Source organism: Uloborus diversus, chromosome 7 (assembly GCF_026930045.1).
Source record: "Uloborus diversus isolate 005 chromosome 7, Udiv.v.3.1, whole genome shotgun sequence".
Lineage (NCBI taxonomy): Eukaryota > Metazoa > Arthropoda > Arachnida > Araneae > Uloboridae > Uloborus > Uloborus diversus.
This window is the reverse complement of record NC_072737.1, coordinates 134,481,468-134,542,074: the sequence shown is the minus strand read 5'-3', so window position 1 is coordinate 134,542,074 and position 60,607 is coordinate 134,481,468. Positions and strand designations below refer to the sequence as shown.

General features: G+C 33.2%; 1 protein-coding gene across 1 annotated transcript; it reads right to left on the bottom strand.

Moving 5' to 3' along the window:
- Window positions 1-6,406: 6,406 nt before the first annotated feature.
- LOC129225645 (uncharacterized) lies at window positions 6,407-53,369 on the bottom strand. The gene is made up of 11 exons (XM_054860113.1): window positions 53,132-53,369; window positions 44,889-45,004; window positions 44,682-44,801; window positions 25,753-25,839; window positions 25,598-25,661; window positions 24,308-24,370; window positions 24,185-24,225; window positions 23,995-24,081; window positions 15,248-15,333; window positions 12,040-12,149; window positions 6,407-6,885 (listed from the first exon to the last, which is right to left on the bottom strand). The coding sequence occupies exons 1-11, from the start codon at window positions 53,304-53,306 to the stop codon at window positions 6,854-6,856; spliced, it is 981 nt and encodes a 326-aa protein (XP_054716088.1). The 5' UTR covers window positions 53,307-53,369; the 3' UTR covers window positions 6,407-6,853.
- Between the last annotated feature and the right edge of the window lie 7,238 nt (window positions 53,370-60,607).

The following is a 60,607-nucleotide window of genomic DNA, read 5'->3' as shown; positions in this document are numbered from 1 at the left end:
AAGTTTACTAAATCATTCAGTTTGCACGTCAGTTGATATTAAGTAAATGTAGAAAGTTATTTCCATTTTTATTGTTATGTTTTTGTGAATTCTTGAAACTTAAAACTGAGAGCATATATATTTGAATAACGTTGATGATTTTAGGCTGCAGGAATCAGTTGTTGTAGTTCAATTGTTCTAAATGTTTTAAATCTTTTTCTTTCTTTCTTTTTTTATCTTTAAGTTACTTTTACGGAAAAGTAGGGTAACATAAAAAGCAAAATTGTATGTAGTTCGACCTGGGGAATCCATTGGTTTAGTTACGTTAATAATGTTAGTTCTATAAACTATTTTCAGAGCGCTGTGTTTCATTTTATGTGTATAAAAAAAGTTGCTTTTTTAAAGGGTTCAACACGTAAGACTCTCCAGTTAGATACAAAACGTTTTAATTGATTGCAATGGCAAAATACAAAAATCGTGCTAACCCTAACATGTCCGCCATATTGAAAAAGTTCCATCTCACTGTATCTCACCACGATCTCACCACCTCTGAAGCGAATGAGTAAAAAACCCGAAAACGGGTTCTTTTTTCCCGATTCCGTACAGCTCGTAATAAGCCAACAGTGCACGCGTCGGGAAATCGCCTGTTTTTCCCGATCTCACTCCCTTCCGAAGAGCTGGTAATAAGCCCCCAGATCAACTATTCTGGTACAGGCTCTCACATGGGCGGCATTTCAGCAATTCATTTGGGGGGTCGAGTTTCTTAAATATGAATTGCCACAGTATGGAACCAAAACACATATTGGCTAAGAGCAAGTATTCATGATATGGGTTTAGAATTAATAAAAATAAGTGTTCAAAAACAATTAAAATTATTATGACAGAATATATAGTTTGTTTTAGAATATGTTATCATACCAAGTGTTTTGGTACTACAATTTTCACTTTTTGATTAAGTTTTGATGCATGATTTTTAAAATACGAAAGAACAGGAAATCTTGTTACTAATCCAGCAATGTCATACTCTTTTTTTTCAGCTAAGTTTTTTTTTTCTCCATTGTGCTTCGAAAATAATTCTCTAACCTCCTGAAACACGAAATGATTTTTCTCTATGAGCTGAACTGATTGGAATAGTTGAAAAATAATTGAAGTAACAAAGTTAAGTATGAAAACACACCTTTCACATCTTGCTCTTCAAAATCACCCAGGTAACTTTACAAAGATGAAAAATGAGATGATCTTCATTTTTCATCATTGAGTAGTCTATTCTAGACTAGTCTCTAAACAATTCTTGCCTCATGCTATAAATTTTGCTCATAATTAAAACAATTTATTTTTTGTTTTCAACATCCGATCCAGATAATATAGAGCCAACAATACAGGAAAATATTTATCAGCAAATCTTGTGTTGATTTCATTAGAAACTGAATCTATTATTTTATACAATATGTTGAATCAAGGTGACCAAAATGCACTTTACATCATGTGCATTTTGGTCACCTCTTCTAAATTCATTTGAATATCTTTGCACCTTTTTAAAATTCTCTGGAGTAGGAATTTTTTTGAATACATCCACCTGAAATTTATTAATAGTTTCAATTGTAGCTTAAATTGAAGCTTGAACAGTCCAAAAATTAAGGTTAACTGATTGAAGATGTTTTGATAGAGCAAAGCATTGTTGAAAAACTCTCCGCAATACAAACATAACGAATAAAAATTCATACGTAGACATGTTAAAGGACACTAGCTTCTTCATTATTGAAAGAGTTGTTTTCTAAAAATCACTGATTTGAAATTATCGAGGAGGTTTTGTTGTTGTCGTGTGGTGCGCTGCTTCATTTTCCCAACTGTACTGTAATTTGATGTGAAGTCCTACTTCTACAGTGCACACATGCCATAAGGACCTGTTTATAGGATAGGCAACCATTCACAGCACAACACATTCACACAAAGAAAGGACAAGGACAGAAGAAAGAAAGTACGTCCATGCCCGAGCCGGGATTCGAACCCGGACGTTCCTGTCACAGGCAGACTTCTCTGACCACTAGACAAGGCAGGCAGCTCGAGAACGTTTTTATGGTTCAAAAAGACCATCTTGTGTTGTCTTTTGAAGACCCTCTTGTATCACCCTGAGACTGAATTGTTAAAGAGTCCACAGAAAAGATATTTGTTGATGTGAGAATTTTTTTTTCAAAAATAGTATATTTTTAAGACGTATCTATGAAAGCATACTATACATTGAGTAGTTGAAATGTCTTTCTAGCAGAAGAAAGTGATGAACACTCATTAAATAGACACACTTAAAATATGAGCGCAACAATGAATGTAAAATACTAAGGCATTTAGTGAAAATCATGCAGCCTGCACTGGCCTTTCATAATTGTCGTTACAAAGAGCACACGAGAATGAAATATTTAGCCTATATGAGGTTTACGTCTTTAATTAAAATTAACCATGATTCTCCATCAGTTTTTTCTGTTCTGAAAAGGCCGGTAAATGCTTGATGAATTTCTAATTATTTAAAATACGGAAAACACTTGCTCATGTCTGAAAATATGTCTAGTTTCTTCAACCGTTACGAAGAACTAGCAAGATTATTTTTTCATGAACATTGGTTTGTGATTTAAGTAAATTGAATTTGCTCGTTTTTTATCATTCCTCTCAAAAAATTTGGGGATGCGACCGACCCCTCTCAACCCCCTTATTTGCCACCCTTGGGCTCTCAATAGCACCTATTATGAACTACCTATCACGGAAAATGGAAATATTCTTTTTTTACTAATTTTACAAACTGCATCCATTTGGTCAAACCTTGAACTCAATTGCAGCAGATAAGAAATTGTCCAAAAAAAATCAAATTTGTATGAAGACTTTGCTCTACCAATGACACCCTTACTGCACTACCCATCATTGATATAGAAAAAAAAAGTTTTTTCCTAGCCCTACTAAGCAACTTAAAAACATAGATAACTTTGTCGCCAACGAAATTTTTGGAAAACATTAAATCAATAATTATTTTTAAAAGTTTGAATAAATATTTTTTTTAATGAAAAGTTCAGTAAAAATATTTTAAATTGTAATTTTTTTTTTTAAATATGCAATTAAAGAAGTGTTAATACAGGGTTCATACTCTATTTGGATTTTTAAAAAAAAAATCCATGACTTCATAAAAACTTTCATGACCTTTTTACGTGAAAAGTACTATTTAATATCAAACTAGCCATTTTTTTTTGGGGGGGGGGGGAGACGAGCATTAGGTAAACTACATAAATGCCATTATCTCATCGAAGCACTTACTTGTGATTGAAAAAATATCAGTGTACAACTGAAAAACTAAACTATTCTTATTTGTCTTCATGATATAAATTTAAGTAAAGTGAAAATATTATGAATGATACAATAATGCTTAAATATCTAATCATTTTTCTGTAAACAGGCAGAATGATATAGAATGGGACAAAGGTTGAATGAGTCAATACTAAGTTCCAATAAATTTCCTTCAAAAAATACCTTTTTGTGTCAACAGTTCATTTAATCATCCACATAACTTGACAGTATTTCGGTTCTTTAAAGTAAAGCAAGTTATCATTCGGCGAAATTTGGAGCCATTTGGCAAAAATTTTGGAGTTCTATTCAGCATAATTTAGAGTTATATTTGACCGAAGAACAGGGTTTAACATAACCTGGGGAGATAAAACTACAAGAGCATTGGTCGTAGCCAGAGTGCATTTTCGCTCCAAATCCGCAACTATTGTTAATAGCCCCAACTTCATAGTTAGCGCCATGGTCTAAAAAATATTAAATGCCAAAAGAATGATTGCATGCGAAAATGAGACAACTACCCCCCCCCCCCCAAAAAAAAAAAAATCAGTCATGTGACCAAGGCATTTAATCCCAAGCATTTCTCACCGAGACCTTTTGTATTCGCTCCCTCTATTTAGTATTTCTGCTCTAAGATGTAGATTTAAAAGTCAGTAAGTAGTGTAAATTTAAAGCAGTAAGTAATGTTGATCTAAAAATCAGGTTTTGGTGACGTTGGAAGATTTGATGTCATTGCAAGGGAAGGGCAAGGAAGAAATAGAAATGTATAAAAACATATTTGGCACTCCTTAGGTTAAAATGGTACATTTATCCACATTTAGTAAATCATCAGCCAAAACATTAATTTTTATTTTTTCAAAGTGTGAAAGCCCATGGATAAGTTGCCTGCAGATAATCAGGAGTTTACTGTATAGTATTACTTTAATTTTCTTATTGCTAACTGATGAACCCTCACCCCCCCCCCCCCTCCCATTACCAAAAATTTTCTAAAATGCATTTTTAAAACTAGATATTAAGATTTCCAGGGTTGGGCCCTTGAATCTCTCTTTCCCTTAACATCACCAAAAATCTTCCAAAACTATGTTTTCAGAGCTACAATTTAAAAAATTTCATTGGTCTCAATTTAAATTATCAACATAATTTGAGATATAACAATTTGCAGTTTCGAAAAATGGACAAGGGAGCAACCTTCAAACCTTTTCTCCCTCTAACATTACCAAAGATCGTCAAAAATACTTTTTCAAGACTACAAATCCTTTTAACTTTCTGAGAGAGAAGCCCCTGTATTCAAGAGACGTGATATAATAAAAGAGGTCTTCAATTTCAAGTAAGTACCTCCTATTCATATTTCCACTTCGGAACGGCCCGAGAGTTGGATCCTGTTGTGGCAGTAACTTCCCATTTGACAAAACGAAAAAGTTCGAAATTGCGTTTTTAGGCCCTTAATTTTGGAAACTTTTTGGGTCAGAGTCCTTGATCTCTGCTATCCTCTCTAATATCACTAAAGGTAAGTTAAAATTTAAGCAGTTTCAGAATCGTGTCAATATGTATCCCAAAATTGCATTTCTACAACCTCAATAGCAAAAATTTCCGGGGGCAGTCCTTAATGCGTTTTTAAGGCTTCAAAAATTTCGAGGGAGTGTGCACAAACCAAAATCTTTTCCCTTGTGTTACTATCAAATGTAGCCTGAATTGCTTTTAAAAAAATTCTTTTGAAATTGCGTCAAAAATGAGATACCAAACCCAGTATCAGTTTGGCATTATTTCCAGTGATGTTCCCATCAAGTTTTCAAAGGGTATTCTTCCCAGTAATCAGCTATGCACAATATGTGTATGTGTATACGATCATATGCATAATATGTCATAATATGAAAATTTGTGAAGCTTTGAGGTATTCACTATATGCCTAAAAAACTGTTTGAGAGTATACAGTGTATATGGAGTATACCCAATGGGAACATCACGGATTATTTCAAAAATATTAAAAATACTCCTAGCTCTGCTCCTCCTTTACAAACAATCATTTGGGCGCTCCCAAGGACGGATACAAGAGGGGTTATGGGGGAGATCGCCCCCCTTCTTGAGCCGAGAGACAGAATCTTTCTTCGCGTATATTTTTGATATTGAAGTTTCTAAAATGCAATTTTAAATAACATTCGATGGTGTTGGAAGAAAGGGACCGGAATTCTTCCGGAATTAAAGTTTTGAAAATGCAATCGTAACCAATCTCTTATTACTCTGGGGATATAAACCGGAACTTTCTCCAGGATTTTTTAAAATCTCAATTTTAGACGATCATAGATGATTTTAGGGCTAGGTTCAATGGCTCACCCTGGATATTTTTCGAAAGAAACACAACTGTATAGGACACCTTTGATTACATAAGGGTAAGCTATGGTGTTCAGTACATTACTTTGAAAGTTTTTAGAAACTGAAGTTCCAAAGAGTAAAGAATAAAAAACAATCACCCCCTCCTTGAATATTTTTTGGATCCGTCCTTGGGAGCTCTTGACCCTCAGAGCTCATGAAAAGTGATTGGTGATACGTATTACTATTCCCATGTCCAACTTGAGGGCAAATTAAAGGTCCTTATGTCATTGGTATCTTTCCCAATTGCGACACCACACATCTTTTTTGGAACCAACAAAACTTGTACATTATTAAATTTTGATAAAATGATATAATAATAATTAATTTAAATTATCTGAGAAAACATTCACTCACATTTTGATAAAGTAACTTTAACTCTTGGTAATTTAGTAAAATTACTTTTCAAAAAAAAAAAAAATTCCACAACAACAACCAATAATACCACCTACCCTCTCCCACGTCTTCTTCCAAAATTTTTCATTTTGCTGTGTTGCCCTCAAAATATCTGGGGGTGCTGAACACCCCAAGTCAAAGAAGTAGAAGATTAAAGAGATAGAAATGATGGGGAAAATAGATTCCCTCCCTATTTCTAGAAAAATACAACATGCCTTTTTTCATTGAAGGAGTCTTGAATTGTGTTTAATGTTATTGATATGAAATTTAAAACAGCTAAAAAAAATGGTTTCTTCAAAACATGTCATTAAATAGATGTTTTAAAAAATCAATGACAAACTAGTAAAAATCCTTTTATTTTTTTCGATGTCTTCACTGACTTAAAGACACAAAAAACATTGTCATGGCTTTTTCACAACCAAAAGTTAATATTCAGAGAGCAATGTAATAAATCAGCTGTCAGTATCAAAGAAACAATATCACATTTTATGAAGTTCTTTAACCAAATATATAACATTCATTTCTTGAAATAAGTTTAAAACAAGATTATTAGGAATAATCACTTATCATTAATCAAGTGAAAATTGATCTGGTTTATATACAATATATTCAATTTCCTTATAAAAAATATAGTTAACTGGGTAATTTACAGAAATAAAAAAACTTATTCAAATCAAAGAGATTATGAAAGTTATAAATTACTCTTATACCATTCCATTACATAGGTTTTTCTTTTGGTGGAGGGCTTTTTTTTTTTTCTCTTGCTTCAGAGGAATGCCTGCTCTTAGTATTACTTCAATTGTACAAAATGCCACTTGTCCACTGAAAGGAAGAACAACTTTATTATTCATAGAAAAGATCAAAAAAAAAAAAAAAAAAGAGAAAATCTAGATACATCCTCATGTTACTTAAGCATATTTTACATTTGCAGTTTGTGAAAAAAACTTGAACTAGTCATGCTGCAATAAAATATTTAAAGCTTTAGCATGGACATCAGGTTCACCATTAGTTAAACAACCATTAAGAGAACTTTGCAAAAAGGATATTGAATGAATATGGGAGGGGGAACAGCAAGGCTCATTTGAAAGGCTGAAGAAAATCTTGCAAGATTTACTTGTATTAAAGTATTACGATGTGAATGCTCCAGTGGTATTATCAGTTGATGCTAATCAACATTCTGTAAGCACTGTCTTAATGCAAGAAGATTGTCCAATGGCATATGCAGCTAAAGCTTTCGCCAAACCCACTTTCGACTACTCCCAAATAGAGAAAGAAGCATGTGCCATAAAATTTGGATGTATGAGATTTCATCAATACGTATGGGTTGTAAACACCTTACTGTTGAAACTAGTCACAAACCACTTGTTTCTATCTCAAAGAAACCCTTGCATTGTGCTCTGCCACGCCTCAAAAGAATCATGTTATGTTTGTTCATGACATATAGACTGGAAGTAATGTATAAGAAGGGCACTGAAATGTTTATAGCTGACACATTAAGCCAAGATACCCAATGTAAAAACAACTCGGATACATCTGAACTGCAAATGGAAGTTCATATCATAGTCCCGATGACTAACGCCCCGAACTAAAGAGCTAAAACAAGCAATAAAAACGATGAAGAATTATCACAGCTATCGGAAGTAATTTTAAAAGGCTGGCCCGATAACATTAACAAGATTCCGCAGTGTCTCAAGAAGTATTGGACTTTTAAAGACGAATTCTCTTACTATGAAAGAATTATATTCAGAGGGGATCATGTAGTTATACCCAGTAAGCTTAAAGATACAACACTGAAAACGATCCATCTGGAACATTTGGGAATAGAATACTCTCTGAATAGAGCAAGAGAAAATGTCTATTGGCTTGGCATGACCAAGATGTAACTGAATATTTCAGGCAATGTGAAGTGTGCCAACGATGCCAAAGAAATAACCTGGAAGAACCAATTCTTTTCAACAAAATACCCGAGAGACCATGGAAAATTGTAGCCACAGATGTATTTTACCTCAACAAGAAAAATTATCTTATAATAGCAGATAGCTATTCTGGCTATTTTGATTTTTGTGTTCTGGGGAGTATCGTCATCTACAGTAGTTAAGACCATGAAGCATTGGTTTTCCAATCACGGTGTTTCAGAAATTTTGTGCTCAGATTCTGGCACTCAATTGATATCAGAGGAGTTTTATAAATTTGCTGAAGACTGAAATTTTCAAATTTAGTCCAGAAACTCTTTAGTCTAGAAACAGGTCTTTATTCCAGAACACAAGAGGTCAAATGGTCTGGCAGAGAGATATGTTCAAGAAGTCAAGAGCCTTATTTTAAAGTGCTCTGCTGATGGCTCGGACGTATATTTGGCATTGTTAAATAACAGAAATACACCTTGAAAAAATCTTTGATCTCCAGCCCAAAGGCTAATGGGACGAAGAACAAAAGGAACCCTTCTGATTAGCCGAAACCTCTTGATGCCCAGAATAATCAAAAATGGTCCAGAGAACTTAAGAGCATTAAGATTGGGCTACAAAATATATAGGGATAGAGGATCTAAGCCTAAGAAGCCTATTAATATTGGAGAGAAAGTGTGGTTTCGCAAAAGACACCGAGATTAGAGATCAGCTGAAGTGATTGCCCCAGCTTCGGGACCAAGATCTTTCATCATAAGAACTCCCGAGGGTGCAACATACAGACGAAATTCGTGATTTCTTCGACATAACACTGTCAAAGATGAGAATCCACCTACAACCGATTCAACCGGAGCAAACTCCCAGAAGTAGTGATGATCAGAATAAAGAAAGAATTCTTCAGCTGCCTCACAGTGAAATGGATAAGTCAGATGCTGTACAGGATGAGTGTTAAACAGTGGTTGAAAATCATCAGACTCTCCTTCTACTTCTCCTGTAACCCGCAGCCTTACTAGCCCTAAGGACGTGATTAGTACACACAAATCAGCTCATATCACTCGCTCAGGAAGACTGATTAAAAAACCTATTAAACTTGACTTGTAAATACAGAAATATTCTTCTAAATGTAAACATTGTAGACATTAAGTTTTGTCTATTTGAAAGTAACTAATTTCAGGAAATCATATATATGTTATAGTAAAAGTAAGTTTTTTCTTATTTTTTTCAAAAAAGGGGGATGTCATATTAACTGTAACCTTAATCCCCATCGTTATTAGTATTCAGCTGTTGGCAAAACTGTGCCATTATAAGCTTTATTATAAGAATTGCTAAACATATGTCTTACAGTTTACGCTAATAAACCGTTCTAAGTGTTCTATGAGTTGCTACTTTCAAGTAAACCCATTTGATACATAAACGTTACACATACTAAAGAGGGATATTCTGTATCAACAGTGAATATGATCATGATCTACATGGGTAATTTTCATACCGCAAAGCACTGTAAGTCACAGCTATGTTGTTTTCTTAATTTAAGGGGGAAAACCAGTTTAGACGGATCAAAAAATCTTTTTTTTTTTTTTTGATGTCATAAAATGCTAGTAGACCTATTCAAGGATATGTTGCCAAAATTTCAATCCAAAATTCTGTTTAGTTCTAATGCAATGAGCACTTAAAAACTGGAGATTCAAAAATGTTCACAGCAGTTTTTTCCAATCTCCTTTTTCTCAAAACTTTTTTTCAACTGTTGTGCATCCCAGCACAAAATGTTATAGGCCAATCATTCTGAAATTTTGTGCAAATATTCTTTATTCAATTACATTCTATATCAACTTAATTCTAGGATGATATTATTATTTTAAAAAAAATAATAATAATGCAAAAACTTTAAACAAAAATGGTGGAAAAAGTGAATTTGGTGATCAAACACCTCAAAAGCATGATTTTTTTTTTTTTTTATAACCAGAATTAGGTTCATATTCTGAGGAAATATGTTGTTAAAGATAAAAAAAAAAAATTGTAATGATTACAGATAAAAATTGTGACTTCATGAATGTACACCAGCAAAAAGCTCTGATCCGTGGACATCAGCTTCTAACTTCTCTATTTCTGGCAGAAATAACTTCAAAAAATTACAAAGTGTACTTTAAAATATGAATAATATATCATCTAAGTTTGAACAAATTCCAATTATCCTGTCGCTATTTTAAAAATGCAGAAAATACACTAAAATTTCTGCCTTCTAAACGGGTTCCCCTCTCCCATTTAGCGAAAGATGTGACAAAGTGAAAACCATAGTTCCAAAGTTTAAAAATTCAAAAGTTCAATGTTTCTTTTTGGCATCTTGCTTAAATTTCCAACCAAAAGTATTCGAGTTGAAAGCAAAGGATTGCTACTAGTAGTACAACAAAATATTGAAAGAAATCCTAAACTGAAATTTTTGAATATAAGTAACATTTAACACTAGAAAGACGGCGTTTTGCGTATACCTAGAAAGACGAGCAGCGGTCACTTTGACCGCCATACTTAAAAGATTGGAAATTTCCTCCTTTCGGGATTTTTAACCATAGAAAAGATTTGTTTCATCATATCAGAGTTTAATTTAGCAATTTAATCGTAATATAGTCTGCAAATAAGTCTCAGATAGCTTTTTTTTAATTTTATGTTCGATCAAGTGAAATACACATGCTTTACACAATTGGCATTAAGAAAGAGCAAATTTGTACAAAAAAGAGAAAATTTTTTTAGCATGTAATAGCTAACAAGTAATATAATCAACCATACATGTGTTTGGTTTAAAAAATATCTTAATATCGCAAGATACCGTACATTACTACCTTTTACAGTATTTCAAAATACTTATGTTATCACATCGCCTGTATGTTAGCCATTAACATTTTTTTTTTTTGGCAATTAGAACAAATGCTCGTAGTTTTATTTCCGCGTAATTTAATTTCACACCATTTTAATCTTTTTCCTGTGGTAGATACTTATTTATATGCAGCGAAATTGACCAGTGGAGGTGACTTGGAGGAAATTGGAGAAATAGGAGTTCTGTTTTTGAAATTGTCCCCCTTTTTTTTCGGCGTCGGTCCCTTTTCCCTTTTTCTTTCACTACTTTTTATATTTTGAGCGTCAATTTTTATTAGCGAGGTTTTTTCTGATTCTAACTCAGAAGAACAATCCTTTTCTGCAGATCTTGACTCCGAAAAATAGTCGCAATAATCTCATGAAAGCAAACTATTCTCATCGCTAGGAATATATTTCTCTTCAGACAAGTCAGACTGTTCATTCGAACCATAATCTGTTTTAGATGTGCAGCAGTTTCAGGAGTTAATTATCCTATAATTTTTGCTTGTCGTCAACGGTTCTTCTCAATATCATGAAGATAATTATGTGACTGAGAACTTCATTATCACCGAAGAAAATAAACATCAATACTTCAAACAAAGCACATGTTTTGTGCACAAAAGAATTCCAGCAAACATGTTTGGAATTTATCTCTGTTTATATTTAATTCTTTTTAGACCCAAAGTAATTTCACGTGTCCAGTCACATGCTTTTCAAATTTACCTTTCTCAACTTTGCCCCTGTGCAGATAACAGAAAACTGAAACTATGCAACCAGCAGGTGTTTCGCATTTTCCTAACAGTTCAAAGAATTAAACCTCACCAGCAGGTACTACTCAAGCTCAAAAGAACATTACTCACCCTGACAACTAACAATAGTCCATAGTACAAACAACTGATAAGAGAAAAAAGAAGAAAACGGGTGCATAAAGAAAGGTTCCCTTAAGCGGTCAAAATGACCGTAGTCAGTCTTTCTAGGTATAAACATTTATAGCGACTATAATAATAATCCTAGAGGGAAAAAATTACTGTTGTAAGATCTTAATAAATAGTTAGGAAAAGTCAATGAAGGAAAAAGAATTTGAAAATTAAACGCAGCAAATATGAGCATTTGAAAATCGTTTGCGGTCAAAATGACCGCTTCCGTCTTTCTAGTGTTAAACAAAAGATTCCAGATCCCTGGAATTTATTTTTGTACTAGTAATATTTCACAAAATTGGAAAACTTACCAATAGTATCTATGTCCTCTGCTGGTCCTGGTTCTTCCGTTTGCTGAAGAGCAGTCAAAGCGTCAACAACATTTATTCTGTAAGGGCTATCTTCAATTGCTACACAGGCACTGAAAATATGCATTAAATTATGGGTTAAAACAGGATACAAAGTATATCATTTTTTAAACAACATCATGGTTTAAAAGAAGGGTTCTTAACCATGGGGTGCACCTCTCTGCTTCCCTAGGGGACATAGAAGAATTTCAAGGGAGGCATGAATGCATTCTAAAAATAAAGTAAAAATGACTATAATTTAATCAATTTTAAGATCACATGTAAATATTTTCAACATTATCCCCTTTTTTGCAATTTTTAGTATATTTTTTGCCCCCTTATCCTTGTGAATCTGTATTTGCAGCATTAGCAGGCATAAAGTCAAAATATTGAGTAAGGATCAACATTAAAAGTGACCTGAGGTCAAAAATGAAACTTTTCACAAAAAATATGAACTCACACATTTCTGAACATGAACACATTTATCACATTTTATTTGTTCTAAGTTTTGTAAAATGCTTATTTTCATGAGAATAAATGCGGAGAAATGATCACAATCCCCCCCCCCCCATTTTTAGAAAGTAGATGATATAGGGCACTTGTAACAGACAAGGGTCCAGTAAAAGAAAGGCATAAGTTGGAATGAAATAATAAGAATTTTTAGATGTTTAAAATTGATGTTGCTGTGGCTGATGAATACAGTGCAACCAACTAGTGTAATCAGAGTGAATTTTGTGAGCCAGTTGGCATTTACAAGGCAGTGGTGGAAGGTTATGAACAGCCACCACGAGGTCAGCTGGTGTTTCATGTTCATTTTGACTTAATAAGACTTTAGTTTGAAAAACAAAGAACTTTTGCACATTTTGCAGATAAAAAGGAATTTTATCCATTACTCATCATTTCCTCATCCCATCTATAAGTGGGTATCATCAGATTTTTTCAAAATCGAGCAAATAAAAAAAAAAATTTACTAATTCAGAGGATCCAGAAGCAGCCAAACGTTAGATGAGATGTAGTAGCATGAGAGAAAAATAATTTAAAAAGTTTAAATACATTAAAAGGCTCAGAAAATTGAGTTAACCTGAGAGTGATGTCCTAAACATATATGTTACTGGTGCCATTACCCTACTTGTTAGCACAGGGGTTCTCAAACTTTTCTGCTTGCGGCATTCTTTGAAGAATTACAATTTTTCCCGGCACCCTAGTACTGCTGCATTCTAGTCTCCGGTATTTGGAGTTAAGTGCATAAGTGTACCAAATAAGGCTACTCTAAGGTTCAAAACCTAATAACCAGTTGATGAACAACTCTTTCCCACAAAAGTCAGATGCAAGTTTATGCAATAAATGCCAAATAAACCTGACAAGTTTGGGATAAAATTCTGGATTGCCGCAAATACTGACACAAAGTACATAGTGAATGGCTTTCCATATGTGGGTAAAGATAAGAATCGTAATAAAAATTAGAATCTTTGTGAATATGTTGTTCTGAATTTAATCAAACTGTTTGAAAACAAAAGAAGAAATGTCACAATGGACAATTATTTTACAACTCTGAACCTAGCAAAAATTTTAAAAGAAAAAAAGACAAGCTTAGTTGGGACAGTAAAACGAAATCGTAGCAAAGTGCCTACAATTGTAAAAAAAATTAAAACACTCTTGCATGAAACAACATTACTAAAGTACAATGACATCACCAAGACAGTTTATGAAGGGAAGCAAAAGAAAAATGTCATACTACTTAGCTCATTGCATCCAACTGTTCATATTGACACTAATAATAAGAAAATGTTACCACAGACAGTATCATTTTATGACTCTACAAAATGTGGTATGGATGTCGAAGACCAAATGCCTCAAAAGTACACCAAAAAGCTGGGTCTAGGAGAAAGCCTGTTCACATCTTTTACAGTATCCTCGACCTTGTGGGAATAAATTCTTGGATTTTTTATAAACAAGTCACAGGAAAGAACATTTCAAGGAAAGAGCTTTATTCAGCAGCTCGTCGAAGAACTGAGAGCAACATACATTTCACCAAAATGTATAACCACACTGACATCTGGATCCGAAAAAAATATGTCAGTAGTTCCAAAAAGAGTTGCATTGTCATGTCCCAAAATCCAATAATAAAACTGTTGACAACTGTTTTGAATGTAAAAAAAACAATATGTGGCAAGTGGACTAAGTGTATTGTTACAAATCCTGTAAATAGTAATTATTGTAGTAACGTAACCTGTAAATAATTTCCCGTAATGAATATACAACCCCTTAACATATGGCTAAAGTATACAACCCCCTATTCTTTTTATTTTCATTGATAAAATTTGATAACGGTCTACGCATTTCTCGAAGCAGAAAGAATGTTGTAGAAAATTCTTGGATGTTTATAAAAGCCGTTAGCGATGGATAAACGGGGAGTTTCGATTCAGATTTCGAACTGTGAGTGTGTATTAGCTCTGTTTATAGCGAGGCATTTCGCTGTGTTGTTTTCGTATTTGGAAGTAAATACGTGTGTAAACGTTGAGTTTACGGTGTTGTGTGATAATTGCTTTATTGCTGATGAATAATTTAGCAGTTGTTGGCGATCTTTCCTGTACATAGTGTAAATAAATTTCCTGTGTTTTTATCAAGAACTGTGTTTTCATTTCAAGAAAGTGGAAGTCGCACCGAATCCGTTACAGTATAAAAAGGAGCTGTGCTAATTGCATGTAATACATAAAGAATGTATCCATATTGTTGGTATGAGCTTTGTCATTTTAATTTAAACATTTTTTGTAGATTTATTCATAAAAAATAAGCAAGCAATGTAATGTAAATAAACCACAGAATGTTTCCTTCTTCCTAAAATTACAGAATTTTCTTTAAAATATTAATATTTCTAACATGCACTAAAAAATTAACACTACAAAGTGAAATGAATAAATGATTAAAGTTAATGAGGCAGAATTTTATATCTTACTATTGTATTGTATAATAGTATTACTCTTTTTCATCAAAAATATTTTTTTAACCTGTTTCTAAACATCAAGGAACCCATTTTAAGCTTTGGGTCAAATTGACCCCTGCTCGCAGTTTCAGGTATACGGAAATGTCTGTGGTTCTAGTGTTACATAGAAATTCTTCAAAAAAAAAAAAAAAAAATTACATGAACATAAAGAAGAGAAAAACTGCTTACCAATTCAACCCATTTGCATCTGTTTCATTATTTATTAATTTCTGCCAAAACCTATGAGTTTCTTCAATTACTTTTTCAGCAAATTCCTAAAATTTGAAAAATAATGAAATTTACACAAACTGGTCAATCTTACTGATTTTCACTAATAAAACAACATACACACATAAATGTATGAGCAATATTGTACACAATGAACGGTTAATATCATTTGTACAAGCTTCCCTATTAAAAGTATCTTTATTAACAACTTGTACTTTTAAAGTGTTGATCAAATTTTAGTCATTTGTTAAAGCATTATGAAAACAATGAAAGTGGTGGTGTTTTGAAAAATGACTGATTCCATTGTAAGATTATTTGTATTAAAATAAAAATTAAATTTAAATAAAAACAACATTTCAGATTTTAAAACAATACAGCAACATTTCGCTTGGTTTTAACAAGACTTGGAGTCAATTACGAGGGCATGTAATCGATTACAATTACAAGCACAAAATAAGGGTAATTATGCTTATAATTAAAGCCCTCTGACAAAAAGTAATAAGGATTACAGCAACGATTGGTTTATGTAGAAAATTAGAGACGCACCGAGTAGCACTTTGGCCGAGTAGCCGAGTACTCGACCTTTCACTACTCGGCCGAGTTACCAAGTACCAATTATGTTTTAAGAAGAACCACCGACACACATGTGATGAATTTTGAATTTATTGGAATAGTAGTATAGACCTTGTCCATATAATAGTTTTTAATACTAAATTCCTGCTGAAATTTAATTACGCATTACATAAACAATTTTGTTTGTGTCAAAAATTTTACAAAAAAATTATTTCTAAAATTAAAAATAAATAAATAAAAGGTATGATTAATCAAGTTGAAATTAAAACAAATTACAGTAAAATCCCTCTAATGCGGACACTAACAGGACAATTTTTTTGTCCGCAACAGAGAGGTGTCCGCAGGACAAGGGTTTAATAATGTTATTTGCATTGGAACTGGGGAATTAAAAATTGTCTGCATAAGAGGGGTGTCCATTAGGAGGGGTTTCCCTGTATACCAATCAATTATAGTTCTAGTCCGCCAAACATAAATAATTTTTAAAAGCAGATAAAACAAAAGTTCGGGAACACTGCAGACATGTGTTTCTGACCCCCCCCCCCCCCTCGTTACAAGGAACATCTTTTTCAGTACATAACATGTGAGCTAAAGAATGTAAAGACATACGACAAAAAAATCCGACTTTTGTCGGATGCCTTTAAATCTACGAGCTCCCATTTTGTGCATTGAAAAAGAAATTCCTTGTAACGCCAAAACACATGTCTGCAGTGTTCCTGCACCGTGCTTTTAACATTGTTTTATTTCCTTTTATTTTTTAAGCAAAGGTATTTTTATATTTTTTATAACTAATTTTTGTTTGTAGCAAAAATCCATTTTTAATATAAAAATTCCATATTTTCTATACTTACCTTTTTTGCATAATTTTTAATAAAATAAGTTTTATTAATTTTGGGGACGTTAAAATAAAGATTTATTCCATTAAAGCATTACAAACTTCATTTTTCTCAAAATTTAAATTTGACTTATAAATTTTAATTGTAAATGATTGCAGAATATAATGCTTGCCTTTTTTTATAAATTTTAGTATATGTCTTGGACAATATTCAATTTTTTGCAACTACTCAGTATTGGCCGAGTATCTGATCAGAATTTGGCCGAGTACAGAGTACTCGGTACGTCTCTATAAAAAATGTAATAGATTATGATTATAATATGCCGATTATGATTTTGATTATGGACTCTTAATTTATATATATATATATATATATATATATATATATATATATATATATCGCTCGGTTGATAGTTGAATATTATAGAGATAATTGCAACTACCATGTAGTATTAACTTAAAGAATATTTATTAATTCATTTATTTTGAACTATGGCGCTGTTGCAGGAAAGGAACAATATATGAAAGATAAAAAAACTTCTTGATAATTTAAAGTGCGTACATTATATAAAGGTACAGGCACTTCCTTATTCAAATGTATACATATGCGTATTGTTTTTCACCGAATTGTAAGTTATTATTTTACCACTGCAGTAGTTCTGCCCTAGCCCAGCCTTAAGGGCGATAACTTACTGCTCAACACTGGGGGCCAAGTCTGGGGAATATGGTGGATGAGGAACCAATTCATAGCTTAATTCAAGCAATTTTGTGGTTGCAATTGCAGATGCATGAGCTGGAGCGTTATCGTGATGGAACAGCACTTTTTTCTTGGTCAAATGGGGTCGTTTTTCTCTTAATTTTGCATTAAAACTGTCTAATAAATTAGCATAATACTGTCCTGTGATTGTTTTTCTTTTTTCAAGGTAGTCAATGTGGATTATGCCCTTTGAATCCCAGAAAACTGAAGCCATAACCTTGCCGGCCGATGGAACTGTCTTTGCCTTTTTCGGAGCAGTTTCCGTAGAAGAAGTCCACTGTTTTGACTGTTCCACTGTTTTGACTGTAATGTATCCAAGTTTCATCCATGGTCACATAACATCGCAAAAATTCACTTGGATTACGCTGGAATTTGTCTAAACACTGTTTTGACATTGTTACACGATTCCGTTTTGATCCACTGTCAGCAAACGCGGCACCCATCTTGCTGATAACTTTTTCATGCACAAATGTTCGTGCAAAATGTTGCATACACGTTCAGATGATATGTTTACCATATTAACTATCTCACGCACTTTCACACGGCAGTCTTCTAGCACAATGTCATGGATTTTGTCGATCATTTCTTCGTTTGTGACTTCAATTGGACGTCCAGAACGTTCTGCATCTGTTGTGCTCGTACGGCCACAACGAAATTCCGTAAACCACTTGTGAATCATACCATGTCATGGAGCAGACTCACAATAATATTTTTTCAACTTTTGTTCTGTTTCGGAAATTGTTTTTCCGCGCAAAAAGTAATGCTTAATCAACACGCGAAATTCTTTTTTCTCCATAACGAAATAAAAATAGTCTGTTTTCTTCCGATGCCAATAAAACACAACAAAATTTTAATATCGTCTGTAAATTTCACGGGTATTGCCAAATATAACTATAAATCATAATTAAATTGCATTTTGGTATTTGTTTTGATTTTTTCCTTCAAAAGTCACGGACTTATCAAACCGCCCTCGTATTTCAGCATTGCATTCTCAACTATTCAGTATAACATCAGTCAATTTAATACGCAGCTATTTAAAAAAATAGAACCTTGTATATGGTTCTTTATGCAGCATTGTAGACATTAAGTTTTGTCTATTTGAAAGTAACTAATTTCAGGAAATCATATATATGTTATAGTAAAAGTAAGTTTTTTCTTATTTTTTTCAAAAAAGGGGGATGTCATATTAACTGTAACCTTAATCCCCATCGTTATTAGTATTCAGCTGTTGGCAAAACTGTGCCATTATAAGCTTTATTATAAGAATTGCTAAACATATGTCTTACAGTTTACGCTAATAAACCGTTCTAAGTGTTCTATGAGTTGCTACTTTCAAGTAAACCCATTTGATACATAAACGTTACACATACTAAAGAGGGATATTCTGTATCAACAGTGAATATGATCATGATCTACATGGGTAATTTTCATACCGCAAAGCACTGTAAGTCACAGCTATGTTGTTTTCTTAATTTAAGGGGGAAAACCAGTTTAGACGGATCAAAAAATCTTTTTTTTTTTTTTTGATGTCATAAAATGCTAGTATGGACTCTTAATTTATATATATATATATATATATATATATATATATATATATATATATATATCGCTCGGTTGATAGTTGAATATTATAGAGATAATTGCAACTACCATGTAGTATTAACTTAAAGAATATTTATTAATTCATTTATTTTGAACTATGGCGCTGTTGCAGGAAAGGAACAATATATGAAAGATAAAAAAACTTCTTGATAATTTAAAGTGCGTACATTATATAAAGGTACAGGCACTTCCTTATTCAAATGTATACATATGCGTATTGTTTTTCACCGAATTGTAAGTTATTATTTTACCACTGCAGTAGTTCTGCCCTAGCCCAGCCTTAAGGGCGATAACTTACTGCTCAACACTGGGGGCCAAGTCTGGGGAATATGGTGGATGAGGAACCAATTCATAGCTTAATTCAAGCAATTTTGTGGTTGCAATTGCAGATGCATGAGCTGGAGCGTTATCGTGATGGAACAGCACTTTTTTCTTGGTCAAATGGGGTCGTTTTTCTCTTAATTTTGCATTAAAACTGTCTAATAAATTAGCATAATACTGTCCTGTGATTGTTTTTCTTTTTTCAAGGTAGTCAATGTGGATTATGCCCTTTGAATCCCAGAAAACTGAAGCCATAACCTTGCCGGCCGATGGAACTGTCTTTGCCTTTTTCGGAGCAGTTTCCGTAGAAGAAGTCCACTGTTTTGACTGTTCCACTGTTTTGACTGTAATGTATCCAAGTTTCATCCATGGTCACATAACATCGCAAAAATTCACTTGGATTACGCTGGAATTTGTCTAAACACTGTTTTGACATTGTTACACGATTCCGTTTTGATCCACTGTCAGCAAACGCGGCACCCATCTTGCTGATAACTTTTTCATGCACAAATGTTCGTGCAAAATGTTGCATACACGTTCAGATGATATGTTTACCATATTAACTATCTCACGCACTTTCACACGGCAGTCTTCTAGCACAATGTCATGGATTTTGTCGATCATTTCTTCGTTTGTGACTTCAATTGGACGTCCAGAACGTTCTGCATCTGTTGTGCTCGTACGGCCACAACGAAATTCCGTAAACCACTTGTGAATCATACCATGTCATGGAGCAGACTCACAATAATATTTTTTCAACTTTTGTTCTGTTTCGGAAATTGTTTTTCCGCGCAAAAAGTAATGCTTAATCAACACGCGAAATTCTTTTTTCTCCATAACGAAATAAAAATAGTCTGTTTTCTTCCGATGCCAATAAAACACAACAAAATTTTAATATCGTCTGTAAATTTCACGGGTATTGCCAAATATAACTATAAATCATAATTAAATTGCATTTTGGTATTTGTTTTGATTTTTTCCTTCAAAAGTCACGGACTTATCAAACCGCCCTCGTATTTCAGCATTGCATTCTCAACTATTCAGTATAACATCAGTCAATTTAATACGCAGCTATTTAAAAAAATAGAACCTTGTATATGGTTCTTTATGCAGCAAAACCACAATGTAATAAAATAGGCAGAAAGTAAATAAAAGATATGGAACTTAACAATTGAAAATTTAAAAGAAATAATTAAATGCATTTAAGTGTAATTAATGCTTTAAAGGCGTCTGTTTTCTTTCTCATTCTTTGAAAAGTGAAAACATTTCCAACAATACTAAACAGTCATTGAACTGGTGCAGATGACTCAGAAATTGTAAAATACTTCGGTAGTATTATTTTTAGCAAAAGGGTACATATGAGTGTTAGACATGTGCTTTGATTTCATTTTTGAATCAATCCCTTACTAAAGCAATTGCACTTTTACAAGTACTAAATGGTTTCAGCTTAGCATTCATTAAAAAAATAAGACCATAATACGTTTTGCTATGATTTTCACTTTTTAGTCTTTTTTTTTTTTTTTTTTTTTTTGCATAAATGAGTATTTTATAATAATACTTATACACCAAAGTTTTAATACAGCAGTGAAGTGCATTATTCTCACTTTGAAAAATTATAATAAAAAAGATAAATTAAATTTCAAAATTTGTTAAAATAATTCATTAATACAATAAAACAAAAACAAATTTTATAAAATCTACCAGTGCTAACTTTTTCTCTCATAAACTTATTAACTAAAGATAATATCAGCTGTAAACATATTACACATAAATATAAGATGAAACTATGCAAGAAGTTATTTTGAAAACGTACAAAAAAATCTTATTCATCAGGATTTAGATTAGATGTCATGTAGCAAAAAATAAAGGCAATATATATACAGTAAAACCCCTCCTAACGGACACCCCTCAAGCGCAGACACCCCTCTTATGCCGAAAATTTTCAATCTCCCCGATTCCAATGCAAATAACATTATTCAACTCTAGTCCCTGCGGACACCCATCTATTGTGGACAAAAAAATTTGTCCTGTTAGTGTCCGCATTAGAGCAGTTTTACTGTATAAGGGTGTTTAAAGAATCACTGAAACACAAATGCTAATTCACTTTTCTTTTGACAAAATCTTTTCTCAGTCATTCACTATTTTCTCATGAAAATATAAAAAAAAACGCGTTTTTTGTTGCGCAAAATTTAATTGTACTTTTGATATCATAGTACTTCTGCTAAAATATGGTTTTGATGGTGACAATGTATTTCACCTGTTCGCCTAACATTGACAGATGAAAAGGGAAATTGATGGGTGACCAATTCTAAGGACTTGGGAAGACGTTCCCAAGCGCCATTGAGACGTTCCAGTCAAAAGCACCCACAGGGTATTAATTGTACTAACCACTTAAGATAGGTCTTGATTTATGACTCTCATTTGCAAACAGGAACGAGCACTGAATAGCTTGAAGTTGCTTTTTATCTTACTTTTGAACTAGGTTATCTTTCCATTCAATAGTAAAAGGGCGGCTTACATTTTTTTCACTTTCAGAAAGTCAGGATTACACGATTACAAAGAGAAAAAAAAAACGATTTATTTTACCTTGATTACAGTTACGATTACGCATGAAAAGCCTGATTATGATTACGATTACGGGAGTATCCCATCAAAAGATTACAATTACACAAAAACGTAATTGATTACAGTCGCATCCCGACTTACGCGAGGGATGCGTTCCAAGATTCCTTGCGTAAGTCGGAATTTCGCATTGTGGAAAAAATGTTGTGTACATGATTTTTTTTATTGAAATACCCAATCATTGTAGACATTTAAGCACCTTTTAAACTGTTTTGACCATTGTTTAACTATACATGAACGTTTCTTACATAAAAAGCTGAATTTCTACCGATTTTTAAAAAAATTGCATTATTCAACATAAAACACTATTACATGCACAAAATCAATGATCAATAGGAGAGAGCGGCATAAAAATAAAACTACAGTACGTACAGTATGTAGTAATAACAAAGCACTGCACTGTAAGAGTACTATACAGTAGATACAATAAGTTAAATTTATAACTTAAAATTTGAAGATGATGATTTAACCTCGCGCAATTTGATCGTCATTCTAATCTATTTTTAAATACAGTAGCTTCGCGTTTACTTTTCTAACATTTACATCTATGGTGAAAACCCTCTGGGACCCCCTGGACTTATAGGGATTGCCTTCTCTTTTGGACTTTCAATTATACGTATGAAAGATTCACCCATACCCAATTGACGTGCTACTTTCGACCCACTTTTTAGTTGTTCAAGCGTATCAAGAATCTTTCCCTTTTCTTAAATCGTCGCAAAATTACACTTTTTGTTTCCATCATCAAACTTTAGATGAGACAGTGAGCCTTGATGCCACAATATTTCACCATCTTTCATATTTAGAATTATTAAATGATAAATGAGGAGTGGTGGTACATGCAAACTAACAATGCTATGTTTATAGTGCGGTATGTGGAAACTTGCACAGTCAGTGGTGCTGATAAGATGAAAGTACATCCACGAATTTTTGTTTAGTAGTCAATAACAAAGTCGAAACTTTACATCACATTCCTTTCCAAATATTTTCGTGTTGAGAGCGAGAAATTCACTTTAGCTCTAAAATTTGTTGCTCCTGAAAAACTCGCATTATAGCCATTTCGCGTAAGTCGGATTGCGTTATAGCAGGAGTCGACTGTACTCAGATTACGATTACTAATCGACGATTACTCCAAGTCTGGAACCATTCATTTTATAAGGGTGCGTCCACACTTTTTGATTAGGGTCCTTGTTTTGTCTACTCATCATTTTATGAATCTAAAATTAGCATTGTAACAGATATTTTGAAATGACATATTTTTGTAAATTGAAAATATGCAATTTCAAGAGTTTAAATTTACATTTATCACATAAAAAATGAATTACCATGCCATAGTTAAAAGTAAAGCACGGAAAGATTAAAATGTATTGAAAACAATAATTAGATATAATAGAGCAAAGAATCAACGACACAAGATGCTCAGGACCATGAAAATTCTGGATATCTAAATTTCCCTGTTTTCTGAATCCCTACAAAATGCTGTATGCAGATTGTTTATAAAACCTACATTATCATAATAAATAATAACATTTAAAATATGAAGTAAATACTTCAAAAATGCTTATAAATTTCAAAATATTAAAAAGTATTAAAAGTAAAAACCATTTAAAATTCTTTGAATTTAAAAATTCACAACCTCCCTCCCCCCTCCCCCTCTTAAAAAAGACATGTTTTCACCGCAATATTTAATGAGAAATGTGTTTATGAGAGTTAATGGGCAAATTCTTATATTAGTGAACAAAAGGAGCTTGTTCTTGCAATGTTTTTTTCTCTCTCAGTCTCTCTTTCTTTGAAAAAGTTTTTTTTTTTTTTTTTTTGTGCATTTGCTTTTACAATATTTGTTAATTGTTGTATGGCAATAAAGGAAAATCAATAAAAAGCTGCTTTAAGTTCTTGTTGCCTAATTACTGTCTTTCATTTAACGATTCATTTGCAAATTCTTCATCATAAAAATGTTGTACAGAAACTTAAGGATGATCATAAATAATTAAACTAGATATATACCCTATTTTTAGGTTCTCCATTAAAGGCAAATTTATTCTCTGGATTTCCTGCAGGCATTTTATAAATTCTGAACCATTCGTGTGTAGCCTGGAGGAAAAAATGAATATTTATTAGATGATATGAAAGTTCCTTAATACTTAAAAGAATCCAAATATGTTTTAGAAATGCAAGTGCACAGTAAAATTCTCACCCTTAAGAATCCAGGCATATGTTTCTCAACATCTTCAATGTCTAAAATTGTTTAAAGCAAGATATAATCACAAAGAATTATAATGTTACATTGAGTTTCATTGAACATAAGTCAAGAACATACCGTTAAGCTCCTCTGCCAAGGGATCATTTATGTCAATCGCAATCAATTTCCAATCTGTTTCACCTGCCAAATCCAAAAAATGTTATGCAAATGTGTAAAATGATGCAGAATGCAAAAATTAGCTTACTTTTATTTTAGTATTTTGTATCAACATAACTAAACATGCAAAATGTTTTGTACGCCTCAATAGGAAGTAATTATACTGTTTGTGGATCACAGTTCATCTATTAATTAGTCACTGCTCAGTCCTCAGCATAAAATTATTTAGTTCTTTGCCCCATTTGCTTCAAACAGTATAAGCTAGTAAATTATCTTTTAATGTTATTATAAAACACAGACTATAGTTAGTAATTGAATTGTGATGAATCTTATTTAGTTTTGTAATCAGTCCCTTCCCCTCCTTTTCTTTAATGCAAGAATCTGTCGACTAGGGGCTTGGTGAAAAAATACTATTTCTTGATTTAAATTCAATTTGTTTTTATTAGATGTTACTATACCATTTCATTTTATTTCAGGACTCTTATTTGTAAATAGAATCTTCAATAGTGATGGCAGCAATTTATACATATAAAACAGTGGTGGACAACTTTTTTTGGAGCAAGGGCGCAACTCCTATTAAAATGTATCTTGAGGGCTAGAACACACTTTTTTTTCAAAAAAAAACATGGGAAAATATGGAGAAGGAAAGCACATTTAAAACCAATAATTTGTTATCAGATGCTTATTTTATTGAATGCATGTTTTCAGAAATCCATTTCTGAATATTTGGCTCTGAATTTGACTTTGTCTCTTGACCTTTGTCACTTGCCTCGCAGGCAAGATGTGGCCTACGGACAATAGGTGGTTAGTAGGACACCAATGATACAAAGCATCATGATATTAAATGTTTTTAAAAAAATCCTTACAGAAATTTAAATCTTGTTGAATATCATTTACAATAAACAATATTTACACTCAAAGTAAGTTACATTAATTCAATAATTTACAATAGGGTACTTTGAATAAATATATCATGCAATTAATTTTGTCATTTTGTATTACATATACATAAATATTTCATGTTAATGTTTGAGATTTTTTATTTAACAAATTAATATACTGTTAAGTAAAAAAATGTGGCAGTATTTTTTTTAGTGTATATTTAGCAGATTAAGAATTTTCCATTCGATGATTTAACTATTTATTTCAAGTTCTTTTTAACTATTTATTTAAGGGAGAAAACTAATTAAATTACCACGTTTATCAATAAAATTTACTTAGGTAAATAAAAGTTAAACAAAGAAATCTTGCCTTCATCAATTAGAGCCATAACACCTAAAATTTTAACCTGAAGAACTTCTCCTCTTTTAGCTACCTGCATATAAAAAATAATAATAATTTAAGTTAATATTGTATTTCAGTCACTCAAAATAGTTATATTTTTAAAAATCAGATATAACACTCACCCTAAAACCAATTTCACAAACATCAATAGGATCATTATCACCTTTGCATCCTGTAGCTTCATCAGTATTATTTGGATCTTCCCAGGTCTATAAAAGTTTATAAAATCTTTTTTATATTTTTGAGCAAATATTATTTTACATTAACTAACAAATCACATAAATTTTAGTGATGTTTATAAATAAATTCATAAGATAAAAAACCAAGTTGCATGATAATGTAAATGTATTATAAATTAAAATTCTGTAGTTAGTACTTGAAACCCCCCAAGCAGAATTCTACTAAATTTGCGATATACATCGCAGAACAGATACATGAGCTGCAGAACATTTCTGTTCAAATGTGAGAGGAAAACTCAAACAAATTTTCTGCAGAAATTCTAGATTTCTGTGAAATTTAAGCAGAAACTGCAGATCTTCTGCATATGTTTCAACACGAGACAAAATTTTGCAAAAATTCTGCAGATTTCTTTAAATTAGAAGAAAATTTGAAACTCTAAAAAATTTTCCTCTTTGGATACGAAAAGATCACATTGATTGCTTGTGTATACAATGCTTGAAGTACTTGCAGAACAAATTGGTCCAATGAGTTTACGTTGCAGAACATCGTCAAGTATTCTGCTTTGGGGCTTGAAACTCAGTTCTATGACTAAATAATAATTGAGCGATCATGTCTTTTAAGCACTGCATGTTGGCCTGAGTTATATAAATGAAGGACTCAGGGCAAGAATGTGATATGCCACATGATATGAATTTTTCAGAAGGCAAATTTCCCACTAAAAAAAAATATTTGTAGAATTTTTCAAAGGTATTACGGTAAAACCCCTCCTAATGGACACCCCTCTTATGTGGACAATTTTCAATTCCCCAGTTCCAATGCAAATAACATTATCAAACATCTGTAATGCAGATACCTCTCTATTGGGGACAAAAAAAATTGTCCCATTAGTGTCTGCATTAGAGGGATTTTACTGTATCAGTGCCAAATTTAGACTTAACAGGACCCTAAGCTATTTCAGGTATGGGGTCACTTTTGTAGTTTGAACAATGTTTCTCTCAGTGGTGTACGAGGCAATTTTTTATTTTCCCCCTTTAATATGCTTGTCTTTTTCCTCTGATACACGCAGCAATACTTTTACTTTTTTGATCATGTTTCAATGTGTCCTTTTTGGAGGGGGAATGGTATCAATAGATTGACTCAAGACTCTCCTTTATGTGGAGTAGAACATCCTATATTGTAGGTTGCCCGGGGGTTTCTCCCCCAGAGTAAATTTTGAAAAATAGATATAAAATTCTGCATTTGGAAACTTTAGAAGATGTAGTTAGAATTCAGGGATGAAAACAGCCCAAAGTCAAAAAAGAGGAAAAATTGTGAAACTTAAAATTTGAATACGAGCATATTTTTTACATTATGCGAAATTATATTGATACCGCACTGTTTTTTAAATATTAATAGATAAATGTTTTTTGTTTTTTTACTAGTAGAAATGCTAACAAATGAATAAATAGAGTAAGCTTGCATTTATTTAAGATTTTAACAGAAATATCAATTCCATTTACCACTTTCAATTTCCCATAGCCCACAAATCAGGTGAAATTAAAACTTTAAAATGTGACATCTAATGCTATAAAACTTCCATATAATTAAACATTTAATACAAGCTGAATCACTGAACACTATAATTACAAAATGACATTATCAGTATGGCTAACCTTGGAGAAACAATTTGAGGTGCATTTTGAAATTTTGTGGAGCAGCTGGGTATATTCTATAAAAATCATTAAAAAACTAAACCCAATCTAAAACTTTTTGAGCTTTGATGGTCATTTTAGCACTAGAATAAAAATGATTATTTTTAAATTGATAAAAAAGTTTGAAACACTATGTCATGATTTGAGAACATAAGCATCTTTTACTTCCTATATTTACATGTCTGTCATAATAAAATAGCACAGTATAATTAAAATAAATTTGAATTTATTAAGATCTTCAAGAGCTATATCTTTGGTAAGCCTGATAAGCATTAAAACTAGATTTGAAGAATGATTTTGCCTTAAATTAACTCGGATGGAACAGGATAAACATTTTTGAATGGGCATGGCAGTCTTCATAAAAAAAAAATATAATATAAAAAGGGTTGAAAATATTAGTCTACAAAAAGGTATTAATGTCTAAGCAGTAGAATGGCATAGCAGATACAAATGAGAGAGTGTTACAGAAGCGGATGCAATCGGATTTCAAAAGCTACCATCTAACGATTGCACCCAACACCGCCACTCTCCATCATTTCCCCCTCCACTCCTTTCACCCTCTTCACCAACAGCAAAAAGTACTTCTTTCTACTCAAGAAAGAACATGTGCCTCAGCAAGAATCCTGATGGGAAGGCAGTGGCGGATCATGCGATTTTGGGGCCCCAGGCGCAATCTATCTGGAGGCCCCCTTTAATTGACACAACGAAAGTGATATGGTTTCCTATATTTACAATGCAAAAAAAATTTTTTTTTTTTGAATCAACAAGCTTGGAGGTGGGGGGGATTATTCTTATTTAAAAAGAAAAAACAACGACATTTCTGACAAAAAAAGTTTACTGCAAAAAATTTTGTCTTTGTTTTTTGGTAATTTAGGTAGTGCAGGGTGTGAGATCCGAACCCCAATTTCAGACCATCTAGCAAAATCCCAGCTTTCCCCTGCTTTTCAATGCACATCATTCAGGGGCGCAACCAGAGAGAAAAAAAAATCTTAGAGGCGGGAGTTTAGTTCATTTGGCCAGAAAAAAAGAGAGAGGAGAAAGAGAACCTTTAATTGGATAGGCAAAATAAGGAGAAAGGGGGGTCCGGGTGTTCTCCCCCGGGAAAAATTTTAAACTCGTCGTTTTAAAAACGCAGTTTTAGACTTTCTTTGATGATGTTAGGGGGCACACAGGTGTAGCTGCAGGCAGGTCCGGATCTGCGCACCCGCAGACCCCGTAGTGCGGGGGTGCACCTGGTCTTTTTACGGCCCAAGAAATTGAAGAAAAAACTGAAAAAATCTAGCACTCTAAGACTTATTAACGTTACAAATATACACTGCACTGTTATAACCAGGGGTTCCAGACGAGTGAAAATATTCCCTCTAAGGTGAAAGCATAGTGCCTGAAGGTGCAATGCAAGCTGGAAAATAGAGCAGAGGAGCCGAAACAGCATGCAATCACAAAAAAAGACTCATTGCGCATGCGCTTTTGCCTTAGACATACATTCAACCACCTCAATATGGCGGACAAATGATGATTGCGTTTGTGTGTCTTTCACATTGAATGAAGTACACTATTGGATTTAAACACAATTTTTCTTGGATTAATTATCCGAAATTACAAGTAAGTACAGCTTTTGATCACTTTGTAGCTTTTAGGGCTTTCAAACATAGTTAAGTGGTTAAAAGCATTTATTACTTTTCAGTTACCGTTACTGTCTTTTAGTTTCCGTTATCCGTTACTATCGTGAAATTTCCATCATTCAAAACGCTACTAAAAATATCTGTCATTATTTTCTTGAGTACTCGATAAGCAGTTTTTATTAATCACCAAAAAAAAAAAGCTATGAGATATCAATAATCAACAAGTGAGAATCTTAATAAAAATGATTCTTGTGCTACGTAGATTATAACAGAAAGCTAGCGAAAAAAAAATCTCTCTCAGTCCAGCTTTTTTTTTTTTTTTGGCTTTTTCATTCAAGTGTTAGAATCATTTCCTGTTAGCGGTTAATGTCTGGATAGCGTTATAAATTTCTTTTGGTTTTTTAACTATTGAAAAACTTCATGTGCATTTTATTTTGTTACTCTTGATTAACGTTTATGAAACGATTTTGTTTTCCGTAACTTTAATATCCCTGACTATTTTTGGCTCTTCATGTAAATAATCCATAAGTACAGCTATGCTTCATTTTCGGAATGCGTCAAGGTTTTAGTAAATGTATAATTTCTCACATTATTTAAATAATTACTCGTCTTCAAATTATAACGATTTGTGACAGATCTTTGATACCAAGTAAAGGGGTAGATATTTATTGTTTTATTAATTCTTAACATTACTTTTTGCAAAAAAAAAAAAAAACTCGTCAGAACTCTGAATTTTTCACATGTTTTTAACGGGCCCAGAGTTATTATTAATATTATTTATTTTATGAATTTTTAAGAAAACGATAAAGATTTCACTGGTTCGCAAAGTTTTTCATTTGCTTTTACCGCGCCCGTGAGTCAAAAGAGGTTGAGAAACACTGAGTTAGAGCAATGAGCACTTCTTAACTATGTTGAAAAACTGAAATATGATCAAATGCTGTAATTACATGTTTTAATCATTTCCAGTATCGAGTTCAATGTGAAAAATGTCCAAAACGAAGAATATCATAAATCAAAACAAAACTTTAAAAAAACCACAACTGTATTCGAAAACGCACACAATACGGGGGAGGGGGGGAGGAGGATCTATAGTAAGGGTGCCATTTCTCTCTCCAAAGGTTCCTTTTTTTCACTCCGGCTGTCTATTTTTTAAAACGTGCCTGTTTTTCACCCTATTTCGAGGTGCGATTTTGGCTCCGTATTGGGTGTCGCTGGTAAACAAGCGTTTCTCTCCAGAAAGGTGCCGAATGCATCCTGTAGTTTTAAGTGTGCTGGCCTCTGAGGCCCTACAAGTTTTGTTGTAGGGGGTCCGAAATTCATAGATCCGGTCCTGGGTGTAGGGGTCTCAGCGGAAAGTTGTTGAAATTGAAGTCCTAAAAACACGATTATAGGTTATATTTATTGACATTAGGGTAAGGGATGGAGCTCAGGGACTGCCTTTAATCGATTTTTTTTTCAAAACAATAGATTGAGATCAATTCCTCCTCCCCCCCCCCTTCCCAATTTTCGAAACTGTATAGTTTCAAAAATACAACAGTAGACAAACTTTACGGGATATTTAAAATCTGATGAAAACCTTCGTGAGAGATTTGCTTTTGCTTCTTTCTTGAAAATTGTACAGTATAATGAAATCCATACTTAAAGGATAACTTAATAGGCTAGACCGGTTATAGTTTAGACACATTTTACATTTTGATTTTTGTTATATTTGTTATTTTATATTTTTCATTACGAGGGTTACGTACCAAATCAAAATTTCATCGGATGCAAGCACTATTTTCCTATTAAATAATGATTTCAAACCTTTGTAGAGATAATGTATTTGCAACAATAATATCTTATCGAAATTTATTAACTATACTCAACGTGAGTCAAGTAGATACACAAAAGAATAAACTGTTGCGCTGAAGTAATAAGCGAAATGAAGTTTTTAAGGGTTGTTTTGAAAGAAGATTCTCACAAAATATTTTGTTCGAGTGAGATGCTAAAAGTAAATTTGATTTAGTTAATGTAAATAAAGTATGGCTATCTTCTCCGAATTACGCTCTTTTAAATATTTCTAGAGTAATTTCATTCATTTGAGGGGTTTTTTTTTTTGAGCAATCACGATTGCTTATTGTTCTCATTTGACTGTTTTTGGCGTTACGCCGATTTTATTTTCCCGCCAGCACCCTCTGCCAGCACCACCGTCGCATCGACCGGCCTCACGATGCTGCTCCTCTTGCGAAAACCGTCTCCAGGTTGCGTCCATGTCCTACACACACACACGCATACACACACACGCCTACACACTCATGCCTGCGCACAGACACAAACACACACTCCTACACACATACACACACTCATGCCTGCACACAAACACATATGTCTACATACACACATACGCACACTCATGCCTGCACACAGACACAAACACATATGTCTACATACACACACACGAACGCCTACACACACAGCACTGCAGACACAACACGCACACACATGCATACATACACACACACGCACCCACACACATGCGCCTACACAAACATACACGCTCGTGATCGCGAAAAACATAATTTGAATTCAAGATGCCAAAAATTCAAATTAATATAATTTTTTTTTTTTTTTTTTTTTTTTTGAGCAATCACGAATTCTCACGTCTCGCTCTCAAAATCAAAATTGCCTTATTATTCTTAACATTAAAACCATTTTATTATCACTTCCTGTTAACCAATATGTATTTTATACCATACTGAGGAAAATCCTGTTCAAGAAAATCGACCCCCCAAACGAAATGCTGAAAATACCGCCCCTGTCTGAGGCTTAGCTCAAGCAGACTTGGCATTTAAAAAAGGCTTTTTTTGCGTAAAATTAAGTTTTTCAGAACAAAAAATTACTAACTCCCATCATCTTATGAGATTGATAAGAAATAAAAATACATAACGTTATACGCAGCAAATAATCTTTATCATAAGTGTACCTACTGGTCGATATGGGCTATTAATTCTTCATCTGTATTACCGCATCCGAATCACCATTTCGTTTTTGTGAATATGTCTCGTATTACCAGGAGGGTATACAGAAATTTTGAGACCCATCACAAATAAAACTCTTACAGGCCCCCTCCATATTATTTACCCCAACTATTTGGGCCCCCATCAGGCTCAGGCCCGGGTCAACAAGTGTCCCTTCTCCCCCCCCCCCCCCCCCCCCGTGTACTCCGCTAATGCGTATTATTCTAGAAAATCCAAAGTCAGAATATGACGGGTGTAATGTTCTTGACCATTTCCATTCTCTTCCATTTGTAGAAACAAGAAACCCAACGTGTAGGTACTTATCGCAATTCATGATTGTAAAAAGTGTAATTTGAATTAAAGAAGTCGAAATTCAAATGCGAATCCTGGATGCTCTCTTTTTTTTTTTTTTTTTTTTGTGTGTGTGTGTAAGGGGGGGGGGGGGTCATTTCTAAGCCTTTCTGAAAAAGAAAATAACCATTAAAATTTGTGAGCCTAAGTATTATTCGGTTTCAACTAGATCTAAACGCAATGTATCAACTTGACCGAAACAACAGCATTACGTTAACTCAGAAACGTGGGAAAAAAACATCAGCGAATATCAGAGACTTCTGTTAGTAAAAATCATGTCTTCTATTCAAGGAACACAAATCTTTGTTTAATATGATGTAACTACTTAAACACCCTACGCGACAGTTGAAAACAAACTATAAAAATTTACTTTTGTGCGCAGGAAAGCATTTTTTTTACGGAAAACTTGCAAACAAAAAAGACAGCTGTGGAATAATCATAACTCGGCGGCAGGGCTATGGAGTGGAGTTGGGCTCATTTTAGGGTAAAGGAGTCGGAGTCGTTGGAAAACATGTCGACTCCGACTCCGGGTTTCATTTTTTTTTCTTTAATTTTCCCTGACTCTCCTTGCTTTTTTTGAAAAATAAACTACCAATTAATTTGATCACATGTATAAATACCTACTAATAAGAAAATAACTCATTGTGGCAACCAGCTGGCTTGATTGTTTATCGAATTTTCTGTAACAGCTACCTACGCCGTCTCCTAGTTTGCTTATTTTCTAACTTAATTTAACTGATAGCAACTGTCAGCAAACAATTTTGTTGCCTAACATTTCCTAAATAATCACTTTAAAATAAAAATAATATATTTTTTACCTCGATCTCTGCTATAAAATAGTAAAAGGAATGCATGTATCGCTTGAGCAAGTCGAGAAACTTCTCATGGTGCTTAGTAAATTCAAAAGAGTGTTGGTACGAAAGCACAAATACAAAAGATCCGATAAAATATAGGGGATAATGTTGTACCTTGGAACACTTTTCATATTTTATTTTTTAACGTCAATTATTTGAATCAAATTTAAAATCTAAAAGTCACATTAAAGCAGCCCAACATACTTCTATAGAATATATATTTTTTAATTCAGACAATTTGAAAATAAAATGTTGCCAGCCATTTAAAGTATAAGTTCCAAGCTACCCCAAGGTTCAACATCCTACTGTACCTTGGGGCACATCCTGTTGTTCTATGGGAAAGTCTTCATGATTCAGGAAACAGTTTTATTATACTTGAACCAATTTTGCACCAGAAAAGAAAAAGTTGTTTAAAAGACTACATATAAGATTAGAACATTGTTCCATGTTCCTAAACATATCTTAATTCAGGGTGGCGACAGGAACTGTGAAAAAAAGTTCCCTGACTTTTCCCTGATTACGTTCACCAAATTTCCCTGATTTACGTTACCAATGATAATGTTTTCTTTCTTTGCTCTACTTGAAATCCATTGTATGTTTGTATAAAATGCAGTATTTTAAACGTTTTAAGTTGTGTAAAGATATTTTAAAAAGATGCTACTTTTTTAATAAAATGGTTTTAAAAAACATATCAAGTCAATTTTTTTGAGAAAAAACCCCCTACAAAACAGTATATTAAATTTTTCTACACGGAAAGATTATAGAAAATTAAAAAAAAAATATTTTACTTCCAGAAACCACTTAGCATAAGAATTTTAAGAAACTATTAAAATTACTCTTAAAAACATGTGTATTTATGATAGAACAAAAAAGTAATTGAAATTATTTTGAACTAAGTTTTCAAACAGTATAATAATTGTTGCAAGAATAACAAGTAATAGTGAAAGAATTGAAGTAATGTAGTTGTTCTTATATAACTAATTGACATATTTATGCAAAACAGATGAAACCATTTGACATCCATTCATAGGGAGCTTTTCTCTCATCAATAACATAGGTTTTAATGAATGAATACAGCATTTTAACAATAAAAAAATAAAGATATTTACTTAAGTACACAAGTTAACTCTATTTCAAATGATTTCAGTATGTAACGAAAAAAAATCTTAGATTGCTTTTGTAACAAACAACTTTGAAAATCAATTAGTTAATTTCAAAATACATGAAAGAATACAATTTGGTTATAAAATTAAAGAATCCCTTAAGTCTGAAGAAAAGAAAACATTTATAATCTGCGGTGACAACAAATAGTATAACAGTAAAAAACAAAGTTTTTTTTAAATTGAAAGTTCAATTCTAGTAATTAAATTAAAAATGCGAAGAAGTAATAACTTTTAAGGTTTTAAGGTCTTAATTCAAAAATCAAAGATTTCTTCTTGAAATCGTGATTACAGTACACTAATTTCTTCGAGACAATGGAATAAAGGCAAAGGAATGAAGGCTTCCTCTTTGCCTGTATGGTTGTTTATATTACGTAGCATTGAAAGTGTATAAGGAAATTTCAAGCTAGGTAAAATAAACAACCTAACAGACACAGAAGCAATCTTAGGAAGTTCATCCTGTGGTTAATAAGTAAGATTCAATACTTTGACGTTTAGTAAAAAAGATGCACAAATATGCGGCAGTGTATAATCGCACGTCATTTATTTTACTTTTTTTTAAAACAAATAATTGGCAGAAAATGTGTAGGGAATTAGAGTACTTAATTTTGTAAAGTAAAAAAAATTTTTTTTTCTTCATAAAATCAATTTTCCCTGATTTTTTGTTATTTTTCAAAATTCCCTGATATTTCCCTGACTTTTCCCTGATTAATAAAGTTCCCTGACTTTTCCCTGATCTCCCTGATCTGTCGCCACCCTGTAATTATTAAGAACCATGCATATGTTGTACCTTGGAACGTGTCCTAAGGTACAAAATTTTTGGCTTTCCCAAGGTACAATCACCACGTTGTTTAATGAAAACCAAAATGATGGTCAATCTAGAAGCACTATAAATAATTTGCTTATGAGAAAATAATGAAAGTACTTCTCTTTTATAACAGAATAAAATTCAGTTGACTAAATTTACAAATACATACAAAGACGGAAAATGAAATGAAAAGGAAGAAAATATTTACTTTTGAGTCATGAAATTCTCTTTCTCTCACAAAATCGTCGGTTTTACTCATTTGATGCTGATTTTTACTATGGCACCATTTAGGGTGAAAGGTTACTATTAGAGATTATAAAAACATGGCTGCTAAAAATAATTAGCAGTGCCCCAAAGTACAACACTCTCCCCTAAATGTTTTTTTAATTCTAAAAATTTTATCTAAGAAAGCTTGATTAACACTGAAAAGTACAAAATAAAATTAGTATATGATTTATTGCTTACAACACTCAATAATTATAATTAATCCTAAAATCTTGATATTAAGGTTAATTCTGAAGCAGTCAATTAAAAAATTAAAATTAAAAATTGAGCCAAGAAATGTAGGTATAGTTAAAGCTATTCGTACAAAGCTGTATGCCGCCGCATTTTGTGTAAAATTTGCTGAAGACGTACATGTACATGACCTCTCTCCGAAATATAGTGCAATATTTTTGTTGAAATTTTTAAGATGAAATTTAAGATTTATTATTGGGGAATTTTTTCAGAATTAAAGAATCTCAATTTTTTTAAACTCTGAAATTAAGTTGAGGTGTCACCTACCAGATGAGTGCCACCCGGGAGGGAGGGGGAGGGGCGCCACCTCTCAAGAAAAGTTTTTGACTTGGCAAAAAAGTTTTTTTTTTCTTTCAAAACTCTTTCTCTCACTCTTCTCAGTGCTTTCAAAAATTGAAAGCACATGATTTGATCAGCATCTGTTAAACATTAAAGGGGCGCAAATTAATCTTTTTCATTTTTTAAAAAAATGGGACTTTTTAGTAATCTTACTTTAGAAATCGCACCTACCGGATCAATTGATTTTCATATTGAATTTCTAACGTTGTATGCATCTTAGGTTTACAATAAAATACAACGCGAAAATTTCATAAAAGGGAATTAATATTTGAATCTCTATTTAGGAGTTTTTCCCCCTTCCCATAAGGGGGGATTTGAAAAAATAAATTTAAAAAAATAAAAAAGCCGCAGTCGGAGTCGGATGTTTCAAAATCTTGGAGTCGGAGTCAACCATTTTCCTTCCGACTCCGCAGCCCTGCTCGGCAGCAGGAAAAATTCAGCATCGTAAAAAGAATGTTACGTAGGAGCATTGCCTCAAAAAGAACTTTTCCCAACTCTTTTGAAACAATTTCGTTTTTAAACTTATGACCAAAAAGGAAAATGCATTGGAGAAAAAAAAGTGTGATTGCTCACCTAAATCCCAGGGCTGTTTTATTTTTGTAAATGCTTTTTTCTTTCATTAAACTAGCAAGATTCTGAACACTGTTAAAGACAGCACTCACTGACTGAACTACTGAATTGGATTGAAATGTACCGGACAGAACAGTTCTCCCGGCGATTTTCCAAGGTCAACCCAACCCCCCTGTCTTAGTGCCATAAAAATGCCTTTCCTTTTGTTACTTCTTATCTAACACCCCACTTTCTCAGGGACAAAATACGACCTTGAAGGAAAGAAGCGGGAATTTTCCGATCTCGGAAAAAGTGCTGAGTAGAGTGCGAAATATGCTAGATGAAGTTTTCCGGAGGAAAGAAACAAATATATATTTTGAAACTTTAAACCTTATACACATACAAAAAAAAAAATGTCCAAAATTTCTCTTCTGGAAAAATTCAAACAAAACCACCAGAAGCCTGGGGCCCCTTTAGATGCAGGGGGAATTATTGGGAGCAATCAGCCCGCACCTAAAATCCATGACTAACTGTCAATTTCCAGGAGTTTTGAGCTTTTTCCACTCAAAATTATGATTTTCCAAAGCATATCCACAAAAAAAAAAAAAAAAAAAAAAGTTTTTTCTTCCAGAAAAATCCAAACGGAGACAACTGAAGCCTGGGGGCCCTTTAGATGCAGGGGGCCCTATCGGGAGCAACCAGCCCGCGCCTAAAATCCATGACAAACTGTCAATTTACAGGACTTTTGAGCATTTTCCACTCAAAATTTTGACTTTCGATGGCAAATTCTCAAAAGAAAGTTTTTGTCCCAGAAAAATTCAAACGAAGGCAGCTGAAGTCTGAGGCCCCTTTAGACGCAGGGGGCCCTATAGGGAGCAATCAACCCGCGCCTAAAATCCATGACTAACCGTCAATTCTATGGGTTTTGAGCATTTTTCACTCAAAATTATGACTTTCCATGGCAAATTCTCAAAAGAGAGTTTTTTCTCCCAAAAAAATTCAAACGAAGGCAGCTGAATCCTGGGGCCCCTTCAGACGCAGGGAGGCCCTATTGAGAGCAATCAACCCGCGCCTGAAATCCATGACTTTCCATGAGTTTTGAGCATTTTCCACTCAAAATTATGACTTTCCATGGCAAATTCTCAAAAGAAAGTTTTTTCTCCCGGAAAAATTCAAACGAAGACAGCTGAAACCTGGGGCCCCTTTAGACGCAGGGGACTCTATAGGGAGCAATCAACCCGCGCCTAAAATTCATGACTAACTGTCAATTTAAAGGAGTTTTGAGCATTTTCCACTCAAAATTTTGACTTTCCATCTTTGAGGAAGTGACTCGGCTCCGAGGCCCCTTGCTTTGCTGGAGGCCCCAGCTAGCGCCTCATGCGCCTATTCGGTGATCCGCCACTGTGGGAAGGTCGGGGCAGAAGGGAGGTGAGTGGTATTTGCGCAATCGCTTGGCTGTGAAATGGGCGCGGCAAAACAATGAGCGTACAAGTCTTCAGTAAAAAATAAAATACATACAAGAAGGGTTGAAAACAGTAGTCTACACAAAGTTATAAAGGTTTAAATAATAGGATGGCATAGTAGACAAAAATGAGCGAGCGTTATGGAAGCAGATGCAATTGGATTTTGAAATGCATAAACGCTGACGCTTTCTACGTCACGAAACGAAGTTCCTTTCTTCTTTCTACCTTAGAAAGAACACGTGAGTCAGCAAAAATCCTGAGGCAAAGAACGCGATCGCGATCAATCGCTTAAAAATGCTCGGCGGCTGGAAAATGAAAAAAATACAAAAAGCGGAAAATCGCGGATCCGCGGAAGATTTTCATCCCTGTAGAATTGCAAAAATATCAGGACATAAATAGGCAAACGAAACATTTTTAAAGTTATATACTCTTTTGCAAATTAAGATACTATACAGTAAAAATTGTTTTTGATTCGACAAATCAATGACAGCAGTAGACAAAAGAGAAAAAGTGCGGAAAGAGAAAAGACAATGTATTGTTTCTTGCTCACATTGGCTTTCGGTAGCATTAGTTTTGAATCATCCCTCCAACAAATACAACAATGAATGGAAAATAAATGAAAAATATATTTAAAATTAAATATAACTGACTGCAACTTTTAAATTTATTAACCCGAGAGAAAGAGCGCGGGGTCCATACGGACCCCATGCAATTTGAAAAAGGAATTTCTTCTCTTCTATTGACCTTGAAAGGCCATTCTCTTTAGCAGTCGACTTTTACACAACCCTCTACCCATAGTTGGTGGCAAAAATTCTTAAGGGCATTGTTTCTTCTTTAACAGAGGGTTCTTTTACACTTGGGATCTGACTAGACCCCGCATGCGTTATTGCGTGAGTCAGATAGTTGCTACTTTCTGTGAATGGACGTTCATTTTTAGCTTCACAATGCCGACTCCGAACGAAATGGAAATGGAGAGGCTACAAACTCTTTTGATAGAAGTTGAGAGTGAAGAAGATACTTTTTCAAATGATGAAATTTGTTCTGATCACGAAAATATAAGTGAACATGATTCAGAATCAGAATTTGATGAAGATTCTGATGTATAAGAGCTTGTTTTACACAAGGAGGACGACTTTATTGGAAAAGATAAGTGTACATTATGGGCGAAAGAAAATTTAAAGCAAATGTTCGAACACGTGCAAACAACATCATTTCGCATTTTCCAGGACCCAGACTGGCTGCAAAGAATGTATCAACATCGAATGAGGCTTGGGATATTTTATAGGTGAAGAAATTATTAATAAAATTATAATTAGCTAGAAATGAATGAAATGTTAATTATAAATTATAATTAACATTTATATTAAAATATCGTCTGATTATTCAAGAGCTAGAGATGCTAAAGAAACTGATGAAATTGAAATTCGAGCGGTCTTTGGACTTTTATATTTGTGTGGGTTACACAAATCGTCTCACCTGAACATTCGTAACCTATGGGCTACAGATGGAACAGGTATAGAAATGTTTCCTGCCACAATGTCGTACAAGCGATTTTTATTTATTCTAAGATGTTTGAGGTTTTATGACATCAATAAAAGGGAAGAACGACAAAAAGAAGATAAACTTGCGGCAATCAGAAACATTTTTGAAATATTTATGAAACTTTGTCGAGATTCCTACGGAGTAGGTGAATGTCACTATTGACGAAAAACTTTTGCTGTTTCGAGGACATTGCGGATTTAGACAATATATACCAAACAAGCCAGCAAAATTTGGAGTAAAAAATTTTGCTTTGGTAGATTCCCGAACATTTTATACTTCTGATATGGAGATTTATGCTGGAAATCAACCAGATGGACAATTTCAAAAAAGTAATAAACCTATGAATGTTGTTAAAAGACTTATGAAGCCATTACATAAAACTGGAAGAAATCTCACAACAGACAATTGGTACACAAGTTATCCCCTTGCAAAACATCTTCTAACTGAAAAAATTACTTTGGTTGGAACTCTTCGAAAAATAAAAAAGAAATACCTCCAGAATTCACTGTTGCAAAAGATAGAGAAGTAAATTCTTCTGTTTTTGCTTTTCAAAAGGACATAACTGCCGTTTCTTACATTCCGAAAAATGGGAAATGTGTCGTTTTGCTTTCATCAATGCACAACAACACAATTGATGAATCAATAGGTGATAAGAGGAAACCAGAAATTATATCATTTTACAACCTAACAAAAGGTGCCGTTGATGTTGTTGATGAGATGGAAGCTAACTATTCCACTGCCCGAATTACAAACAGATGGCCAATGGTGATATTTAACTGTATGCTCAATATTGCGGCTATAAATGCAAGGATAATATTATTATCAAATCAGAAACCACCTCTCCAGTACAGAAGTAGAAGATTGTTCCTGAAAAATTTGGCTCTAAATCTCGTAAAATCAAACATTGAAAGACGTTCAAAACAAGTAGGGCTTCCCAGAGACTGCCGTAAGAGATGTCTGAATGCTGACAGCAAAGAAGATGAACCTACATCTAAAAAAAGGCACTGAATTCTAAAGGACGTTGTTATATTTGCCCACGTAATAAGGAGAAAAAATCATCTACTGCGTGCTTCAAGTGTAACCAGTTTTTGTGCAAAGAACAAACACTGACCCTCTGTAAATTCTGCATGGATAAAGACGAATAAAAATAGAGCTGTAAATTAAGCCAAGTTCGGAAGTTACATCTGCATCATGTATGTATATTTTTTAATGTATTCAAGCGATGTACTGAATTAAAAAACGAAAGATATCTTTAATTTTTCATTAAGAAACATTCTAACTTGAAATATAACTTTAAAATTAGATTTAACTATAACTTGGATGCTCGGGTCTGTGCGGACCCCATACGCGCTTCCGTGTTTGAATGAAAGGCGCGCTTTCTCCCGGGTTAAGGCTCAGTGCAAGTAATGTCAAAAATAGAACCTTATGTTCAACACATTTTCAATGCCCTTTGAAAAATCGTAACATTTTATAAGTCATTCTTCACTTTATCATATGTAAATATGATAAATGTTTGGTTCGGTGGCTCTAATACAAGCACAATTTCTAGCAAAAGAAGTGCAGTAGCCCTATAATTTTCAGACCTCATTTTCACACGTAAATAGTCTGAATTCCCGTCAAATATGAAAATTTGCCTAATTTAAAAAAGAAATGCTGGAGCTGAGCTCTTATGAGCTCTCATGCAAATTAAGCCCAGGCTGTAAGAGATTCATATGGAATGAATAATTATACCTAACCTTGCTGAAATAATTTGTATGCCCGAAATAATTTAGGTAATTTGGTAATCTATACTAATATTATAAAGAGAGAGAGAGCATTTTTGTACGTTAAAATGTTCGAGGTAATCTCTGGAATCACAGCAACTATTTGAAAAATTCTTTCACTGTATGAAAGGTGCATTTTTACCCAGTGACTTAGACTATAATTTATGCATATATGTATTCATACTATTTTTTAAAACCAATAGTTTGTCTTCTCTACCAGTTTCTGTTTCATACTGTTTTGTTCTTATATAGGTAAAAACAAAACCTTGATTGCCTTGCCTCCGTAATGATCGAATGGTTGACGGTTCTCGTCAAATGTAATGCTGAGGGATGGGGAAATGATAAAGAAAACAATTTCTCGATGCCAGCATGAGAACCGACAGAGGTATTACATGCATTTGAGGCTGCAGAATATAGGGTGCATAGCATTCAATCAGTCTCGGACAGTGAAAACTGTATTTATAGTCAAAGAATGTTTATGCTTCAAAATTTAATTACATGCTGTCAAATATCTCATAAGAATGAAATTTGAAAAAAAAAGCGGAGGCTTATGAAAAAAGCAAGTTTCCCAAAGAAAATTAGAACAAGAGGTTGAACGACATCCCGAGATTGTGAAAGACTAAGTAGAACTTTAATATCCAAACTAATAGCTAATCTGAATTTTGTTACATAAGAATTATTTGGAACATGTTTATGGTCCTACCTATTTCCAAAAATTTTTAACAGTTAAAGATCCTTCCAGCCTGTGAAGCAACTAATAAAGAACTGGGTCTTAAAGATGACGACAAACCTTGGGAACTAACCTTAGTTTATACATATGTAACTTTTTGACTATGCTCCAGAACTCAGATAATCTTTTACAATTTTATATCAACTTTTAGACTTGATTGCTTAATGGCAAACATTTAAAAAAGATTTCTGGGATGACACATTGCAAAGAGAGTGCAGCAAAAATTCTATGATTGTTGTTCTATGTCAAGCGATATAAAAGTTAAACGCAAAATTAATCAATAAAGCGGACACTCAATAGGGGACTTTTTTTTGCCACCGCCGAAGAAAATCAACAAAAAAAAACCAGTAAAGCATGATTGGTACATGACAGCCAGGAACGTAAATTAATGATGATTGGCATATTTGGTGGAACTGGAAAACATTATCAAATTCAACAGTATCCAAAAATCAATCAACAGGCTTTTGCAATGTTCTTATTACGGAACTGGCGGGACTCTACTTAGAGGTATAAAAACTGACCATTCCACATTTAAACTGCTTTGAATATCTTCTCCAGAAAGACTCTGTATGTTTAATAAGGAAAAATGAACTATTGGGCGAATTTCTTCAATAGGGTACTCCTCGGGACCTCCTCTCTGTGCTTTTAAAATAAAAGGCAATATCCCAATAATTTTATTGTGCAACTAATTTGTCTAATTTATTCAATGGAATTCAACCCTATTTAATATCACTACGGGATAATATGATTTCGAGTATTATTCTTAGAGAATCAGCAGCAGATCAGTTGGCTCTTAATCCTTGCCTCCCATGGTCCCTGTATATTTTCTTTTCCAAAGTGATTACAGGAAGTTCCTTTATACAACACGTAGTGCACCGTTACATACGGGAAGATTGTATTGTTCAGTGGGAATTATATGTTGGTTTCTCTTGATCAGAAAATAAAGTAAATGTTTCAAATCTCATAAAAACAAAACAAAGCAATGCTACGTACTATTAAGTTTCAAATTAAAAAATACCTTTATAATATTTAAGATTTTTTTTTTTTTTTAACCTGAACAAAGTTGGGATGGGTTTCCAGTTTAGTCAAAATATTTTGATTTTTTTTAAAGATTTATTTATATCTAAGAAATAAGAACTTAAGGTTAAGGTTGATATTTTACAAAAAGGAAAAAAAAAGCATATTTTGGATAATTTTTTGACAACATAGTTAATAGGATGCTACGTTTAATAAAGGAACATTAAAGGAATATTCTGCAATTTTTTTTTTGTAAAGAAATGAGCCATTGTTGGCAACTCTTTGTGGGCATGTCAAAAAAAGTTTCAGTGCGGTTCCTTTCATAAGTCATCACGAGATAACCTGAAATCAAAAAACCAAAATGGTTTTATTTTGTTAATAAGATTCTGCAGGTAACAATATTTTTTTTTAAATGTATTTTTAAAAGGTAAAATTTTAAATTTTTTTATTAAAAAATCTGTATTTTAACTTCTTGATGCAGTTGAAAATTGAAAAATCAATAATAATAAAATATTTTAAAACTTGACTTTTCTGTTTGAAAAAACTTGGTTTTTTGATTTCAGATGATCTAGTAATAAATTATAAGGGGCAACAAAATTAACCTTTTTTTTTTTTTTTTTTTTTTTGAGACCTTTATCCTCCACTGCAGAGTCACTATCAACGACTTCTTTTATCATAAAATTAATGAACATTTCAGAATTTTCTTCAAAGATTACTTTAAAAAGATTTACTTTAATAATTTTAAAAAATAAAAATATGTCAACTGTGTTGTCAGAAACAGTTATTGATTTTTTTTTTTTTTTTTTGTTCCAAAACAAAAAATAACAGATGTTTTTTAAGCACTAAAAAGAGCATTAAACGTGTATGATTCTTACATCAATCAAAACAGAATGGGGTGGTTTCCTTCAGTCAAAAGTACTACTTTTAGTCATTGAAATGGATAGAATGAGCAAAAAAAATTACATGGAAGCAGAAAATATTTTCATTTTCCCAACAGTTTTTTTTTTTAAATAAATTTTTTAAAATGTCCAATTTTTCAAACAAGGCGTGGTCTTTACGACATCATGAATCATGCAATTTGGCGCATCATTCTACTACGTTTCCACGTTATGATAATCAAGCAGCGAATTAAAATTGCACTCTACGCTTGCTATCAACCATATCGTTGCCAATATACGTGAGTAAAGATGCGAATAAAATATTTTGTTCTGTGGATGGCAACATTGCATGGCATTTCATCATTTGTGATGTCACAGGACAGAAGTGTAAACAATGAAAGCGCAACTATTTAAGTAATTTTTTGAAAATATTAAACTGAAATAAATTATTTAAAAAATGGTCAGATCCTATGTTTTTAAACATGCTCTTTCAGAAAAAAATACTTTTAAAATTTTGGAAAGGACCCCATTAAAAATAACATAGCTAAATAAAATCCAGAATTTAAAAAATACTCTCAAAAAATATACAAACCTGAGGTAATGCTCCATAATTCCAAATATAACCATGATGTGGGAAACAATTATGGACATATCTAAGTGCACCTTTTTTGGTATCTTGTTTAATTGGATTCATAGTTTCTTTAGTTGCTATCTGTTTTGAAAATATAACAATAAAAGAAGTTTAAATTTGACCAATGGAATCTTTTTGAAGTTCTAGTGTGACAAATCAAAACATTACCTCCATTTTTGCATTTGTCCACCTAGGTACTTCAACAATCATGTTATAAAACCTATTCTCTTTGTCAGCAAAAAGTGGAATGTCATGGAAAGGCGATATTGGTCCACTTTCATCACCTGAAATTTTACAAACAAAATGCATTTACTCACAGATGTATTAACAGCAGAAATTGAAAAAAGAAATGCCAGACTTAGTTGAAACTTGGAATAGAAGAAAAATATGCTTTTCTATCTCATGCTGATTAATATTGAAAATATTAAAAGCAACTTATTAATAGGAGTATGTACAGGGTTCATACTCTATTTGGATGAAAAAATTCCATGACTTTTCCAAGCAGGGGTCTGTCCAGGATTTTTCACAGGGTCCGTTTTTTGTGAAAAATCAAATAATTTTGTGAAAAATGAATTAATTTTGTGAAAAATCAAAAAATTTCGCAAAAAAAAAAAAAATGTTAAAACGAAATTTTAGAATTTAGAGATGGCACAAACTGCATCAATTAAACTTAAAGAAGTTGAGTGTTTTTCTCTTCTATGACGAGAAAATCATTCTGGATTTTTTTCTGATATTTGGCGGGGGGGGGGGGGGGGCATCGCTCTTTCAAACATCAATATTTATCTACCATTCTGCATTATGTTAAATTATACTAGATATATTTCTGTACAGTATTTAAAATAATTGTAACAAAAATATAAATAAATAAAACAAAATTCAGAATATGGTTCAGCATTGAACTTTTTGACCCAAGACACTCTTAAAAAGCACAGAATTTCGTTTAAAACTTATAAATTCCGTGATTTTAACAAAAATAAAAAGATATTTCAATTGTTTACCTCTAAACAAAGCGTAATAATCATCAAAAATTCGAAAAATCAGATTCCCATAGCGGATGCAGAGATCGCAATTCTCAAAGTGAAGGCATCAAAAGTATAAAAACGGCTTGTAAAAGAAATATTTTTGATAAAATTATTTTAAAATTGCATTTTAGAGTCCTATGATAACATATCATTAATATCTGTGGACACAGTTGACCAAATAAATAAATAAATAAATAAATAAATAACAGAAATAAAGAGACTTTTCATTTATTTGAATCCTAATAAAGCGAAGTTAGCTTGAAAAAAAAAACAAAATATGATTCTCATATCGGATGTTAAAAGATTGCGTTTTTCAAAATGTAGACATCTAAAGAAAAAAAAAGATAATTAAAAGAGTTAATTTAAAGTTCATCATCCTTGTTAGCATCGAAAAATCAAAACCCATATAATTTTCTCCCAAAATAACAATTAAACATCGCACCCGCACCGTAAAAACGCAAATATTGACAAGCCAACAAAATGATGAGAATATTTTCTAATCAAGTCATTATAAAGGTTCAACGCCAGACGCTAAGTGGTGATAGTTTTGAAATTGGTAACCCTATCTGAAGCGATCATATTTTTTCCTCACCCTTACTATCCCTTTGCAGTTATAAGTTCATTTCGCAGATATATATTATTATTGTTTCGCCCAATCCAAAGTTGCGGGTGTGACATTTACACTAACTAAATTAGTCATCAGCAAAAATATTTTAGAGTATAGGTTTCAATTTTTATATTTTTCAATAAAGATTACTTGCAGGTACATTGATGCCAATTTGCAAGTTGATTGATATTTTATTTATTTTTTAAAAAATTAATTTCTACCCGTTGCGGGTGTGACATAAAAAGGACATGCATTTTCACCTTGCGATCAAAACATTCAAAACTCTGTGAATTATATCAACTGATCAAACTGGTTTTTTTTTATGTTAGACAGTAATACTTAACTAATTATTCTATACAAAAATTTAGATACTCACTCAATTAGTTTCACTGTGAAAAATATTCAAAGTTGCCGTTGCGGGTGTGACACCCCGTTGCGGGTGTGACTTGTGTGGCCAATAAAATAACAACATACACAAATAGTTATCAATCAGACATTTTATGATTAAAACAGTAATAAATAAGAGAAATTGCAAATAACTAAGGAAATTTTTTTTACATAAATCTCATTTCCAATCTAGGATTGATGATTTCAGGGGGTGTTAGTTTTCTTATTACAATGTTCTGTTTCTCCCATGATATGTCTGACTGATTGGGCCAGATGTATACATGTTCTGAAGGGTTTTTTTTTTCCAAGTCTTCTACTTGTATGTCTTCTCCATCTATTTGCTTGATTTGACCATTTTTTTTTTTTTTTTTTTGAGGTAGAAAACAAAACTAATTCTACAAAATCTCCAATAGCATTTATATTACCAAGGGAGATCGTTTCCGACTGAGGCAGCAATGAAACTATCTTCAGTGCACTTTCTGCAGTTAGTGCCTGCCACTTGAATTGTACCCATATCGATCGGTACAACATGGTGTACCGATTGTAAGTTTGGTATAGCTTTGTACAAGGCAGCAGCGTACGTGAAGCATTTTTGCAACATCTTTTGTGATGTCGCTCTCCGCAGAATAAAGTACTCTGATTTTTTTAAGAGCCTTTTCTGCTCAAATGGCAAAATCCGATGCAGAATTGACTGTTGCTCTACGTTGTAGAACGGCAAGTAATACCATTTTTTTTTTGTTACCGCACCAGCACCATCCACAGCTCCTTATCTATGAGTCCTTGCAAAGTATGACCATGCAATTTTAATGTTGTAGTCTTTATGGTTGTATGACATTAACAGAAGATTGTACCTGTCTATGGATTGCATTACCAAAGGTTTGAGCTCTTCAAAAAATTGCCATCGACCCCGTTTCTACAGCTGGAGATGGTGTGGCCCCTTTTGTCGAAGATTTCTTTCTCTCTCTACACTTTCTCTGCCTCTCATTCTGGTTTTGCCTCTACATTTTCTTTTTTTTCATGGCTACAGATGTAATTTTTTAAAGTAGTTTCTTCGTAATTTCTATTCTTGCTTTGTTTCTTTCCCTTTCTTTTAGAAAATATTCCGAGTATTTAGCCGAGTTTTCTTTCATCTTTTTACGATTTCGGAATCTTTCAGTGCTGTTCATTCTTCTGCAAAAAAAAAAAATGTGTAAAGTGAATAAATATAACACTACAAGTCCCAGAATATATTGTTGAACATGTTTTTTTTTTTTGAAGTTCTTTGAATTTTTTAACCCCAAATGAAATTAAAAACATTAAGTTTTGATTCATTTAAAACTTTAACTGAAAGAATTTTATACAAAGTTTTTTTTAATAAATATTTTACTAAAAGTTTCATTACTATTTTTATTATTTTTTTATATTTATTTTGAACTTGAAGTAAAAAATAATCTGTCCCTAATATTACATTATTTGTTTTAAAAAGTAAAGGGGGAAAAAGTCAAATGCTGAAAGCAATACATTTTTATACATATTAAAAAAGATAAAATATTGTTTTGGTTTTTTAAAGTTTTATTTAAAAAAAAAACAAATCTTACCTTATTGAATAGTTGCCTTAATTATAAATCAAGAAATACAAAAATGTTTCTTAGGAGAACCAATAATATAGAATACCAAACTAAATAAATCAACTGCAAAATGCTCTAAAGATACTAATTTTGAATTAACTGGGGTCTAGACAAATAAGTCAAAGGCCAAAGGTTAAAACATTAGTGCTGTCATCTACATGCATTCCAGAATTACATTTTTGTTTAATTTAAAAAGATGTTGCGGGTGTGACTTTAACTAAATGTCACACCCGCAACAGAATCACGTCACACCCGCAACGCTTAATAACTCCAATTAAAACATTAATTAATTTTTTTTCTGTTTGTTATTCAAAGTACTTTAGTAAACTATTTTAGAATACAAAGTTTCAAAACTTTTAGGCAAATAAATTTTTCTGTGGAAATATAAATGCATTTTTTTTGTTGCGGGTGTGACACAATAATTAAGAATAATTAAATATGCTTACCTTTTGTAGTGAAGATTAGTAGACATTTCTCTTCAGGAAAAAACTGTTGCTAATGAATGTCAAATTATGTGTGAAACTTTATAGATTTCTAGAATTATTTGTTCAGCTGTAATAGACCATGCAACATAAGCAGTTTTGGTGCAGTCTAGTTCGTACTGATATAGTTCCACTTTAGTAATTAAAATAAGAATGTTAATGACATAAATGAGATTTTTTTTCAATAAAATATGAAATAGTATACTTTTAACAGTGTGTATGCAAAATTTCAGCCATATTGAATGAAATTTGAATTTTCATCCTCATGTCCACTTTTTTTTGGATTGGGCGGTTTATTAAATCATGAGCGGAGAAAAGTGCTTACCAATGCCTTTTCAAAAAAGTTTACAACAACACCGCTGCTAATTAGCTGTGATGAAACAAACAACCATTATATTTACTTGGCAGTAGCAATTATTTACCGCTTGCAGGAGTATCGCAAGAGTGCCGATTTTTTTTTTTTTTTTCCAAAATTAGCCGATTTTGTATAAGCTGATCCCTCTAATTTGACTTAAAAAAAGGTTCCAAAAATTATCGGTTTATACACAGAAATATGCATTATTTTGCTTTCAGATTTGCTCTCCCAATAAACAATTTGTGACAGATCCCATCTTGTTTATCAGAATTTTGTGAAGGGTCCGTTTTGTTTGATCGGAATTTTGTGAAAGGTCCGTTTTGTTTGATCGGGATTTTTTGAAAGGTCCGTTTTGGTTGATCGGATTTTTGTGAAGGGTCCGTTAACGGACCCAAATATCCTCTGGCCAGACCCCTGCCAAGACTTTTTCATGACTTCATAAAATTTTTCATGACCTTGTTGCAAGAAGGGAATAGTACTATTTAATATCAAATTTGCCAATTTTTTCAGAAAAAAGCATTAGCAAAACTCCTACGTGAGTGCCACTACCTCATCGAAGCACTTGTAATTGCAAACTTATCAGTGCATATCTAAAAATCTATTATTTGTCTTCATCACATAAATTTAAAATCTCAAAGCAAAGTAAAAATACAGCAAATGGAATATAGTGATTCTTAATTACTCTTAATTTTATTAACAGGCAGAATGATAATGAATGGGTCAAAGGTTGAATGAGTTATTACTGAGTTTCAATAGATCTGTTCAAAAGTTGCCTTTTAATGTCAACTGCGCATTTAACCATGACAGTACACATAATATGACAGTATTTTCGTTTTTTAAAGTGAAGACACATTCTTTAGTCAAGTCATGTTTCTAAACCAGATATTTGTTTTAAAAAAACTTTTAGTAATGAATAAATTTTCTGATTCATAACTACTTGTTAACTTATTTGCACATTTTTAAATGCATATAAATAAATAGGTTCAGAAATTCCAGAACATTGTTTTTGATTCCTGTCATTGAACGTAGCAGTGAATAGCAGGGATTAGTTTTGCAGGCCACATGTTGGGTACTACTGTTTTAGAGTGTACTAGAATTCCCCTATTTCTGTATCCTAGTGCCTGACTAAAGATCTTCATTTTAAGACAAACTATGATAAGTTTAATAATAAAGTTTTTACAAGTGATAGAAAACTTGAATGCAATTGAATCGCATTTTTTGAGTGGACGAAATCAAAAATCTGCAAGTTTGATTCTACAGAAGTGCTGAAAATAATAGTAAATTAAAAATGAATCCAAGTAGTAAAATTACAATGGAAAAAAAGATGAATGGCTACAACAGAAGTGGATGCAATAAGATTTCAAAATTCAGACTTGTTTTTGGGATCGTTCAATTTTTCAGTTTTAATAGATTTTATGTGCAATGCTGTTAAATCACTCAAAATTTCTAATGCTCTTTTAGCTACCGTTACTTTCTCTTCAGTCAGGACATTTTTCCATGACTTCAAATAAATTTCCATGACTTGAAAAGAAAATTTCAATTTTCCATGACTTTTCCAGGTCTGAAATTTGCTAATTTTTTTTCCATGACTTTCCAGGATTTCCATGACCCATACGAACCCTGTATGTATTTCATATGACGAAATTCGAACAGCGTTATACTGAGAGGGAAAAGATGCAGTGAGGAAGTCGGTGCCAGATCTATTGTTGGGGCAAACCTAACCTGGAAATGTCTCAATGATATCATTAGGATCTGCGTAGCTTCTCAATGCTATAGGGTCCTGCTCCGGCGGGAAATTCACAATTCTCCAGATTGTTATTTAAAATATATTGAGATTTCAGTATTAATATTTTTCAGGAACTCTTAAATGCATTTTAAGTGTCACCTTTTAGAAAGATGTCAGGCGGCGCAAATACTCTGTATCCCCCATAGTGATTCTACTCTGCTCTAGATTATGTATAATTTCAAATGCTGGTGGAAATTTTCAGAACTGAAGTCTTTTTCAATATTGGGAAAAAAGTTCTGAATTAAAGCATTTATATTTTCACAAAAACTTGAAATTCTACTTTGGGTGTCACCCCCAGATGAGCGACACCCTGGCCGAACAGCCCCCTGTAACGACACCACTGGTATTTAGTTCAGTTAATACACTGCTAGCAATGCAAGGTAATACAGTATCAAACACTTATTTTTTCCACAAACTTGGCACAAAAAGAGCTTGTTCTTTTACAAAAGAGCTATTTTGACTTCCTTTCCATGTGCACCAGGAAATTTCTCTCTTGGTTCTTACTTTCGAAAATCTCTGCTCCCATCCCCCGAAAGTAAGCTTTAGAGGCACCGCCCCCAACCTCTCTCTGTATCAGTGTTGCCAGATTGGGGGAAATTTCCCCATTTTGGGGAAATCTGGTGCTCTCTGGGGAAATGAGTTTTGAGGAGAATTCTTTGGGGAAAATTTTTTTTTCTTGGAGAAAACCTGGGGAAAAAAGAATTTTTTTCGTATTTAGATTTGCATCAAGAAGTAGTAGTTACATTGTTTGTATAAAACAACGTTGGTTTAGCTTTGCTCAACTTTATGGAATTCGCATTTCGCATTATGTGAAATATTATGCTACGGAATTCGCATTAATGTTCTGCGTGAATAACTAGTTGATATGTGAAACAGGTAAAAATAAGTGTGATGAAGAATGTTCTTGGATAAATATATACAAAAATTATAGTTTAAATGTACATACAGAAGTAGAGTTGTAAATACAAGTAGAAAAAACATTTGGTTATTTCATATCTCTCGGTCAGGCGCTTGCATTTAGGACTAGTGGCACCCACACGGCTTTGCCGTAGTAGAAAATTAAAAGGTCTTTTGGTTCCCCTGTATATTTACAAATAATGCATGATGAATTTCTCGCCAATTGGCTAGCTCACGTTATGGTTCCACGTTATGATAGCTTGGTAATTTACTCGTCCATCTTATAATAATTTTGCTCGGGAAAATGTTCTTAAAATTGGAATAGAAAAAGAACAAAATCAAATTTTTTAAAAATTGCTTAAAGGTGCACACCCCCATGCTACAAACTAATTCTCTGCCAAATTTCATGAAAATCGGCCGAACGGTCTAGGCGCTATGCGCAACACAGAGATCCTGACAGACAAAGAGACTCTTACAGCTTTATTATTAGTAAAGAAAGATCAAGAGGACAAAAAAAAAAGCAAAAATGGGAAGAAAAAAAAAGTTGGGGAATTTGGTTATTTGGGGAAAAAAAAAATTTCAAGAGACAAAAATATTAGAGGAAGTCGATTCATTTTATGAAAATATTAGTGGAAAATAATTTTTGAATTTGGGGAATTTTGATAGAAAACATCGCTTTTTGGGGAAAAATTGGAAGGGAATTGGGGGAATTCTGGATTTGACCATCTGGCAACACTGCTCTGTATTTCTTTTGATCTCACCGTCCTTTTTTGGAGCAAGAGTTGCCTATATGACAACACAAAATACATATAAAATTTATCAAGCTAAGGGAGGAGGATTTGCCTTGTTTGACACAAATGGCTCTGCGCTTGAATATAATGTTTTTTAAAAATGTAGTGTTGGTTACTTTACACTGAAAATCAAAATGTGGTTTATATTTTAATGCAAATATTCAAACTTTAACTGATTCAATAACATTATGAGCATTAACACCATTTTTCAAAACATAAAATTGGTTTGATTAAAGCTTTGGATACAAAAAATTTAAATTTAAATTCAAAATTTCTTAAAAATTTGAAAATACAATACATAAATGTTGCGAATCAATTCCTATACTTAATTACAGAAGTAACGTTTATTTTCAAAAATGTCCAATAACGCAACACATTCAAAAAAAAAAAAAAAAAAACGTATACATCAAATGAAATCTTAAGAATCCAATCACAAGGAACTACTTATCAAAGTACTTGAACTGATGATGAACTTACAGAAAAACAATCTGTAGCCAACAGTATTTGGACTACCTCTTTCCACAATATTATAAGACATTTTTCTGGAACTATAAAATGAATAAATCAACTGTTTCTGAAAAGGAGAAAAACAAACTGGCTTTAGTTGTGGTACTGATCGAAGATATTTAAACACGTGTCTAAGTTTCAGCATTTAATGTTTGTTGCATTAAATAAATTTTATTTTTATCCTCCTCTGACGAATAAAAACACTTCACCGGTTCAGCATGTAAAAGAAAGAACTTGTCCGTTTCAAGAAAGAAAAGAAACATTACTGTCCGCCTAGCGGCAAGATACCGCAACTACAAAAAAGCGATAGAGTCCCTGGAATTCTAGGAAGAGAGACCTCGGCGTCTCGGCCATCCTTTTTTCTTTCTCTATGCACAAAAAGATATCACACGTAGAAAATTTAAAGAAAAAATATAGAACTAGGTTTTTTGCCAACGTCGGTTTTTTGATAAACATATCATTTCTTAAACATACGCAGGGGTGCCCATATCCCCCCAAGAGCAATGACGTCCCTCCCCCCGTACAAAAGACCCGCAAAAGCACACTCGAGAGCCCAGTCAAAAAAAAGAAAAGAAAGAAAAATATATCCCTGTACCAAGAGCGCCCGTAGGCACCAAGGGGGAACCGAGCACCCCTTTAGAAAATAGAACTTCCTTGCTTTTAGTACTTTTTTTATTTTGAAAATGTAAAAACATTTCTTCTCCAGTCATTAATATGTTTAAGTTATTAAAAATTTCAAATTTTAATGACTCTATAATCTTTTAATGTTCTGAAATCGGTTTCCATGCTGAAAATATCCAGCTAAACCATTGGGAAAGTATCTGAGCCCAATGGGTAGCCTTAATCTTCCGGAGGGGCGTTGTGAAGGGAAAAGTTTGTACATTCAGAGGAAAATCTTTCTTTTTAGGAAAAAAAGTTTTGCAATTTTTTTCCCGAATGGGAAATATTTTTGTTATTACCAAGATACCAAGCGGACCCAACTCTAACACGGACACTATTTCAGGAGTTACATATTATTGTCACATCCTTCATTTTATCCTTACGGACAAGTTTTTCAGACAAAAACTGAACCAGAGGCGTAACTTGGCCAAAGTAGGGGGGCAAACTTTTTTTTCAAGGGAAATTTATTTGATTCATATTTTGCCATCCAACTAAAATTCTAAAAAAAATTTACTTTTTCAAAAAGTAAATGGATTTAAGAAATCATAATAACTTTTAACGCAATGTACGTTATTCAGTTTAAACAGAATAGAGCTACAGAGAGTAATTCGCACATACGTCCGGAGAAATATCACTCTTTCCCAAAAAATATGCTGATACTCTTTTGTTGTATTTATAGTTTACATGATCACTGGGCGCCAAACAGTTTTGCTTACGTTTTGTAATCCTAAAGTACGGATATCGTTTTCTAAGTTGCGTTGGTTTCAATTCTCGAATAATTCCATGGACTAATTAGAAAGTTCAAGGAATAGGGAAGTTTTCGATTTTTCAATTTTATTTTTATATGATAGAGTAACATATGTATGACATCATAGGTGAAAAAATTTTTGCGATACGATCAGTATTTTTTTTTTAAATTAATTTTTAAAGTTCAAGCTCTTGTGACGTCAAATGGCATAGGAAGTGACGTCATGCGTTCTTCGGATACGGGAGAAGCCGAAGGACGTGCATTTGACTTCGAAGACGAAACGTAAAAGGCTTCCAGTAAGCAAAATATCTTGCCTCAGTATTGCATAAAGGTTGACATGCAAGAAAAATCATCTTGCATTAATACTGCCTCAATGTTGTTATGTTACTCCCTTTATGCTGTCAGCTGGCTGCCACAATATTGACTGACAAGGTGTATGCAGCATAATATCAGGAAAATATCAAGGTAGGCTGCTTTTGTAACATTGCATACGTATTGATATGACAGGATAATATCAAGATGTTGTCATGACAGCATGAAATCAAGGTCTAGGCAAGATGATCTTGCTTTTGTAATCTTGCATACGTATTGATATGACAGGATAATATCAAGATGTTGTCATGACAGCATGAAATCAAGGTCTAGGCAAGATGATCTTGCTTTTGTAATATTGCATACGTATTGGTATGACAGGAAAATATCAGGATACATTGACATGACAGTATGAAATCAGCACGTTTGCAAGGTGTTTTATCCATTTATTTATTTGTATTATTTTCACTTCAAACTCGAGAATTAAATTTTATTCTTTAATTATTTCTGTTATTCTTCAAGATAGTTTTCTAGTCTGAGAATATTTTCTTAAAGCTGACATCTGATCGAAATTCATATAAAGATATTAATAGTACTCGCAATTTAATTAAAAAAAATGAAAGTTTCTTCGTTTTGCGTAATACTTGACTTATTTTTTAAATTCTTGCTTCTAATTGTATTATAAAGACATAAAATGCCTATTTAAAAATAATTGCGGAAGTTTTTATAGCACATTTAAGAGTAAAGGTAGCAAAATAATAAATAAATACAATAAAGTACATTTTCAAATGGATGTCAGCATTGAAAATATCCCATGGACAAAACATATGAATTTATCTCAAAGAATAACATAAATAACCATTGAATAAAATTAATCTTACTTGTGAGATTGAAGTGATAATACGAAATTCTGGACTTCATGTCCTTTGTTATTTTCGGCCATTTCTAACATTGATCGCACGTCGTCTGCGATATGACTTGTTTAGTACTATATTAATAAACAAATGCAAATATCAGTTATTCATAAGTTATTCCTAAAACAATACTATTCCACACTAATAACTAAGCAACCAACTTAACGAAGCCTAAAAAATGCAAAGCCACGTGCAACTCCTCTGAACCGACTGAATCAATGTGCCAGCAATGCGAAGGACGCTGGGTAGAAAGAACTGTGCGCATGCGCAAGTATCAACGAAGGTCCACCTGCTCTATTGTGTACTAATTACCTTGACGGCGACAGCATGAAATCAATATCATCTTGACGGCATCAACATGTATGCAATGTTGTTATTTTAAGGTAATATCAATATTGATATTTTAAGATGAATGCAATGTTGCATACGTGTTGTTATAGTAATATTGCTTTTTAATCTTTATGCAAGCTTTATGCAGTATGAAACACGTCAATATTGACGCCGTCAGTATAATATCAAGATCTGTCAAGGTTGATGCAAGAAATTTTGCTAGTAGGGTCAATTCCTACCCATATTGCTAATCATTAGTTTTCTTGGATATCATGTTCAGGCTACAGCGCAAAATGCCTAACCTTTCTAGTAGCTTTAGTTTTTGGAAAAATTTCCCCCGATTTCGATTGATTAAAAACGTTTGAGCATAGCCAATAATTTATTCTTCTGCAGAATAAATAAATTATAAAACATATAGTTCCTTTTGATGCACGTTTTCCTTTTTCATAAAGGTTTTGAAAAAGGCTATAATAAACTTATAAAACATTCTTCTTTTTAGAAATATACATATTTTTTAGAGTTTTAATAGACATATTTTTGAATTACAGAAAACCAGAAAATAATATATGTAACAAGGGCATGGCGAGAGAAGGTTTGCAGGGTCGATTCCCAAATCCCTTCCTTAACTTTCACATATTGATTGTAAATCTTAATATATGATATACACAATTACACATATACTAGCCGCCTTCGATGCGTACATGATTCGACTTTTTGCACAATTCGCTTTTTATGCCATACACTTTCTTTCTCCAAGAATGTTGCCTTTGCTGACTGCTAAAGTAAATTTAGATACCTTTTTAGCTCTGATTTGCTAAGCGTTGCTTTTGAAATTCTAAAACTGGAAAGAAATAAGTATTTTTAGGCTGAAAATAAAAATAATGAGAAAAAAGTTAATTAGATGGCAAAATTTTGCAAATAGTAGTTGCATACACGTGTTTCGAGGATCCTTGTCACCCCGAAGCATGTATGTGCAATTATTTGCAAATTGTGTGCTTTATCAACGCATTGTTTTGTATCATTTTTACTAATGATAATTCGTTCATAAATTTATAAAGCCCAAAATACCATTTGTTTTAAAAACTGGCATAAGAAGGTGAGAATTTAAAGTGCAGGAAAATAAAACGCAATTGTATAACGAATCCGTCTTTTCTAATTTTTGAGGATACCATGTGACCTCAAGTCATTAGCAGCTCTCCATTCATGCAATTGTCGCTATCACTTGCAAAATGACTACCGGCGAGAAGAAAGAAACTTCGTTGGGGAAGAGCTGTTTTCGGGCAGCTTCGGTCTTAATAGTTACTACCCAACCAGGGACTGTATGGAATTTTCAAAGGTCCAGATAAGACGAGTTTATCTGAATAAAGTAAAAATTTGATGCCAGTATTCCGCTCATTTGAATGAGACTCTGCTTCTGCAAAAGCTGGCATCGCTAAAAATAACAGATTCGTCCATTTCTGGCTATAAAACGGATGTTTGTCTTTCCATACAATCCGTGGTCAGACAGTAATACAATGCTCCTATCCCCCTACCGACTTACCTACTCTTCATATGGGACTTCTTTTACGAATAAATCATATTCTTGATGAAGGTTTCGCTTTTGATGGATTTTTCAAAAAGAAGTTGGGCCATTACCCTCTTATCGGAATACCTTTCGTCAACATTTTATACTTGGACCGGGATTAAATTGGGTTAAAAAGTTGAGGTCCGAATCAGTGGCGGATCCAGACGATCCTGTTCTGAGGGACGATTGAGTAATGCATTATCGGAGGTGGAGGGGGGATTGATGAAAATAAAAAAAGTTTAAGAACTGAAACATGACGGGTTTTTCTTTCTTTCTTTTTTTTTTCGAATAATGTATATGATTTAAATTGTTTGATGAATTTTCCCGAGTCGTGTTTTGATATTAGAGTTTGGAAAACGTAATTTTAGATAATATCTTTAGTTATGCTAAAAACCAGGGGGTTCGGGGGCTTTCCCCCGGAAAAAATTTCGAAATTGAAGTCATTAAAGCGCAATTGTATAAGCCACCTACCACCTTTGATGAGGTAGCAGAAGACACAGGGTTCATAACTTTTCTATGGAAATGTTTCGATGTAGAAGTTCCAAAAACGCAATTTTAGATGATCTTTGAATGATGTTGAAAGATGAGGAAAGAGAGACATGTGAGTTCCTCTCCGGATATTTTTCGATATTGAAGTCCTGAAAACGCAATTTAAGCGATCTTTTATGACGTTGGGGGAAGATACATTATAGTTCAGAACTATCCATCGGAAATTATTCGAAATAGGAGTCTTGAAAATGCATTGGTTGGCCATCTTTGGTAGCGTTAAGGGAAGGGAATGGGTCAGAGCTATCCCTCAACTTTTCGATATTGAAGCTTCAAAAAACGCAATGTTAGTGGATTTTCATTGATGTTAGCGGAAGGGTTCGAGTTCGGGGGCTCTCCCTCGGATTTTTTCGAAATTGAAGTCGTAAAAACGTAATTGAAGGCCTTCTTTAAAGACATTAAGGCATGAGATTCAAAACTCTCTCGGAAACAGTGGCGCAGCTACGGGAAGGCAGGGCCGATCCTAGCAGGTGTGTAGAACGTGCACCGCACAAGGGCGACCAAAGTAAGGGGCGCCGCAGGCCGCATCATATAGTTCTTTTAATCAAGCAAAATTCCTCAAGAATTTCTCAGAAGATAACTTATAATAAGTCAAATAAATGTGCTAAATTTTAAATGTTCAATTATCAAAGTAAGTGCCAATTTCCCGACAGCATAGCATAGTTTAAGAAAAATAGATTGTTAGGGAACATTGTGCTGGTTCATTGTCCAGTAATATCTATTCTTTACACACATGCTTTGCCAGTGGCGGATCCAGCCGATTGTTTTGGGAGGGGCCATTCGAAATTTTTTAACAAACTCCGAACTCCCCAGAAATTTTATTAAAATGAAGTTTTAAAAACTCAATTTTCGGGGTATCGAGACATTAGGTGAGGGGGTGGATTTAGGAATCTCCTTCGAAAATGTTTAAAAATTTAAATTTCCGATTAATTTTTGAAAACTAGGAAACTAAAAACGCATTTCGTCTATTTTTGATGATGTGCGGAGAAAGGTCAGGTTTCGGGCGGTGCCTCCAAAATACTTTTTGAAAATAAAGCTTAGAAACCAAAATATTCTGTCGTTATACGTTGAAAAGTTAGAAGAGGAGGGGTGCTCCTCTCTAACTCTTCAGCTGACCAGCCTAAAAATGCACCTTTAGGTAATGTTTGCTTACATTAAAGGAAGTGTGAAGGTGCTTGGAATCCTTCCTTCCTAAAAATATTTTGCGTTTGAGGCTCTAAAGATTCGATTTTTAACTATATTTATACATATTTTAGAAAAGGGATGGAAGATTCGTGAGCTCCTCCAAAAACCTCCTTTTAAAGCTATCATCACGATATAAACTAAGAAGGGAGGGGGTCTTTTCAAAAATCGTTTGTAATGTTGCATTTTAGCAAGTTAAGTGATAAATGCTGGATAAGCTAGTTTCCGTTGACATTTTTTCCAAATAAAAGACTTAAAATGCAATTTTTTGCTACATATCAAGGCATTTGTGAAAACGCATGAGAAAAGGGGGTTCTCCCCCTAAGTTCGAAATTAAGCCATAAAAACGAAAATTTAGGCTCTCTTTGGTCTTGTGAACAATTGGTATACTCTGAGAACAGCAGCATTTAGAGATCGTCCAAGTGTCTGTAATTGGAATCAAGAAATGATGTAAAAGATGGAGAAAAATTTTGGAAATAAAAGTTTTGTTTTGAGGATAGGGATATAATTAATCTCCAAATTAAGTCCTATACTTCTTTTTCAGTAAAACACATGTGTTAAATTTTGTTATCTTCTCCTAATATTTTTTTTTCTTAAAAACATTCCTACAATCACAAGGCTTTGGGAGGGGCCATGGCCCCCATGGCCCCCCTCTAGATCCGCCCCTGTGCTTTGCAAAATTTATGACAGAGCCGGTAATCAGGCATGGATACAGGGGAGGGGAGATGAGGGAAATGTCCCACTCCTGAAGCATGAAAGGGTGCCTTCTAAAAGGAGCAATCAGGGCCCAGGGCGGCTACTAAAGTTTACCCCCCAAGCTTTTATAGACCTAAACAATGAAGATATATTTTATATGTTATATTTTAAAAGAGCTATACTGATTAGATACTCTCGCAAGCATTTCAAACAACAAATTCTGTTTTCAACAATCGCGGATGCGTGGAGAGACGGTGGAAAATTGAGTCCCCTGAGAGTTAAACATATATGAATGACAAACTAAAATTTTGTAATTTTCTCCCTTTACAGCATTTTTTACGAATTAATATCCCGACTGAACTGCCCCGGGTAGTAAATTTAAACGTAGCTCCAAAACGAAGGTCCAAACGAAAAGAATGCCATTACCTCTTTGACGAGACTAAAGAATGCTTAAAATGGCGTTTTTAGGACTTTAATTTCGGAAAATATTGCTG

Excerpts from the sequence above, each read along its gene's own strand:
- LOC129225645 (XM_054860113.1), bottom strand. The coding sequence starts at position 53,306 with ATGCTGAAACTTAGACACGTGTTTAAATATCTTCGATCAGTACCACAA. Across the intron at positions 24,371-25,597 it reads TATGGCTCTAATTGATGAAG|GTGAAACAGATTGGAAATTG; the intron begins GCAAGATTTCTT and ends TGGATTTGGCAG. Across the intron at positions 24,226-24,307 it reads CTTGGCAGAGGAGCTTAACG|ACATTGAAGATGTTGAGAAA; the intron begins GTATGTTCTTGA and ends AAACAATTTTAG.